Raw genomic sequence first — 72,089 nt, forward strand, 5'->3', positions numbered from 1 at the left:
GCTCAGCGAGTGGCTCGGCGGAGAAGCGCTCCTTGCCTCCGGACCGCGCCGCCTCCTTCGGCAGCTTCAGCACCGGGACAGACGGACAGCACCGCTCCAGAGCCGCGCCGGGCCGGGGACGCTGCCTGGCAGTCAAGGACTTTCCAGCTTCTCGTACCCTGCCAGGTGCACAAGAAGCTGTGAGAGCACAGCCACAACAGCTGACCCACACTGGCCAAAGGGATATTCCTTAGCATATGATTGCATGCTCCATATATAACTGGGGAAGCTAGTTGGGAGGTGGGATTGCTGCTTGGAAACAGACTGGACATGGGGTTTGGGGGTTTTATTCCCTTCACTGGGAAGGAAAAATTCACTTGTAATGAAGGAAAAATATGTCTTTCAATTTACAGCTGAATTTCCTGAAAAAGCAAAAGATCCTGGCAACACCCTGTTTTGAGCAGCCATCTTCTGCAGGAGTGCTTGACAATTCTTGCCTTAAAGTAGATAGTGTTGTAACATTTGTGTGCTAAGAGTCTGATTTCAACAGGAGTCTTTCCATTCAGTTTAAGGAACTTTGGGTTATGTCCTAATAATGCAACATTAGGAGGCTTCTGCTCCATTTTCCCTAGGATGTGCATTTTATATTTACAAAGTTAGTACCATTACATGGACAAATGAATTAGTACTTTAGTAGAACAAAGAGAAATGCCAGTATACTACTGAGGTTGAGTATTCCTGGAAAACACAGTTTTCGTTATATTTGTTTAAATTAAAGAGAGAGATGTCTTTAATTTCTAAGGATTTGTTTAGACTAAAAGTTCTGGTAGGTTTGATATGGTACAGAAAAAAGACAGCTCATTTAGAAGTGCATCATTTATTTTATCAACTAAACCATCCTCTGCTGTGCTGCTGCTTTTCTTTTTAACTACACCTATATTAATTTGCTATGAATCCTCCTTTTCTGTGCATGCAGTACAAAGGGGCAGAAGGAACACTCTACACGCACCCCAGCTATTCCTCCCTAGCAAGTGAGAGTTTGGCTGTCTGTATCCTCACCTCAGGTGCTGCTGAAGGAGAAGAGGCTATCTGGCACAGTGCAATACTGTCTCCCTTTATTTCTCTGAGCCTATAGTCTGAGAGAGCAAAGCTATCTTTATAATACTTTCAAGCCATTCCCTTCTGACTAAAACTTGTCTGGGAGCAGGAATGTTGTATCAAGACCATCAGTCCAGGGAAGTTACCTTTTGTTTAGACAACACTAAGTGAGATTTCGTGTTACGTTTATCAGTGCAATAAATTGTATCTAAGGTAGCCATCACTTAGTTTCCAAGATCTAGTACTGCTTTTATCCTCCTCTAAAGTGATCCACAAGATAGAATTTAACAATAAAAGAGGAGCTATGGAGGCTTTGTAGGAGAAAGTCTATAAAAACCCTCCCATATAGCAAATAGAAAATCAATAAAGGAAGAAATATTTTCAAACTTTGAGGAGTAATTGCAGGCCACAGAGAAGAAGAAATAAACAGAAGAAGAAGTAGAGTTCCTCTAAAGAAGAAAAGTATGTTTAGTTAAGACTTACTATTATATTTCCCTGAAAATTGTGCCAGAACTTCTAGAGGCTTAGCTCAACAACCTACATAGACCAAATTCTGCCACAACTTCAAAGGAATCATACAGCTGTTGGGACAAATGCAAACAATGGAAGATTGTGCATTACATTTTTATTTTAAAATGTGATCTTTGACAGCCTATTTGCAAGTTCCTTGGTCACCAATAAGGCTAGCCCGATTCATGGCAGATAATCCCTTTCCATGTGTTGATAGCACTCTGTAAGAGGACTTAGGACTCCTTGAAGCAGACTGTTTGCCTCTTTTCTAATGAGACAATTCTCATGCCGTTCCAATGAGGCACAGCAAAACCTCTGTAGCTGCCAGGCAGGAAGCTACACACCCATGATTCAAGCAAATGAGCTTTTTGTTTACAGGTGGCAGCTGTGCACATAATCCCCATGTGTGTCCTGTGTTCAGTCACCTCCTGTTCCCAGTGAGCTACTCCAGCTCCTACTGCAGGCTTTTTGCTCACCGAGGTACACGTGTGGACTTTCTTCTTTTATAAACAGCCCAACAGTGGAAAGAACACAGCTTTCCTGATTGCACAGCCATCTCTGTGGTCTGTAGAGCTGTCAAACCCAGAAGGCAGTTTAAACTGGAGATTAAGACCAAGAAAACTGAAATTTGAAACCATTTACTAACATTTGAATGGATTTCCAGTTAGTTTGTATTAGTAAAAATGTCACTGTTCTCCATTTTTAAAGTTTCTGCTGCTGAAATTCACACAATACGTGAATCCATCAGACAACCTGTGCTTCAAGCACAGCTGAGAACATTTCACTGTAACCCAAGCATTCAAGCAGGGATGGATGTGTGATGTGTGCCACTGAGCTTGGGCTGAGCTTAAATATGAGGAGAGGGGGTGGTTGAGGTTCTTTGGTCCTACAAAGGAACCCTGCTTATTCATTGCTATGTAAAGGTAAAGCTCTTTGAGGTTCTTTCATGTTGTTCACAGATACAGTTGCTCTCCTTGAGTAATTACCCTGATTTTGACAGTTGCAGTATCTGATTCAGACAAACCATATGGTCCTGTGACATAGCAATAGCTGACTTTGTAACTGGTCTGAGACAACCAGTGCCTCAGAAACATGAAGTGCCTCACAAGGTACTAGGATGATGCTCATGGACAGGATGTTTAATTTGCACTGATACTAGGGCGAGTACAAAAGAATGGATATTTAATTCTTCTTAACTCTAGACCTGGTTGTAGAAGCAAACTTCTACACTCCTAGAAAATTTTCTGTCTCGGGGGTTAATGTGTATGTATGAAGGCTGGGGACTAGAACATAAGAAAAGTAAATAGAAGATTTAACTGTCAAGAGGGAAAGGTGGAAAAAGGTGAAAATAACAGTAAATGAAAGTACTGTGCCTACATTCACGTCTTTAAGGCCAGCTCTGGACTTGGCTTTGAGTTGTAACTTCCTTCCACTCCAAATTCCTCTAGAGTTTTATACTCCCCACTAAGCTTTCTAATGAGGGTTGGGGCAAATCATCAAGCCTTGGGCTCTGTTCTGCAGTTTGAAAAGCCTGGGAGATGCTCTTTAGCACTTCTCAGTTAATATCAGGACTGTTCCTTCAGGAGCAGACCAAGAAGAGTAACTCTGATCAGCTTGGCTTAATATACACAGGCAGGGCTGAGGTGGTCAAAAAGACAGAGGAAAGAATGAAGCTGAGTTGTTGAAAATCCTACAGATGTAGCACAGCTGAAGCCAGGCCAAATGATAGTGGGCATGTATCATGTGTAATGCACAGGATGAAAGAGTTTGAGTTTCTCCTTCTGACACCCTCTTGTAACTACTGGCTCTTATACTAGAAAACTTACTCATAAAATACACAGCAAAGCAGAAGCAGAGAGATGTGAATGCTACAACAAGACAATCTCTTGTACTAATATGATGAGTTGTCTAGGGACAAAGCAGGAAATGGTGATATAACCCTGTGCCACCCTATATGGCAACTTGACTGCAAACAGCTTCTGTTATCGACTCATAAAGGCTGGGGAGGGAACTCATCATTTAAATACTCACAGACAGCTTTGTGTTCCTTTAGGAGAGGAAGGTGGAAGAATGAGACCTTCCTTGAGGTGAGACAAAAGAGGAGGGAAATCCATGGACACATCAGGTGCAAGGTAGAACAAATATTAATATAAACTAAGTGGGGACAAAAATCACATTAACCTGTTGTGATGCTGCAATGTGAAGAGTGGCTTTAGGGGAGTATTTTTTTTGTCGTTGTATATTCAAGGCACCATCCCTGAGATTTTTATCACAATGACTGCTTGGTCTGTCAAGATAGCATCCCTTAAACAGTTTGAGTTAAAAAAACCAAACAAACAAACTTCTCTTTTTTCTGCCTAAAATGAAATTTTGCTATTTTTCATTTAGAAAAAAAAAAAAATACAGGGTTAGCAGCCAAGTTTTAAGCACTTTTGAGAATTAATATACTTCTTCAAAAATATATGCAGAAAACAATATTTTAAAATATTTTAAAATATGTTCTTACAAAGATACTAGTAGATGTTTGGACCTGTTCTATTGAACCTATTTTGTTAGCAAGCAGCTGGAGGCAGTATTTGTTCTAGTAATTGCATTTCAGTGTCACTTCAAACTTTGTAAACGCTGCAGTCCTCCTGTCGTGCCACTAGGTGTCAGTGTTGGAGCTTTTTCTGTTGGCTTTGCAGTAAGTAACGTGTATGAAAGTTTCTACTCTGTGTCCTGTTGAACTCCCTCCCGGTCACCCAAACAATTCCCAACTGAACCGTGATGACTGTCCAGTGTGGAAATGGGAAATCACAAAGTGACTGCCCACTTAGTGACACAACACCCATCTGCAGAGCAGAATGCCCCAGCTGCAGGGGAAACTCTGGCTCTTACACCTCTTTTGCTGGCTGTACATATGTCCACTGGGGAGCAGGGGACCCTGGTACAGTTTTGTGTGAGTAACACAGAGTTGGAGTTTGAAGGGAAATGTCACTGGGAGACCTCAGAGGATTTAAGAAACTAATTACAGGAGACTGGTGTAGAGAAGTGAGCCTAATCTGCTGCAATGGGAAAGATGGGCAATGTCATGTGTTTATCAGGGAGAGAAAAGGTAGGGAATGAAGGTCTGGGGACAAGAAGTGGTGCAGCAGCAGCTCAAGAGCAAGCCCACCAGGCAGCAAATGCTCATCCTTGCTCTGAGCTCACTTTGCACAGGCACGTTCTGTCTTTGAGAGGAAAGGTAGTGGCAGTTAATGGGACAGGATGAAGTTTGTCTCCCCGTTGTGTTTCAATTTTCTCATCCCTTTTGCTCCACTGCAGGCATTTCTGGAGGAGTTTTTAGTTTCCTGCCATCTCCTCACCATCTCTATCCACTGAGTTTTCCTCTATTTTTTCCTAATTGTTTTATGTCCTTTTGTTATTTTCTTAACTAAGCATTTTGCTGGGGATCTTCAAATTGATTACTGCTTTCTGTTTGGTGGCTCTTGTTTTTGTGTAGGAAATAACTACTAAACAAATAGTTACTCCTGTCTCCGGTATCTGTATCCACTGGCTGATAAACATCCACCAACAATACCTAGAAACATTTTAAATTCCTGTGCACAACTTTAGAAGCTTGGCTGCAACAGATATAGGTATAGGTAAAAGGACTATTGATCTCAACATTTGCAACTTGGTAGATTTTAGAGGTAAACTGGAGACATTGGGGGGCATTTTGCCTCTTTAATTTAACACAGCACCCATCTGCGTGACATTCCAACCCCCCCAGCACCCCAAAACTCCACCAACTGCTCTGAAATCCTGACACTGAAATTTCACCCAGAACTTTGGGGGCCCATCGGATCCCCACCACCCCAAATCCCCCTTGGGGATCCCCCCAGAACCCCTTGCTCCCCCTATCCCAGCGCCCCTCAGCCCGTTCTAAAGTCCCCCCACACACTGCACCCCCCTGCGTGCACGCCCCCCCCCCAAGCCGGCCCAGCAGATACCACAGGCTCTGGGGCTCCGAGACCAGCCCTGGGGGATGGGAGGGACACCCAGAGTTAGGCGCTGGAGGTGGGGGGGCGGGAGCGAGGTACTAGAGGGGCACCAGGTGGGCAGCGGGGGTTTTATTCTGGGAACAACCCCTCCACCCCGCAAAAGCCACCTGCGTGCGGGAAGCGGCTGGAGCGGCAGGGACACAGCCCCGCTCTCGGCACTGAGTTTGTTGGCGGTTACAGGGTCGTCACCAACCAGGGGGACGTGGGGACCCCCCCGGTCACCCCCCGCGACATGTATGTTTCCCCGGAGGGGTCCCGGCTCACTGGGCGGCAGTGGGGGACCCTGCCCCGCACACACGTGTCCCCCCGCATGCCTCCCCCCGCCATCGCGCGTCCCCCGCACCAGAAGTGGCGTCACCGCGCTGCGCGGAGCGCGGTCGGAAGCGGGGCGGGGGCAGCGCCCGGGGAGCGCTGAGGCGGCGGGGAACGGGCTGCAGCGTGTCCGGAAGGGAGCATCCGCCGCCATGTCGGGTGGTGCGGGGAGAGGAAGAGCCCGCGGTGGGTCCGGAGGGAGGGTGGGGAGGCCCGGCGGAGGTTCCTCTCTGCCTCCCCAACTCTATCTTTTGAAAACAAACCCCAAAAAAGTTGAAAGTCTATTTCAGAACAGTCACTTTACTCTCTGTGTACAATAAAAAAACCCTCTGCCATACAAAAAGAGAAAAAAAAGACCTGTGTAAGTTTATTATAACTTAGGAACATTAGTAAAAGGAAAGTATTTTACAATGGCTTAAAATCTATGGTAATCTCTCCTGTCTTCGTGTCGAAATGTATAGCATATGTGACAGCACTAGGATGGTCTGACAGGGTCTCTGATTCAATAACAGAACTGAAGAAATAGACAGCTTGCTTGCAGTGGGGATTCCATTCGCAGTTTCCCTACAGGAGAGAGTGAAAGTCAAAGCAGTCAAAAGTTTATAATGCTATTTCTAGACAGCAGTAATATAGGAAGGGCACAAGAGTTCTTGTTCAATATACAGTGATCAGATAGTTATCAGTGCCATTGCTCTCCGTTCCATTGTAGGATACATAACATGAAACACCACATGCTACACAGCACAGTGAAGTCACAGAGGAGAAAAATTAATTTGGTCAAAGAATTTTTAGTTAGAGTTCCAAAAACACATACTTACTCACCCCCAGTAGTTTTGCTTTTGTTAAACTGAGAACCAGGATTTGTATGAATAAATATGCTTTAAGCTAGCATCATATTTAAGTTCTGAATGTGGCTCCAAACTCTGGGACCAATTCAGACTCTCCAGTTGTAAGGTGTATCTCCTGCTCCCCCCAAAAATATGGACAGTTGTACTAGTTCTGTCTAAATAGTCCAACAGTGTAGCAAAGAGCACTACGTGAACCAAGCATGGCCAACAGACCCATTATTCAGCACTGTAATCCTATAGACAGAATAAATTAGTCTGAAGAAATACCTTTTCATTTGCAATTTGCATCAGGCCTGTACTAATGCAGATATCAGCTGTAAGATGATATTCCATCCATAGAACTGCTCCATGGCTCCTTCCTTTCCTGGGGAGAGATGGAGGATCAAAACATTAAATTTGTTCAACACTGACAGCTTAAAAGCTGTACCTACTCCTCACAGTTTAGGCAACAGCTGTAAAAGGATGCATAACTTGTTTCCTTCAGAAAAAGCTGAACAGATGAATGATTTGGTAAAAAGGTAGAAACTTTTAAAGTATTTGCAGAAATAAAATTTAAAAAAAACTCAAAAAGGAAGAGGAGACTATGTCATAACTACATCTGCTCAGAAACACAGTCGTTTAACAGGCACTCAATAACATGGCATAAATTATACAGCATACTAGGAGAGAACTCCCTTCAGAGATCCCAGCTTCTATTGTTCCTGAATTTTGTGGAAATATTTACCACCCATTCCATCCCACTTGAAGTGTCTGCTCCAGAAGGAGCACAGGTCACGCTGGCGTGTTGCCTGCAAATGCAGCAACGGGTGCAAAAGCCCAGAGGAATTTGGTTTCAGAGAGAGACACAGAATTACAGCAGTGTTTGAGTTACATAAACTCCAGATTGTTAAAAATAACTTTCCCCAGCTTTTTAATTCTTAACAGCATCTCAGGTTTGAACAGATTTAAGTAAAATCTGTAGTTAGTTTTCACAATAATCTATCTCAGAAGGTGTGACAAATACTACACCTAAACCAAAGAAGAGTCTAGACCTTAAAGCTGTTAAGAGCCATTTGTAAAGCTAAATAGTAGCTTTTTCTGCAAGAACTCAGCAACAGGGAACAAACATAAAGAGTAAAAATATCCAGACAATTAAGCTATTAATTAATCTGTTTAAGTTTTAAGCCATGGTAACACCTAATAAAATGTTATTTTTTCAACAAGGGCATAGCATCTAAGAAATCACCCTTACTGTCACAGCCCATGGTGAACAGCCACAGGAAATTAACATCAAGCTAACTTCCACAACTGTCTGTTACATTTGAAAGAACCATTAACTGTCTCTCTATTTTATATATATACACACACACATACACACACACAAAGAGCTTGAGTATGAGGTGAAGAAATGGATAAAACTGACCGTAAAAGATTCACAGACCCCTCTGCGCTGAGGCCGTGTTGTGGTACAGTCTTTCTGAAGTCAAATGTCAAAACTTTCTGGGGGTCAGAGAGTGATTTGCAAGGATATTCCCACAGAGGGTGAGGTTCTGCTTCCTTGGATTCCCTAAAATTCAGAGAATTCTGAAGAAAGAAAGAAATAGAACTATCTGAAAACAATCCAAAGGCCGACAGTCCTTGTTTTCAAGTTAATTTTGTGTTCTGGACTCAGAATATTTAAGCAAAAAAGCTGTGAGAGGACAGGTCTACACTTCTTAGGCACAAGAGAAAGTATGTACTACACACATGAACTAACAGCTATGACCAGTCAAAGAGAAATGGGCACTTTTAAACGATAATGTGTTTAACTCTTCTTCTCCTTTGAGATGAATTCTACTCCAAAATTGCCTTTACTCTTCTACACTGACCTCAGAGGCAGTCTAAATGGCTAACTCAAATAAGGATATTAACAGTACAGCTCAGGAAAATTATATAGATAAGTCTCACCCTTCACATTTATTTATTTCTCAGCAGTCAAAAAGCCTTTCTCTCTTTAAAGGACATCTTCAAGGGCAAGAAGAACAGCAGGACTTGTCTATGAACAACTCCCAGAAAATTTCATTCTGAGCTTGAAATAAAGTAAGAACAGTATTTTTCTTTTTGAATGAGCAGAATTATTTTCAAAATGGTGTAAAGCACTGAAGAGCCTGACAGCTGAGGGGAAACATACTACCCCAAAACCCATGCCACAGAAGCTGCTGTTTTCCCAGTGAGCTAAACAGACACCGTATTTGTGAAACCCTTTTAAAAAATGCTGTTCTGCCTAACATACAAGTTTTCCAGTGTCACTGAACACTTTCTTAAGCAAAGCTGTTTTTTCTATTTTGCTGAGACTTGTGCCAAAACAATTTTCAGTCTTCTTACATTAATCATATCATCCATGGTCCCGACATCAAAACCTTCACAGGTGCCGCAAGGACTCCGGATTCTCCATAAGTCCTGAAAAAGAAAAGAGGATTTTGCTTGGCTTTATTAAAGGAAGTAGGAAATTTTAAAATAATCTTAGCACTAGATTAGACATTTGCTAACAAGTCAGCCAAAGACTCTTTACTATGTATATATTCCCAAACCACTAATACTGCTGCAAGAATCAGAAAAGAAGTGTGGAAAATGTCCTGCAAGGCGATTAATTCTTGAGCTGCTGCTTTCAACTGCTCTAAAGAATCTGCCACGTCTCCTAGGACCTCTCTGCATAGTGTACTGTAGGGTAGGTATGGATTAGCCAAGATTAAAGCCTTACAGGCCCCCATTTCCACTACCCAGCACAGGTAAGTGCTCCCAGTTGCAACAAACATCTCGCAGCCTACTGGACTACCATACTTTTGCCTTTTCTTAGGCTGCATTAATGGTCTCTTAATAGAACAAGAACATTAATGAGTTGTGGTCAAATACATTTCATTAACTGTTCGTTGTCACACTCAACCTCGAATGTTCCTGCTTTACAAGGTGGCAGCAGCACTACTATAAATTTAAGTAAATTCTGTTATAACTTATGCCTGAAATTAGAGCATGAATTAGTGACTAAAGAATCTCTGAATGGCATACCTGATAAAACTATCAAATCAGATTGGTAGCATCCTGCCCCCTAAATGCAATTATAGACTAAACAAGTTCATAACCGAAGTAATTTAATCAAATTCTTTCTCCTGGATCCAGTCAACACAAGTTGAATGTTCTACCAAAACAGCCATGTGGAATCACCTCTGAACACAGCCCTGTACATGGAATTGTACAACTGAGGTTCAGGCAAGGTTGTTGTTACTCTACATTCTGCTACTCTATTGCTGAACAATCTTAAGCCATCACTCTGCATGCTTCATTTTCCTCATCTAGAGCACATGCTTACTTCCTTACAAAATGGTCTGAGTTCTAGTGAAGTAAATGCCCTAGATAAGAAAGCATGGAACTAAAATTATCTGCTTATTTCAATGTCATTACTGTTGATTAGTCTTAAACATCTGCTTCCTATTACAAGACTCAGATTTACATTATTTACTGAGTATGCATTTCAATTCCCATTTAAATTTCTGCAGGAAACTGAAAGGTATGTCAAAATATGCAGTCCCAGAGGGAAAACAAGCGTATGTAATCTCACATGCACAAATCAAAGGTGGAAGTAAGAAAACAAGGTTAAAGAGAATCTGAATAAGGAAACTGTTATGGGAGAGAAGGCTCAGACATGAAACTACACAGCTGGTGAACCAGACAGAGGGAAGAAACGAGAGCAAAGTGCCAGCAGTTTTAACAGATAAACTGAAGGTTATGTTTATGTGATGCTACATTGGATTATAGGCATGGATTTTATTTATAGATCTGTATATTTAGTTATGTGATTCCAGACTAAAGAGTTCCCCTACTGCTAATGGAGCAAAAAATTACAGAAGTACTGATTTAATTTCCATTGTCATTGTAGGTAAACTCTTCAGTCTTCACCAACCAAGTCATCATAACTTTGTACAATTTTTGAAAGATGATTTTCCAAAGTCTTTTTTTTTAATATGACCCTTATTATGCTCAAATTTAGAACTGTGCCTACAGTCTTACATTCATACAGCATCATTTTAAAGCCTGTTATTTTGCAGAGTATCTCATTTTATGAATAACCACAATTGTCACACGCTTCAACAATGTATCTCTAATATAAAGAAATATTTTAAAACATTCAGCCTTTTCATTTAAAATGTCAGAAAATTAACTCAAATAATTTTACAAGAAATGGCTGAAATGAGAACAGAATATTTGACTTCTTGAAAATTAATTTTTCCCAAGTGGTAAGTGCAAAAATACATCAAAGCAGACAGTATTAAGATGAGATAAACTTGTCAAAGAATTGAGTACTCTTCCAGGGTTTTAAGTGAACTCATGGAACTATCAAACAAACAGTTCTAAACAATCTCACCTGAAACTCCACAATCATCATGTGCAAAGAAGCAGACTGAGGTAGGACAGTGACATCGCTGCTCAGGTGACTGGTGACAGCTGTCCTCGCGTACCAGAAATACAGGTTATGCCACGGCAACAAACTTGTCGTGAAAAATGGCTCTCCCAGGAGAACAGAAATCTTGGGAGAGAACAGAGATAAAAGCATTACAGTGAGGAACTGCACTCAGTAATGCAGCCTGCTTACATCTTCAGGAGCTGCCTACCAAGTGAAGGCATGTAGATTAAACACTTCTACTGCTCCACAAGGATTTCATGACAGCATAAACTGCACAACAGACATCTTCTTGGGTTTATAACTAGCAAATTCTAAAATTAATTTTCCACTTAAGAGAAATTATTGCAGTTTTAGGTTGGAATGCTCCATAGCAAGAGCCACAGATTTTTTTAATTTTTTATTTAGGGACATTAATATTTCCAAGTAGACTGCAATCTGCTGAGCAGCTTGAGAAAGAAGAGCTACAGCCTAGTAGCACTTATGCAGTTAAACCAGATTAAGTGCCATTACAACCGGTGTAGATTACACAAGAAGTAAAAGTTGTACTGCTTCAAAACCAAAGAGAAAACCCTCCCAAATTCTTTAGATTAAGATTCAGCTTCAGTGGGATGAGGCCCATGTACTCAGTACATTTCATATGAACTAGGCTACAATGTGATTCACTGTGGTTACAGTAGCAGAGTATGAAAGCAAGAGTCGTCTTCACCTTCTGCTCCCTGCCATCCACTGAAATTCAGTACTGAACAACTGTAACACACCTTTTTATCTTCCAGATGAGAAGATGTCAGCAATTCAGGACGTACTTCTATTATTTTAATTTTATCTTCAAGATGATTTGCTTTAAAAAACTGGGGGAATAAAAGTTTTATTAAAAAAAAGTAGCATACTGTCTTTTATCAAAAGCTACAAACCCATATCAAAATAGTATTTTTATGCAGAGCAGGCATTCCTAACTTGTCTCAGCTGGAAGACAGATAGCTAGATACCACTTTCTAGGTAAGACTGGTGCAAGTTATGTGATGTTCTTCCATCCTCACAAACTAGTAACTTGGCTCTTACCACCAACACAATGAGGGAGCAGAGCAGTGGCTCAAGCAAACAAGGCTAAAGGCATCTACAAGGAGAGATCAAGCACTGGCAACCATAATTCCCTCTGCTCAGCTCAGCTTTCTTAGCTTGTGGCTAAAGCTATGAGGCTGCAGGTATCTCCAGTGGAATGTATTCCTCCAACTATCTGCATAAAGCTCTGGACAATTACCAGGAAAATATAAGAACACAGCCCTCTCACAGCCTTGCCAAACCATATGATCAATTACATTCATTAAATTGAGTTTAATCTCCAAGGAATTGATGCCAAGACAATCAAAGGCATCAACTCTGACCCTAGAAATGCAGAGTTCATTTACTGCTTTAACAGGAAACTGAATACTCACTTTTTCCATGACCGAACAGGACACAGCAGAATTTTCTAATGTAAACACCTAAAGAAAACAAACAACAGGTAATCAACTAGCTTCATAGTTTTTAAGTATAAAAACCCACGTCAGTGAATGGTGAAGGAACTACTCTGATACTCTAGTGAGCACAGTTCATAAGAACCATGCATCTATTCCACAGCCCACTGGCCTGTACCATTTTCACAATAAAAACACCCCCAATAACTACAGGCTGAATAAAACTCTTTTCACAGCCACGTAATAAAATACCCCACAGAAGGTAAATATTTATCTTCCACTCCTCAGATGCACATAGCATATTAACATTTGCTCTAGGCATGTATTTACTCCTGAATGAACACAAGCATTAGTGCCACTGGGCAGAATCAAATCTCCAGTAGTGCTGACTGCATGCAAGCACTGTTGAACATGATCTGGCTGTATCAGTTCCAAAGAGCTCAGCTGTGCAATGCAACCCACCAGCCTTCTGAAGTAAGAAAAAGCCCAATTCCTAACCAAAACAAACAAAAACAGCCAATATTTAAGAATATGCTGTTAAAGGGTTAGGAAAATACTATGGAAATGCCTGTGTCTGCCCTGGTCATCTGTGACTACCCACTATGAAAGACCAAAATATAAGGGCCACTGATCACTGCTTTAACCCAGAACTTTATTAGTCTCTATGAATTGCCCAGCATCTTCCTCAGGATTATATTACATTATGCATTCCAGATATTCAGTCCAGTAGATTTTAGTTTGAAAAGCCTGATGAGACAACACACTGAGTAAGGTTTACATGTAAGTGAGACAGCCAGGCAGCTCTCAGATCTCATTTACACACAGGCTCAGTATTCTTAATGCTTCCTATCTTGTTATTACAGACCCTTCATTTCAGACTAGATAATAAATTCACTATGGAATTTCAAACACACAAAAAAGTGAAAAAGACATTTTGGTCAGTAGAAAGTGTATTTCCAAAAGCACCAAGATCAGTGGTGGGGGAATCAGTGAGGGATGACAAACATAACTTTCATTGAGGTCTACGTGTTGGTAAACATCACTACTGGTAATTACCATCTCCCCAGACTTCAGCCTGATCAGAGAGGAATTTAACCTCCACTTCAAGACAATCACAGAATTGACTGATTAACCTAAACACAGTTAAGGTTGAAAAAGACCTCTGTAATATCACCAAGTCCAACCATCAACCCAACACTACTATGCCCACTAAATCATGGGAGAATCTTTCTCATTTGTCACTGAAGACACATTGGAAATAATTAAATAACGGGGTGGAAATGCTCAACTACATGAGAGAACTTAAGATACCGAGGTAAAACCCAACAATCAGAAAACCAGGATGAAGTACTGTACCTGCTTTGCTCCAAGATAGTGAGCCAGCATGGGCAGCAGACTGCCATCACTAATACAGAGGCAAACACTATCTGTTTTCAGAACCTACAGAAAATAAATAGCCATTATTATTCCTATTCCAGATAGAAATGTTTTCAAATTCTAAACATTTTGGTGGCACTTTTTCCCACTTTCTAACTTCCATATCAAGTACGGACTGGGAGGTGATTAATGTAACCACCTCAAGCAGAACAGAATAGTGTTAAGAACTGTTTGTGTAACCCCTTTGATTTAGGTCAGAAAAAGTTTGCACAAACACGTCCTGCATGTCTTTATTCAACTCCCAGTATTCCCTCTAACAATTACACAGAGCTGCTACTAATTCCTGTGTAAAACCCGCTGCTTAACACTTACAAACAAGTAATACTAAAGTTTTCATTACAAAATGTAACTTATATCTGCTGATGTAAATAAAGTACATATTGCAAGAGAGAAAAGTATTTAATAAATAAGTACTTCAAATAAAGGAATCCAAGCATCCATCACAGAAAGCAAAACACCTGCGTGCCAAATGCACTCACTTTTATCAAAGACTTGACGTATTGGCGCGTTCGGTTTTGATCATTTAATTCCCCAAAGCGTGGTCTGTTCCAAAGAAGATGAGCCTGACATCTACAAACAGGACTCTCCACCCGAACATCTGCTTTATTCTCCTCCTGGCTGGAAAGAAATTTTAATGAGGTATTAACTATGGCACCAGTAACATGTTTTCACACACAGGTACATTTATGCATTTTAGCTAGTACGTACATTAACACATATGGGATCCACGGTTACTTGTACCAATTTACAAGTTTTCCAGGGACATTTCTGTAGCTTTCCATTTCCTTTTTGAAAAAACAAGACCAAGAACCCCCCCCCAAACTTTCCCACTGACAGAAATGCTTAGGTATTTTAGGCTTTGATCTTTCACCAGAAAGCTACTCATTTGGATTCCTAAGTAAAAAAGTCACATAAAATTCACGTATCAACTTCTACAGCTGGCACTGACTTTTAAAAGTGTAGGCTGCTGTTATCATCACAACCAACATGATTAAGCTCCTTTTTATTTGAGAAAAAGGTGTTACTCTCAAAAAGATAGTGCTAAGAAAACAGAAGATAAAGAGAGGCGGAATGATGATTATTTCACTCCTCTACCTATACACCAGCTCAGCTGAGCTGTACCTTTGGATTTCCAAGAACCAACCATGAATGTGTTTTGTTTCTCTGTCACAGAATGCCACCACATGTAAGACAGGAGCCTGCAGTCCAATGTTCAGCTGTGGTTTTATGCATCACTTGTCCATTGCTCATGAAGTAGCTTCTAATAATCTGCTAGTCTTTAGGTTCTTCTCTTACTCTTCCACAAAACAGCTGCCCTAAGAGCAGCAAATACTCATGCTGGAAGTAAATCACCACCCTTTCACACACACATACAATCCTCTCTTACCTGGCTTTCTGCAGCTTGTACCACACCGAGTACTCATCGCGACAGGCAGTCAGGCAAACCTTCTCACCCTGGAAAACTGGCTCCTCGTTTGGAAGAAAATATACACACTGCATCCAGTGATCTCTCCACTGAAAAGAGTAGATAAAACCTTAAGAATTGACTGATAAGTAGTAAATTGAAAGTAAAAAAAGTATCAGGAAATCAATTAGTAGGAATGGGCACAACTTTGAAGTATTAAGGTACAATTAGTTGGATGAATCTTGTTCATGTCAGCAAGGCTGAGTAAGGACTGATGGTGAATAAAGGTACTTAATACAGGTTTCTTACAACAGAATGAGCCTGAGACCACTGGCTTGCTGAACATAAAACAAATCCAAAGCATGCTTTGCACTTACTAAGGATGTTTCACCTTTATAGTTTGCTTACATTAGAAACCTGTATTGAATCGCTGACAGTGACCACCAGTGGGAGCCTCATGCATGAAACGAGGTCACTGTCCCTCTGATACGACAGCACAATTATTTTGTGTTTTAAAAAGCTATTTTCTGCATTATTAATATTCAAAACTGATCAGTCATTCTAAGGTGACCAAATGCCCTAAAGCTTGACAGTTTCGAATGTTCTTCTCAAACATGGTACGTGCAAGCAATAATTTTGTAGCTTCCTTTTGATTTAGTTCCTTCTGCTAGTAAATGCATTCACACAGCAATCTCCTGTTCCTCTAAATGTCCAGTATCAACCCAGCATTTGCCCACACCAGCCTTTTTTTAATGGCAGTATAAGCATATTACCATAAACGTAACACTTATTTGGAAATGTGATAGAACTATACATAAACAAACCACAGACTAATACTTTGATCACAGATGAGAACTAGTTAAGAAAAAATATGGGGAAATATCTATTGAAATAAAGTATGCCTGGCAGACAGCTCCTGTTTTTAGGCTTTACATTAAAGAAAACCTAAAGCGGGTGCATACTACAAGTTAACACTTCTATAAATTGCATTTTCCACTACATAAAACATTAGCAAAGTTCCTACACAGTTTAAGGGATGGCTGCTTCAAACACCTGGTATGTCATTCACTCAAAACAATTACTGGCAGTGGTCTGATGACAGCATCTGAAAGCTCAGTGTGTTACCTGGAACGCAGAGGTGGATTTTACCCAGTATGGAGCCATGGTGCAATTTATCATCCCCGAGGGGTCCATGTCAATATCCCACCAGGACAGGACAATTTGTGCCTTGCCAGATTTTACAGGCTCCAGCTGCACTCTGTAGCTGGTAGAAGCACTCTTCACTGGCTTACTGAAATCCACACTGCAGAGAAGCATCAAAATTGCAAGAAGAGTTCAGCATTCTTCTGAAATTCTCCCTAGCTCTCCTAAACTGAATACAGAGCTTAAATAAAAGGCATAAAAGGAAATATTTTTTAACAGAATACTGCCTACCTTACCTGAACATAGCCACCACATCACTAAGGGCAGTGAAGTCACTTGAAGGCATCTGGTTCAGCTGGATATCACAAACAGAAGGAAGACCTGGACAGTTCTCTATTTCTGAAGGGGAGACAATAATTCTTTCACCATCCTCTGCTTCGACACGAACAGGAAACAGTTTGTTCCAGGACCACATTCTTTTGGATTCGACTAATTGGACATACACTGTTGCCCTGTGAGGCACTGTCTCACATCCTTCCTGAGTGTGCAAAACAAAGGGTAAATGCATTCAACAAATCTGAGTATTAACATGCATGACAACTAGACCAATTGAAATGGGAAACAATTTGAGGAAAAGTTGCACCAGAAGCTTTGAGATCTTAAAGAGACTTCTGTAACATCAGAGCACTTTCTCTTTGTCTGTTTATCTGTAAGATAGCATATACATCTACCACACCAAACAGGATAGGTTTGGCAAGTCTACATTACTTTATTAATCATGCAACATAATCAGTTTAGTAGCCTCAGTTAAACTTGCATTTCCATTCTCATTCTGAAATGAGAGATGTAAAAATAAGCTATCAACATTAAAAGAGAGTTTGTGATTGCAATGAGTAAACGAGAAAAATAATGGCTCAAGTATTTATGCAATGACAACTTAGTATCCCTCTGTGAACTAAGGGGTCACTGTCCAACAACAATGCTCTTACAAAAAGGACTAATTACAATTTAGAATTATATATGGGAGCAGTAAAAACTTAGGAAGCACTCTTGTCTTTATATGTAAAAAACGAAACTTAGAAACCTAAATCAAGTTTTGCATCCACAGTAAAGGAAAAACATTAGAAAGGGTAAAATTATACCTATAAATTATTATACTTATAAATTATATGTCAATGAACTTATTAACCTGATTACAGTGGGTATTAATCTGATTACAATGTTTGAATTATTTCCACAGTCAAAAAGTTAGGCAAAAAACCCAAACAGAAAAAGAATCAGTGCCTGGGAAGTGAAGCCCATCAAATTTAGGAGGAGAATTTAATTTTTTTAAATATCATAGGACATATTTGCCATTGGAACAAAACTAAGCAAGCTCCAAATCAGAACTGGGATGCCTTTCTGAAAGCAATTTGTTAACCAGCAAGTTATAGGTTTTAACACAAAGCAACTACACGTAATTTCAGAGTCTGTGATTTACAACATGCACTCCAATAGCTTTATTCTGGGAATTAATCTAGTAAGTTATTCACTGGACACTAAATAAGCACAGTTAATGGTGTATTTACAAAGGATACAGAAGCCTAAAACAAGTACAATCTCTATCTTACTTCAAAAAGAGACAAGTTTTTCTAGGAATAAACCTTGACACACTGTCATCTTCTATTTTCCTACCTGCACAAGATACTTGTGTGCATGCTCATAGGTTGGTAAAGCTCCTTCTCCTATCAGCTCTGTGTCAAACAATTCTGTTACGAGGATGTTTGCACGACACTGCATATCTCCATCTAAAAGACACAGTTTAATACTAAGACTTTATATCAGTCTTTCAAGAAAATGCTATTGTTAAAACACAAGTTATCATAAAAAAACCTTATTCCTGTTAAAGAACTTGTTAAAGACTGCAATTTTTTCCCAGGCTTACTATGAAATACAAATGACTGTGGAAATACTAATACAACACACTTCCTTTGGAAGTAAATTTCCAATGTTACTTTCCACAGAGTAAAGGATTTGTTTGTTTAAAAAAACCCCAACAAACAAACACTCAGAAAACAAGAAAAAGACATATTCCTTCATGGCTTTGAGGTACTTGCCCATTTGTTTAACCCCAGCCTATTTGTCTCACCTGGGCCAACTGTGACTTCAGTGGAGTGCTTGTTGATTACTTTGATCATATCACGAAACCCGTTTTTCTCCACTATCTTCACAGCGGCATCAGCCATGGGCTTGAAAACCTGTTGTGATAAAGTAGGTCTGAGAACCCATCTCCAAGAGCTGAAATTTATGAATATCAGCAACAAAGTTTGAGAATACATTATTAAAGTTTTCCATGTTACACTTCAATTTTGATGGGACAGAACACTATAAAACTTCGCTTCTGTAAATGTACAGATTAACAGTACTAAGTCATCCTAAGAATAATGTATTACATCTTTTCAACCAATTTCTTGTATGATCCAAGTCTTTTTCATGCACATAAGAGCATCGAACTTACACTCCAGAAACCCCAATGCAAAACAGCAAATGCACCCCCAGCACTATTCTTCCAGACAGAACAACTGCTGTAAGGCTCTAAAAAGAGTTTATGACCAAGCATGCAAAAGCATGTGCAGCCAGTAACAAACACCTACCTCAACTGCATAGCAGAAATCTGCACCTGCTGACACTGCCATCATAGACAGGAGTCCTGTGCCAGTCCCTATATCTAGGACAATTGCTTTTTCACCTCTTTCTTTTACTCTTCTCACTGCAGCCCGAATACCTTGGTAATACTTTGTGTTCTGTGGAGAAGAGGGAAAAAAAAAAAAGGTGTCAGTGACCTTTTATCTACTTACACTTTTACCTCTTGTGCAGAAGCCTTGCATTCTCAGACTGTGAATTTCTGATTAGAAAAAAGCCTACAGACATTCTTTATGCTCTAGGTCATACCAAAGCCATTTTCAGCAAAAGCAAGTGGTTTTGGAGGGACCAGTCCATTTAAAGTGCATTAATTTTTATCACACTCTTCACCCATCATTGAACAGCTTTACAGTGAATACGTAGCTTACAAATGTGATACATTTTCTAGATATAAAATAATAGTTAAGATCACAACTTACTGTCTCTACTTGGTTTATTAAATGCCTGATCCCGCTGGCACGGTTCAATTCAGTACAGAATCAAGAACCACAGTATAGGCACTACAGAAGTCTTTAAAAAGCTTACTGACTAAATGGCTAGAGCAGAAAGAACATTTAAACCATTCATTCCAGACTTTGACATGCCTGTAGATATAGTATCTCAATTTTCTTCTTGATTCTGAGCAGTATATAAGAGCTGAAAAGACCACAAAACAATAAAGATAGACTTTACTTACATTCCTGCAAGAACTAAGAATCACAGATTCACATTTACAGCCTTTCAAATTTAATCTAATGACCTGTCAAAAAATGTCAAAGATCAGCAAAATCAGCTATTGAATGTAAGTATCGTGGTCTGCTGTCAACAACAGAACACTAGCCACATGTAAGAGGGCACCTGTTGATCTAAGAGCAGGTCTGGCACCTTGAAGGGTACAAGTATGAACATTTCATCTTCCAGGGAAACCAGCTGGAAAGGGAATGAGTACTTTCTCACTATTCAAAAGGGTTTTTCTTTTATACTTACTCTGTCCTTGTCATGAAGCATGTCTGCATACCGTGATCTACAATGAAATGATTCCAGTCAAAATACAATGCACCACAAAGCTGCTAAATCTTAATGTAACATCCTCTTTTTCCTCTAAGCTGACTGGTCCCCATGGCCAGTAAACACATACATAAATGACATGTCCTTTGAGGGTCAAAACTGTACCCCAGATCTAAGGAACAATGTCATTTCGGTGATCTACTAATCACCATATAAACTAACTCATTAATTGCTGGCATCTATCTCCTCCTCAGAAACAGACTGAATACACAGACCTACAGACAAATGGCTGTGAAATAACAGCTGGAACAAATGGAGGTTCATACAGAACAGAACGCAGCAATGAAACAGCTTAATAATGTTACCAAGTTTTAATTTGGTTTGGTCCCCTTTTCTTCATGGGTCACACTACTTTAAAAACCCCTCCAAAATCTAATCTTGCCAACTTCTCTGACTCTTACAATTAAGGTCTTATAAATTTACTACAAGAACAGACAATTACTTGTTGCACTGGTAATTTAAAAGAAATTTTTTTCACCACATTTTGCTACGACAGTGTTAAGACAGGCACTTCAGAAAATGTTTAAAAAATGTAGAAGGAAAATACTTCACAAAATTTTACTTCGACAGTTCTGCCCTGGAACATTGGGCACTGTAACATTTAGACTGTCCTACAGCCTGTTCATCTCATGCCCTTGGAATCTCTACAGAGATAAACCCAAAAACTATCATAAACCCAAATTTAGTGTGCTCTCTTTTTTTAATAGTTTTAGTGGAAGAAGCAGGTGGTTATTTTCCAGCACACCTTGCAATTTCTTGATGGTAGTCATAGTTCTCATCCTCTTCAAACCACTCCATTGCCCCAGTGGTTGGATTAGCTCTTCCACAAAAGGTCTTCATGATCAGCCTCAACTCGTGTTACTTCTGTATTATGTGTGGTTTCGCTACTTTGGCTTCAGTATAACACCTTAAAAAAAACCAAACACAAAACCTCAGGTTAAAACAACAGACATCACTTCAGCTATAAATATACACACAAACTCCCCCTCATACACCCGCCTCGACCAGAAGCACTGGTCACCGCCCTGTGCCTTCTCTGTAGGAATGCTTTAACCTCCAACCTGCCCCACAGCCCCAGTCAAGGACCCGGGCCCGCCCCACAGCCCCAGTCAAGGACCCAGGCCTGCCCCACAGCCCCAGTCAGGCACCCGGGCCTGCCCCACAGCCCCAGTCAGGAGATAAAAATCACCGATAAACGTCTCAAGGAAGAACAGCTGCCCCAAGGCGATGCCCCGCCGGGCCGGGGAGGCCAACCGCCCTGTCTAGGGGTTCCCCGCAGCCTGTCTGAGGAGGGGCCCGCACGCTCTGGGCAGCGGCAGCGCCAGCCCCCGCCAGGACCCCAGGCCGCGGTGGGGAGGCCGAGGCCGGGGCAAAGCACTTGCTCGGCTCCTCAGGAAGGAGCTGCGACGGGAAACGGCGACAGCTTCCGTCGCTATTCCCCGAGACCAGCGCAGCGGCCGCAAATAGCCGCAACCACCGCTCACGCCCCCGCACCGGCGCGGCGGACACTGATACCTACCCCTCGCGCACCGCCTCACCGTGCGCCGGCCGCCACCTTCCCGGCATGCACCGCGGCCTGCGGGTAACGACGAGCCGCCGGCCGCTCCCGCCCCTTCCCGCTGTGCTGTGCGGCGCAATGGAGCGGGCGGCGGTGCTGCGCGTGAAGCGTAAGCGCGGCGGGCCGGAGCCGGCCGAGGCGCTGCTCCTCGCCTGCAAACGGCTGCGCACGGAGGGCGGCGGCGCCCAGCCGGTGGAGAGGAGCCTCTTCAAGCTGATGGCCACCGTGTCCTCCAAGGTACCGCGGCTCCGCCGCCGCTCCCGGCGCCGGTGTAGGCCGTGGGCGGTTTGACGCAGCCGGGACGTTTCGCTGTAGACCTGACGGGGCTTTTGGAAGCGGTGGGACCCAGCGTACCGCTCCCGGTTGGTCTTTCGGGGCGTTTGGGCTCCTACTGGTATCCTGGAGAGCGGCGTCCCGGTGCGAGGTGCTGTCCCGGGGCCCTTCGCCTCGCTGCTGCCCGCCCGCGCAGGGGCGTCACACCTGCGCGCGGAGCGGCTGCTAACCGAAGGTGAAGGGGCGCAGCGCAGCGCTCGCGGTGTAAAGCTGCGCTCAGCACCCACTGCAGCGCAGCTCCAAGCGGCTTCTGGGCTGACGGAGCGGTCAGGAAGTGAGGCAGGAATCCTGCTGTTTGAGGTGCTGAAGCTCGGCCCTAGGAGGTTAGCCACCTTCATCCGCTGTACAGCCTTTTGTATGAATAAAGCCAGGCTTTCTGGGGAACTGGCCTGCATAGGAGGCTGTAAAGGTGTCCTGGTTTCGGTCAGGATGGAGTTAACTTCTTTTGTAGCAGCGGATGGAATGCTGTGTTTGGGTGTTACAATGAAAGCAGTGCTGATAACACCCTGATGGGTTTAGTTGCTGTCAGACAGTCAAGGACTTTCTCAGCTCTTCATATTTCTCTATTCATGAGAAAGGAGGGGCGAAGCCAGGACAGGTGACCCAAACTGGCCAAAGAGAGTATTCCCTGCCAATTACGTCCTGTGATGGGGGCCTGATGGGAGGAGGAGCAGGAGGCTCCAGGACGTGCGGCTTTTGGGGGACGGTTGGGTTCTGGGATGCCTCTGGGTGGCACGGCCTGAGCTGTGGGTTCGGTGAGAAACTGCATTGGGTAGCAACAGCTTCATAGATTTTTTGCTCTGAAGTCCTGTTATTGTTGTATTTTATCTTTCTGCTATTCTAGTAAACTATCTTTATCCCAACCCACGGGTTTTTGTTTTCTTGGTTTTGGGTTGTTATTTGCCCCTTCCTTGTCCCTTCCCTCCTTCCCCCCTCTGCCCCCTGACTTCTCCCCCTCCTCTTTTCCTTTAAAGAGCAGGCAACTGCATGGATCTCAGCTCTCAGCTGGGGTAAAACCACAACAAAAGGATACCATGCCTTAAATTTAGGACCATCGCAGCCTTCCTAAGGCATGGGTTGTTTTTTCTCTTTTTTTTTTTGTTGAGGGTTATTCTGTGCCACAAAGTTTATTGGTTAAAAATCAAATTGAAACAGCCTTACAATTTACAAGAACCCTATGCATTCTTTTTTCCTCTCATCAAGAGGATATTATGAGAGCTGTGTTGCTTAAAACAGTAATAGAAGTTACTTGAATGTTGGTACTGTGGTTCTCACAAAGGAAGTGCCAGTAATAGTAGTTACTGTTAACTTCTAGGAAGGAGTATGACTTACTATGTCGATGGTGCCTTTATATTTCTTCGTCTTTATGTTCCTTTACCCAGAATGAATCAGTTCAGAAATGTGTTCAAGAAGCGATCACTCGAGACAGAGCAGCTCAAAGCCTGCAACCCTCTTTGGGAAGCACTCAGCGGATCATTCAGGAACTCCGTTCTTCCAAGCAAGTGAAAAGGAAGGAAAACCGTTACCGTGTGATCGCCAGCCATCGACCCAACTGGTCCGAAACAGTTGCATCTCTCAGCGATGGAGAGGCAGTGACTGACGGTGACAAATCAGACTCTGAAGCAACAGAAGACACTTCACAGAAGGAGAGCGGTGCTGTTGACAAGAGTTGGGACTGCTGGGGGAAATTCCAGTTGTTTGATATTGAACAAGAAGAGGTGGCAGTGGAAGACCCCAGCGTTACTGCTGCAAACTCACAGGTCAGCAAACGAACTTAGTGTACTCACAGTACTGTTTACATCACTGTTGACTGGTACATGTAGGCAAACTGGCTGCTGTAGCAGTTCTAGTTGCATTGTAAGTATTCCACTATTGAATAGGAGTTTTAACTAGATATTTGCAAGTTGGAATATTGTGCAGGGAGTAACTTGCAGAAGTTACTTAAGTGCACTAATGTCAGGACAAACAGCCATGTGGAGTTGGCTGCTACAGGAAGGGCTTGCACTCATCCCCCATTTTTTCTGTACCCTGTTATGATGCATAAATTCTCATGTTCATCTGTCAGGTGGATCTCTGAAGGTTTTGATTAACTTCTTTTCTGCCTAGAAGAGTGTCACTTGTAGGCAGAGTTCACCAAAGGAAAATACACTTTTGAGCCTCTGCTCAGAATTCCAATATGTGGTTTTATCGTGTCTTTTATTTTTAGCAGAACTGGAGATGTCTGACAGGCTGCTTAAGCCCCTACATCCTATTTTCATTTGCATTATGAGATAAATTTATGTTTCAGTTGGAAGAGTGTCTGCCAAATATCTAGAAGGGTTTTAAGCATGAAGAAGCTCTGCCACCTTCTGCCTAGGATTGCCCTGCATAGAGTGTTATGAAGATTTTGTGTCTGAGACTCGTAACCATAGTGAAAAGGCTGCGTATGCTTTCTTTAGTAGTTCCTTCACTGTATGTAATTACACGTGGATGGTTTACTTAGGAACCCATCACAGCTCTGAGTGAAAAAGGGCTTAAAGATACTCAGGTAAGGAAGAGCCCAACCAGTCATCACCCTTCAGTGTTCCTTACGGGTTATTTCAAGGCTTTGCCATCAAACTTCAGTATGAACTCTCGCCTTCTATTAAGCAACAAGTTCAAGCAGGCATGTGAGGTCTGCTAGTTAACTGTTACCTATCACTGCTGATTAGGAGAGTGGAACTGAAATGGAGGTAGCATCAGAATTTTGCTCTTAATTCTTTTAGAGCTGGTACTAAGTATCAAGAGCAAAAAGGCAGCTTCCTTTTCCGTTCTGTAAGCAGAAGTGAAAGACTGGTCTGCAGTCTTTCCCTTGAATTACTTCAGTAGTTCAAGAGACACCACTGTGAATTGGAGAAGATAGTCTGGAAAGCCCTTGCAGGGAAAAATTGGCAGCAAAATCCTGCCCGTGTCGACCTTCAAGTACAGCTTGGTAAAGCAAACACATTACAAATAATTCATTAGGAAGGAGGAAGCACAAAGAAATGTCTTCTGTGTTAGTGTTGAAGTGAGGAATAAAGACAACAAAAAGCCTATCTGTAGGGCTCGTCAGCCTTTACCTGTCACATTCCCATTGTTTCACCTGCACACTTTGTGTTCTGTTGTCAGTGCTGCTGTACTGTACACGCATCTTTCCTGCAGGGTTGCAAGAGTAATGCTCCCAAAACACAGGCTGTCTTACAACTTATCTTTTCAACCCACATATCATCAGAAACATGGAAAGTTTTACAGCATTAGTCATATCTCCTTCAATAATTTCTAATGAACTTGTCCCAGAGGTTTTCTCCTGTCTGAAATAAGGTGTGGCTGCACAGCACTATAGTGACTGGAAGATTCTTTGCTATCTTTGTGTTCTCAGTTACTAAGGTTCCAATTATCATCATTCTAGTGGGAAGTGTTATGGTTCAAGATTTCACTATGTCATCTTCACTAGCTGTTGGCTACTGTCTGCAAAGGAAACTGTTGGATGTAATTAAAAATTTGCATGTGGTGGAAATAAATGTTTTTAAAATCTCTTCTCAGCGGAAGAGCGATCCAGATGTCATTCTCTGCAATGCGGTAGACATGATCCGTGAGCGTCTGAATGTTTCTGAAGATGCTAAAAAAGTAGAACACCATGAGAAAGAAGATGAGTATGTTTATGACATCTATTATATGGAAACATCAGCCCCTGGTTGGATCCAAAATATCCTTTCTGTACAGCCCTATAGAGAAGAATATGAACTGGTAAGGGGCAGGGGGGGAACAGATCTTTCTGAAATAGAAAGGTTACAAATAAACATGTTTCAAATCCTGTCATTAAAAATTGCCATGCCAAGAAAGACCCTTTGAGGTACTACACATATGCTGAGTGACTTCTGTGTTAGGCTTTTTGTAGCTGTGGTCCAGTGTTCCTCAGGGTTACTATTGATTCAGGTGGATTATGTGATAGAGACAGCTGAAGGAATCGTGCTCATATACTCAGGATTTGTCCGGCTTCCAATTGCTAAATAAATTTGGCACATAATTGTAAACTTAAAGCAGCTCATGTCTCATTTGTGAGTAGGAGGCAGCAATTGCAATGTAAATACGGTTGGGTAAAAAATCAAGCAAGGCAGACTCACACACAACTTTTTCAACATTTAAGGACTTGACTTTAATCTTGATAGGAGACATTGTCTTGTAATGGAATTGTCCTTCAGAGACTGTGGAGTCAGGAAATTAAATTTAAGCTTCAGTCTTTTGTTGCATAGATACTGTGATCAATATACTTGCGTATCAGGAACCTGAACTGTTCATTTTCTTGATCTATTACACTACTGCTGAAGTGATTACCTTAGATGTTAACCTTGGCACTTAAATGCTGAAGTGGAGCATGTAAACACATGACTTCATGGATTTTTCACCTAGAGCAGATCGTTGTGTTATGGTGAATATACCGAACACCAATTTTTCTGGATTGTGAAACTGTTGAGTAACTTATGCCTGCAGCATATAAGTATCCTGTGGCTTTTTACAGTTGTACAGTATTGTATAGGTGGGTGAAAAGCTGCTTACTGCAGGGTGTCTGTGTTCATAGTGAATGTTATGTTTTGTTTTGATGTGCAGGTAGATGATGATCAAGTCTCAGAGGAATCATATGAAGATGACGATGATGAAAATGATGAGAACAACTGGCGTAATGATTATCCTGATGATGATGAATTCTTACCTGAGGAAGATGGTGATGGAGAAAAAGGTATGCCTGTCACAAACATAGTTTGCTTTCATGCTGTGTTCATAGAAATCCCATCCATTTTTTCATGCTGTCTTTCTGAGCTCTGCCACCACAATGTTCTGCTCTTATGATGCGTTACGTGTGCTTCAGGAAGGATCATCTCTCTTGGAACTACAAGGGATCTTTGTGTTTTTTCTAAGCCAAAATTAAGAACTTCATTTCAAACTGCTGTGCTTGCAAGGGGTTACTTGTTTTCAAAAGGAATAGACAACTTGGTCCCACATGCTTGTAAAACGGTGCCTCTGCTTTCTTAACCTCCTGTCCCAGTGCACTCAAAGCACCATTCAAACCTCACCTAATACAGAAGTTGTTTAGACTTTATATTTGTTAATGAGTGTTACTCAAGAAGCTTTAAATAGTCCTGAGTAACAGAATTGTTTAACTAAAAAAAAATAATCTGAAAGTGTTGATGTTCTTTCTTTAGACTCTGAAGAGAGCCTCAGTGATGAGGACCAAGGTTACAGGAGAAGAACATGGAACAAATACCGAGAGGAGGTTCTACAGGAATTTGGATACGATGAGATCCAGGATTTGGATTCTGACTAACAGCCTGGTTTTGAAGATGAAATGCATATTGAAGTGTAACTGCACATCCAGAGAGTTGCTGATGGCTATTCATAAGAATGTTGAACTAGAAAAGCAAACCACCACCACCAAAATCTGGAAGACCATTTTTACAGAAAGTTTGGCTCATTGAGACAGTAGGAAACCAGTCAACACAAATGAGATTTAAGCTAATTTTTTTGGTAAATGCTAAAAACCTTTGCTATCTGGCAGCCAGCTTCAGGTGGTGGATAGTAAACAGCTCAGTGTGAAAATGGCCACTTGACAATAAAAACTTTTGTTCCAAGCAAGAGCGACTGTATTCTTTAAAATAGATTTTTCTGCCTATTCTGAGGTGTTGAGGTTCTGAAGGAATTATTTATTTTTAAAAGCTGCCTGCCCAAGCACTTGTACCTGAACCAGCAGTATCTCTACAGTACACACAGAGGTGCTGTTGGCAGCAGCCCTTCGTGTCATGACTAATCTATCAGATGTCACAAGAAGATCGGCATGTGCTGTGATGGTGAGTGTGCGTCCTGGAGAAAGACACTCTGTCCTAGTGCTTTCTACTGTATGTGCTCTGAAGGTTTGAGTTACCTTCTTCATGTGTGTTTGAGCACATGAGAGGTTTTGACTTGTCCATTTGATTGCTAGATCTTTTGCTGGTAATTTCACCGGGGGAGTAAAACAACGTATGTGCATTTAAATTGTAAATAAAGAATTTTTGTCTAAGTTTCCTTCAGTCATTCAACTATGCAGCTGAAGCAGTATCAGCATTTTAACTTGCACTCATCTTTAAAACAGTTTTGCCTGCTTGGACAGAAAGTATTTCAGTGTTTTCTGACTGGAATCTGTGACAAACAGGTAACGTGGATGTTAGATTTAGGTCAGTCATGAGCTGTAGGTTGCAGCAGTGACTTTAGGTCAATTAGTTCTGGCTGGTGGTGTCAAGGTGGGGGGCAGCAAAATATTTTTTTTTCATGGTTTCATAGAAACAATGTGGCTGTTAACCTATGCCCCAACTTTAGCCTGTCAAAGTTATGCTGCCCACTGGATTCATTCTAATTGTATGCAGCCTTGAAGAGCTGTGTCACAACAGCTAAACACTATTTTCTTCTGCTACAGAATGAAAAAATAATAAAAATATGGATTGTTCTGGAAGTTTCTGGATGGTCATTTTCTAGTCAAGAGCACTGGAAGAAATTTTCTGACTGCTGAAGTAACACTAACGTGTTCACTGAAACAGTTCAGAAACAAATGCTGAGAAGCTTCAAACTGAACATTTTAATTTTGGAAGTTTCATAAAGCCTGTCAGAAGTGGACCAAGTACTAACAGGTTAAAAGGAAAGAATCATCAAATGTTAATCAAATCTTCACTGCCCAGGTGTTTTGTTGATTAAATCCCTGTCACAGTCAGCTACCACATTGTCACATAGCATGCAGAATAGAATACTTGTCTTTAAGGGAGAAAGGTTGGTTCAGTCTTTAAATAATGTAGCACAACTACTCATTTTACTGCTAATAATGACAAATTAGGTAGGTGGTTCTGACCAGTAGTCTTCTGGGATAAGAACTGCACAGCAAATCACTTCATGCAAACATCCATCAGAATTAAGCTGGAAATGACTCTTGGTCTTTCAGTCTAACTTAACGCGTTCCTTCACTGCACCGTTTTGCAGAAATCTAATTTGATCCATTAGCTCTTACCATTTTATTACCAATTCTGAAGAAGGAACAGTATTGACACATAGCTTGTGTGTGTCTGAAAAGAGCAGGTAATCATTATGCAGTGAAACTATGCCACAGTTCATTCAGGAGGGTGTTGCAAGGGCACGAGCTATGTGGGGAATCCAACCGCAAGCAAGTTCCTTTTCAGTGCCTCTGAAAAATCAATGGAAACAGTTCTCCCATTTTTTCCCACTTCCATCTCTTCCCTTTTGTTGTTATGATTGCTTTATCCTCCCTCCTGTTTCTTGTAATGGCTTTGAAAATTTAGTTGGATTTGTCTTCTGACTTCTTTTCATCATTTGTGTCCATCTCTGTTAAAACACAGTAACAGAGCAGCTGCATGTTTCTTGTGACCGCACCTGCATAGGAAATCGGGAGATAAATCAACAGAACGGCCATTGATCTCAACTCTAATTACACAACATGCATCTGACTAATGAAAGTTCATTGTCAAGAATCCTGCCTCACTTCTCGTAAGGAAAACAAATTATAAATACAAGAAATGCCTTCCACTCAATTTTTAAACAGACAATGTTTAAAGCTCTTCTGTGATATCCCAAACTAAGCAAAGGGATATTTCATGCCAGATGATGTCATGCTCAGCAATAAAAACTGGGCTAGAGGAAGAAGGACATCCATGTGGGAGAATGTCTTTCAAAGTAGCTGTTGCTTGGAGAATAGCAGCACAATGGTCTGCTTGTGGGAGGTGGTAAGCGATTGCATTTGCATCACTTGGGTTTCACTCCCTCCCCTCACTTTCTTTCACTTACTGAATTGTCTTTATCTCCACCAGCAAGTTTTCTTGCCTTGGTTTTTCCTATCCTCTCCCCGCCCTGCTTGGGGGTGCTGGTGAGCAAGCAGCTCTGTGGGTTCTTAGCTGCTGACTGGAGTCAACTAACCACAACTGAGATTCACCTGTTTAATTTCCATCTTTCCTAGAAACAGCTCCATCTACAAAGAAACTTACATAGAATCTTGTTGATGAACTGAGGTCTCCTTGAAGCAGGCAAATAGACTCCCAAGAAAAAGACTGGAATCCCAGATAAAGCAATGGCAATCCCAATCAAGGAATTTATGGTGTCGCTGTAGAGTGGTACTACCACCAGAAATACTGTGCATATACAGAATATTATTGGGAAAGCCACGCTCAGCTGCAGACAGAAAAAACAAAACAATGTTACTGGAAATATTTGTTGTCTACAGTTATAATCATTTTGGTGAGAATTACAGAGTTTTCCCCCTCAACCTTACTTTATGGAATTACCTACTCTTCCTCTTGTACATCTGGCTATGTGGAATCATAAGCAAACTGCAGAACTATTCTTAACTAGATCTGCTGCTGAAAAATGCATAAGTAATCAAGCATGGTAACTACTGTGTCAAAAGAAACTGTGTAACAGTGTGCAATGTTTTTAGGCAAATCCACTAGAACTCAGGAAATGAGAATTACTTTTTTGTGTAGAGTATCAACTTAAAATACTAGAAGGGAAAAGAGGTTCAGATATTGAACTGAAACACCACCAGAGATAAATGTGATCCACATTGACAGAATTAACTTAAACATTCCTAATCAGAGATTTCTAACGTCTAGGCTAACTGTGTTAGCCTACTGAGACACTCTCCAGTTGTCAGAGAGAAGGGATACTGATTGAACTAACATACAGTGAAACAGTACACTAATACGACAATAATTTCTTCTTATCTTAGCAGACAGGCAGCTTCCAAGGTGCATTATAAAATGGAAACCATCTTTTATGTCCTGCTGAATTTGTAACCTTTAGATGTGTATGGCCCAGACAGTACTTTTACGTGGAAGAGAGGGATTTAAAATAATTCTGTAACTGGCAAGTATTACCTTAAGAGGCCTGGGTCGATTTGGTTCCTTCCAACGTAGATATAATTGCCCAGCAATAGACAGACCAACAAAAAACCAGTAGCTGAAACTGAAGTAATTAATAAGCTTGAAGACATCTTCCACAGCCAGGTAAATAAGGGTCATAACACACTGTCAAAAAAGAACAGGATTGAGATGAACAACACAAGTTTGCAACTTACTGCTTATGCTGCTTTTGGCATGAAAGTAACACTTTTTACTCCATGATTTTATTATACCTTGTCAAATTCACTCTCTCAGAAATCACCTCAATGGTAGTAAATCTGAAGTTACCTGTTGTGCTTTAGTTCTAAAGTCTTCCTTTAAAAAATTCATAGTTGTATCTCAAAAGAAAAGCAGTAAGAACTTACGTTGAAGAGCAGTGCTGGCACAGGTGTGAACCTCCCAATGTGGATCATAGACAACAGATCAGGAAGGTGACCTTCTCGAGACCCTACAAAAAATAGCCTGAAAAACACACCAGAAAACAGAAGTTGAGGCCACAGGTGAGAGAATGTATTACAGAAAAATCAAACAATAACAGTCCAAGTAGGTGTTTACACTACTGAATTTCCATCCTTTAAGCCTAAACATGGATTCAACCCTTCTGGTAAAGATGTACTGTACAATCCCCATTAAAAGATAAGCTCTTAATAACATGCTGTTAACATGCTGATTGCAGTTTTTTATCAGCTGCAAATTGTTCTGTATTGACTGATTCACCAGGTCACAGTTCAGAGGCACTGCACATACATTCAATGGACAGGAAGGATGTTAAAATGCCTGAAAGAAATCTATTGACAATTTTCACCAGTCACACGCATAGTGAGCGCTCACTGGAAAGCTGCTGTATTTTATACTAAGCTTTTTGACTGCAGATTATTAGCAGTAGCAACTTCTAAAACTTTCTATTTCGAAAAAAGCTTAAAGGTACTGATTTTTAAAGTAAGTTTTATGTAAATATATTTGAAAACAAGAACTTGCTAGAGTTATTGTATGAGTTAAAATGGAAGATAACAGTCCAAATAAACAGAAGGCCTGAGAACTTAGGCATGCAGACAACCTTTGTTTATGTTTAACTGTACTCTGCATACAGCTGGGAATGTTGGGGAAGTAAGGCAGTATTAAGGGTGTATGTATACACACAGCAAGGTTTATTCAGGTCTCTTATTTTACTGTGGCTGTTTATCAGATTTGGTTACGAAAGTGTTTTTGCCACTCTTGGAACAGGTGAGCTTAACAGTATTGTATATAAATACCCATGAACAGTTGCCAAACACAAAGAGATATACAATACCTTGATGATGCTAGAATTGAAGCATTAAGTCCACCAAAACAAGAAAAGGCTACAGCAATGGGAATTGTCCAGCTGAAGATACCAAACACCCTGTCAGCAAATGTCTAATGAAAGGGGAGAGAAAAAGGAAACATGAAAAAGATCTCCAAGAAAGCATATGTAAAAAAATGACATGAAAATAAGTTTGCATGGAAAAACAGTAATATAAGAAGGTCAATCCATAATGCAGCACAAAGCAGCACAGAACTTTTTAAATTTTTATATATTCTAAATAAGAAAAACCTTCTTCAGCCAAGCACCTGAACTCACATTTTTCTACTCACAAAGGAGAACAAAATGTTTTTAGAATTTTCTCACCAAACTTGATATATTTTATCTAACTAAAGTTCACAACTCAAGGGTTAACAGTGACTACAGGGAATACATGACAAAAATATTACTACATATCCAAAAAACAAAGTGCCATATTGCAGATGACAGCCACCATCACACCTACTGTTTAGTAGATACTATTCTAGCAATCTATTTTTCCTTCTTTTTCATTTCCTAAGCCACCTTCTTTTCCTTTAGCTCCACCAGCAGGCCTTCTGGGCTCTATGTTCACAACATGGGAAATGACAGAACAAGTATCCTACTAGCAGTCATTTGTCAATGTTGCTAGACAATATGGCAAGATGTGTCTGGTGACATTCCATGCTAGAGCTGTGGAACCAAGAAGCCAGCAGCATCACAGTTTAACACAGCAAGTGGTAAGTCATTGACTGCCAGTGATCTGGGACCTATTCTGAAAGTTGGTCATTATTTGCAAGATACTGTCCTGGCCAATTCTGCTCAGCCACCCAGATGGAGGAAACAAAAGGAGCAGGACTTAGAATATCAGACAAAATGTTTGAAAAATCAAGAAATTTAATACATGAAGACTGACAGCCATGTTTGGAGTTAAGCAGAAACTACTCAGGCTGTGTTCAGAAGACATGTGTGGAAGCTTTCTTACTCCAATTCTACCTACTAATAGCTAAATTACTGTTACTGAGGCAAACTAACAGTCATGGTAGCAAAAGGATCACGTCTCCTTTAGTCAGCAAGAAAGCACTATTTACAGAGAGGTACATAAATTCTGTGTGATACTCAAATCAGCCCTTAGGATATGGGGGATATTAGAACATTTCACATCTTAGCAGGCAGCAGGTATCTAAACCTTCTTATGAACCTTTCTCTTAATCAATTTCTTCGCTCTCTCTTGCTTTAGCTATTTCAAGATCATCAGACATAGAAAGTATATATAGTGGTTCAACTTTCTCCTGTCTTTTCGATTACAAAAATTTTCTTAACTTTTTAATATTTTAGTATTTTGAAACACCTTCCCCTTGACCTCCCCTTTAAACTACTGGTCTTCATCATAACATCTATGAGCTAGGAAGTTCAGTCACAGTGGATTAACATTCAGAACTGGCCTTTGTTTGCAGTACACAATGCTATCTGGATTTAACCATGGTCAAATTTTTATTTAATTACTCCCGGCACAAGAGAATCAAAAGCAGTTAATTATGACCTCTTTTACAAATGGTTTTGTAGGTCAAAAAAAGCCTGAATGACTTCATATTTGTGTGTGTGTGTGTGTGGGTGTGTGTGAAATGAACGACTGGTTTTCATGAGACAAAATCCTTGCTGTAACATCCATCTTCAAACCATAAAATGGCAGAAAAAAGTCACTGACATAAACCAAAGCTTGTCCTGTTAGAGTTTCCTGTTCTTTGTCTGGGTTAACAGATGAAGTTTCAGCATATGATCCAGGTTAAGGTTCAGAATCCAACTCTGCTTAGCTGCACACCGTCATTTACAGTAAAAAGCAAAATTTATTCCATGCTTCTGCATAATTTAACTGACCCTCATCAGAAGCAGATAGGATTTCCTGCTGCTAAGGAACCTTGCCAAATGGTTGAAAGTCAATGCATCAACTGTTAGTCACTGGGATTCTTACTAACACAACTCTTCCTGAGCTCCTTTGGTCTGTATGTGTTAATGCTGCTTCCTGCAAAGTGGAGCTTCAACAAAGGGCTGGAAAAATGCACACACAGATTCCCATAGAAATTATACAAATTAACAGGAGAGAAGTATAAAAGAACTAATCCAAACATGAATCCTATTTAATGCTAAAAATCACAACATCAATTTAGCAAAAGGCCATCCCGTAAGAGATGTGCTCTGTATACCATGCACTACCCAATTTCAGTCAAATGAAGCTAAACAAGAAATTAACAATTTATGATACTGTATACACAAGATTTCTGCTGCTCAAAATAAATAATTCCTAGAACACACAGTGGTTCTCTCAGATCCTTACTGGATCTAAACGCAACTCTGAGAAACCTGGTCTCCCAAAGCAGAATGTAATTCATAATGATCCAGCAAATTAACTAAGACAACTTCTCCAGAATAAGTAAGAATGAGGGCCAGATGAAAAATCTAATAGACTAACTGTTCTATTATTTGAAAGGATGATTTAAACCTGGACTACTGATCTCTGAAGTGAAACAGCAAGTGAAATTCTGAGACACCAAACTTAAAACTGCTAGAGAATATTATTTTTTTTTAATATATAAAGCTAGGATACAGGACTCACTCAGCAAGTTGTTAGAGAATTAAGATGTTTAGTAAAGTTGCCTAAAGGGTAAGCATTTAGGTAAGTAATATTAACAGCTAAAGTTAAAGAAGTGAGAGAAAACAGACGAAAGTAATCCAAAGCACCAGGATGATTATTAGCTAGCATGTCCTTTGGAGAAACTTCTTCCTCCAAAAGGCAGTTGTTCTTAACAAGCATTTCCCATTTCCTTTTGAATCATCTAGTAATGGGCCAGTGTGGAATGCCGGATGTGGGACTACCTCAAAGGCTATTTCCATCCTATGATGTATATCCAATCTTTCTAAGATACACTGAAGTTTCACACATCCTGGAAAAAAGCGATCACTCCTATGAGCAGGAAATCCTACAAAGAGTTAGGACAAAGCTCTGGCATCACTGCCACAATTTATATACAGATCAGGACGTTAAAGATTTGATGCATTGTGGATGCAAGCTATATTCTGTATAAAAACTGCTGATCCAGCTCAAAGTCTAAATAATTAATTTCCCTAGATCTGTACAAGTCAGATTCTTCAAAAGAGAGAATAACCTAGTGACAGGCTTTACCAAACATTGTTATTTCAAATGGACTTTCTAAGGCTGCATTTGGGATGCCTGAGAGAGTAAAGGGCAGAACATTAATTCAAGAGCTTAACTTTTCCTTCAATGATGTAAGGAAAATGAGTATTTTAATTGAGAAAGATCTCAAAGGTTTGGCTTGATTTGCCAAGTAGGTCTGCCCGCAAAATGATCCTTTAGCAAAACAAAAGTTGAAAGGTGCCAGCTGAAAGTTTGGCAAAACTTTCTAGTGGTATTTAACAGCTTAACATGACAAGTTTAGACCCATCTGCCTTTATACAGGTGTTTTCTGACAGGGTTTCACCCTAATTTCTAACAGAAAAATCAGCCAAGCTCATGTATCAGTACTTGGGACAATAAACACACTTTTATACTTCAGGGTACACATTTCCTTCAACACCCCCATCTTAACAGATGCCAAGAAATGTCTTCTCCAAAGCTGAGCTATACTCTCTTGTAAGCAATGATAAAAGCAAAGATCTCTACAGCAATTCCTGCAGAAAGCATTACTGAAGCATAAGTGGAACTGGCCACAACAAGCATTCAATGGTGTGCATATCAGAGGGTTATTTTGTGTAAGGAACAAGGGCAGAGAAAAGGACAAAAAGCAATCAAGTTATCAAGCACATACAGCACGTGCACTGTGCCAAGAGGAAAAGGGGGGAAGGGAGAAGAGTTAGTGGCTGCTTTCTGCTAAAACTGCAGTTGAACAATCATGGATCCTCCACAAATGAACTAGACCTGGGCTCTGAACTGAGTAACTGACCAATTTCACTTCAACTACCACTACTTCTGGGAGTAGTGAAATGCATTTATAAAAACAAATGAGCTGGAAACAGAGGAAGAATGGAGCATTTGGAAGGGTATGCAGAGGATGACAGAGGAGCCTACCTGGAGGCAGCTATAGCAGAAGCATTTAGTCCACCATAACAGGAGAAAGCCACCACTATGGGGATGGATTTCTTCTCAGGATTCTTCTGAGAAAGTCTAAAGAGCAAGAAGGATTAAGAGATTAAATTGTCATCTCTGCTATAGTCTGACAAGTCCTGTAGTTCAGACTTGAACTGTAACTGCTTCTAACAGCTAGGAAACAGTAAGAGAATTCAGTGGCTGATACAGCACTTGCAATTATAGATAAAGTCCTCTTATACCCTCCCATCCATTTGCCACTTAAGATATACACATACACGCACACACTGGAGAAAGACATGCACCTGGAATTGTTCCCAAGTCCTGATTATTTTTTGTCCCAAACCATCAACAGGGAATAATAATGAAGGAAGAAGAAGCTTCCAGTCATGCACTTCTTTACATTACTCCCAGAAGAACGGTCAAAAACTAAATTACAGCTTTGTTTCAAGACATGAATGGCTGATTTAACCGCATTTTATTTTTATCTTGGGTTGGTTTGATCTCATGGTCATCAGCTGGTCATTTGTGAATGGTCTGCAAGAACACTTTTTTTCCCCTTTTCAGGGTCCAAGCAACACTTCTACACAAACAGGTTCAAACAAAAGCAGTGGGAATTGCTCCACATAAAGAGCTGCCACAACAAAATACACTGGATATTGCCTCACACCCAGTAATTCTGGCACACAGACAATTAGAAAGACCCACATGTAGGTTAGAGATCACAAGATGAGAGCTGTTTCTTCATACTGAGCTGCACACAAAATATGCACTTAGAGGCACATAATGTCAGACTACACTGAGAACATATGGAGCTATGAACACGTGCTAGGCTGGCAAAGCACTGAACAGTGTTGGTAAGATGGATAAATGCGAAGAGAACGTAGTCTAACATGAATAAGAAACTTACACAAAACTATACCCAAAGCTTATGAGGTGTTTATATTAGGAATGCTAAAAAGCTGTCTATAGATCCTCTTTATGTAGCTCATTTCAAGATCCTATCACATGTGAGCTTTTTCAGGTTCTGGTCTGTAAGATTCTCACTCCAAAAGTCCTACATAACAGTAAGAAGATTAATACATATGAGCAATCTGACTAGTATCTTGGAAGTGCAATTAAGTCTGCTTTGACATGTCTCTTGAGGCAGAGTATAAATACATTCCCACACAAGAGGAAGATCTGGCAGTCTGTTTTCTCATTTTTTAGCTTCTTGGGCCTTTAAGGATGTACTTCCTAAAGGAAGCAAAGAAAATATGACTTATGGTAATTGGGAAGCTGAGTGGGTGAGGTTTCTTGTAATTCTTCTAATTTCAGGTGTCTTATAATTCACGCTTCAACCACCATTCCACTGATTGATTCTACTCAGGCAGACATAATTCTTTCCTTGTATCACTGGCAACACCTTTTCTTGGAGAAAAAGGTACCAGTGCAATGCAAGATCCAGCATGGAATTCTCTCTTCATCTTTAGGTCACTCAATACACTCCTACGGTAAGAGAAACCAGCACTACTCTACTATGTTAACATATCACACATTTACTGCATGTAACCTGTCTCTTCTGCATGGCCCACATTAAGATTACAGATGCCAGCTTCACCAGTGGAACAGTTTTGTTTCAGTCTTCATAGAGGTGCTGAAGATACTTCATCTGAATCTTCTCAGGTGTTTATCCTGTTCTTAGCATTTTTAATAGCTAGCTGCAGCATCAGGGTTCAGTGTTTTCCAAAGTCTATTACCTTTCTTATATTGAAAAATTCTGTAGCACTCTCTGAAATTTTGGCTCAACTTTTCAGCTTGGCCTCAGAGAACTACTTAATTGGCAAGTGGAGTGCTGCATTGGTAGCAAATTATGGCTAGCTCCAAGAATGAAAGGCAGATGACTTATTAAACTGCTCTGTTCTAAAAGCAACTGCCTGTCCCTAATGAAGAGTTCTTCCATTGTAAGGTACCAAAAGTGCATTTCATCCAAAGGAACCTGACTGGGAAGTGCCAGTGCAAGCAGAGAACATGCACGTGACATTGGCAGCTGAAGACAAGCAGATCTTGCTCTTCAGAAAAGAAGCCAGTGACTGTCCAAATAAAGGAAGAGAAATAATACCCAAAAGGTCTAAAAGTAACTTAAGAACATCTGCTTGAATTCAGTTAGAAGAAACAGACTCATCATTTGCTAAACTATACACCAAAGAATAACAAAACAGCCAGAACACACAGCCTCATGCATTCCTGCTTCCTGGAGGGAGATGACATGTCAAAGTGAAGCAAGTCTGCTCTAGAATAAGAATACACCAGGCTAAATAGGACTGATCAAGGCTGGATTCACAAGATGGTATTCAAAGATGTAACTGAAGCTGGCAGCTTTAACCCCAATCTACTGACAAAGCTCCAAGAAAGATGCAGGAAAACCATTTGCTTCCACCAGGAATCGTCTTTAGCTTTTACTTGGAAAAGAAGCTGTTAAATATCACCTACTGCCTGGGCTCAATCAAAAACCACACAGACGTGACCACACACAGGAAGCGAGTAACAACCTACGTGCTGACACCAGTATGTTTCCTTGCAAGAAGATGAAGCAGCCCCTAAAGTGCTTGTGGAGCCAGCTGCCTGCTTCACAAACAGAAGATAGAAAGATGCAAAAGAAAAAAAAAAAAAAACAGTTGATTGGTGACAGGAAAAGATGAGATAAAATTTTTGCTTTTATTTATTCAGGTGTGTTTGTGCTACAGAGTAACTGCTTGATGTACATAAAACTTAACAGTAAGGGTTGTGATGGTCTGGACAAGGAGTGAAACAGAAGTCAACTGTGAAACTCGACAGGAATCTTTGAAAAAGGAAGTGATTTTTACATGATCAGCAACTCTGAAGACCATTTGCAGAACTTCTAAGCTAGCTGTTGCTGTTATACTTAAAAGTCACTTAAACAAAAAAGAGCTGAAGAACTGAGTTTCTTAGCCCTGACACTGGACATATACCACAATGATGCTAATACTGAAGTAAAAGGACATTTTATCATTTTGTTCCTTATCACCCCTGGTAAGACTCCTTTCACCTCCCAGGGACCAAGAAAAATAGTAAGCAAAGTGATGTGCAAAGCTACATTATTACTAGTATTCATTTCACATACAACTTTTACACTCTTTATTTGGAAACTAGAAATAGCTCCTGCCCACACACCCCACCCCCGGTTTCCAGCTCAAAGCTTCTCAACCAAAATGAATAGAAAAAACCCACTACATGCCTTCCTAAAATAGCAACAAGGGAAGAGTAAATTTAACTACTGCTTTATTACACGAAAGGCTCTAAAATGCAGCAATATTACTATTGTGTTGCTTTAAAAAAAATCATTGTAATTTTCACTCTACAACTATGTAGAAGGCAATATGGAAACTACTGCAATCTGTATCCTGTATCACATGCAGAACATGTGAGCAGACCAAAGTGACTCATTTTCATCAGCTTAGTGTTTGGATTGGCTTAATTCTCATGTCCTTTCTTCATTTATCCACTAACCACAATGCCTTAAGTCTTCTTAAAGATTCCACTGTGGATAAAATTCTCTTCCACCCCACCCGCCCTGAGAAATTTCACCCCAAACATTTTTACATTTCTGTATTATAGGAGAGTTCTACAGACCATTACAGTCAGCAGTGCTCTTTCCTCCCCTCTATTCACTAGAAAACTACAAGTGCACTTTTGCACTTGTAGTGTGCAAGTGCACCTTTGAAACTCTACCTTTTGTTGTCATTTACTGCTTTTTCATTCAAACTGTTCAGTATCAGAGCTAAAGGGAGCTTCCTTTCTACAACAGACTACATTGGAAGATGCACTTCAAGGGCATTCCTACTGCCCTCCCCTACTGCAATCCAACCACACACGAGCATTCAGTCCACAGGACCTCAGTGTCAACAGTTCTGTCCTACAGACACCCTTTCAGAGGTCCACACTACTTACTAATTTATTACTAGATCAAGCTTAAAGTTGGTTTCATAAAACTGGGCAATTAAATTCATAGCAGCAATGAAAAGGAATCTTTAATGAGTCATGTGTTAAGTATTAAACTTCAACTACACTTTCACCTTGTCAATCTAAAAGGGATATAAATATTGGCAATCAGAATACCATTGTTTGCCAGCTGATAAGACGTCTCAGCAAGAATTCCTTTAGATAGAACATTAAACTTTTAAGTGTGAGCATTTGGCAATCCTGAGATCTAGTGAAAAAGCACAGCTCTAGACCTCCAAGATGATTCATTCAGCTAATTCATTAAAACTAGCACAAGAAGTAAACCCCCGATAAATTTGGAAATCACAAACATGTTCTTTGACTCTCATTCTGGTTCCCCAGTATCTCTCTATGCAATTAGATTGACTAAGGATTTATAACATTCTGAAGCTTTCCTGTCCAGATGTATTTTTTTCATGTCCAGGTGTATTCTGTACTAGAGAGGAAGACCCGATCTGTCCAGTTCTGAGCATCACAATTTCATGTTAAAATCACACAGCATGTGTATATACATGAAAGTATACACACATGAAAATATATATTCACTTTTGGTCAAGAACAATATCAAGAAACAAGTAAGTGAGTGTATGTAATACCATGAGAATTTAGGCCTGGGTTTCACATGTGCCGCAAGGCTCAGGCATCTCTCACCCCCGGTTTATCTGGCCACCCACTGCTGCTGCAGTTGCTTTGTACAGCAACACAGATCAGACAGGCTGACAGTGAATCATTCCCCAGTCTCCCAGGCTGGATCAGGTTCCCTGATTCCATTCACGGAATACCCATATAAACCTCCATGAGGACAAAGGCCAGGAGCAGCAGTGTAGGCTCAGAACAAGACAGGCTGGATTGCTGCAGGGCTTCATTGCTGTCAAAGGAGCAAATTTTCTGAGAATTTTCTTTGTTAGAAAAAAACAATAGTGCATTGCTTCAGAGAAGTCAGGACAGAGAGAGTGAACTGTGTATTGGCTTTTAATTTTGTCTGGATTAATTAACTATAGATAAGAATTAAAATTCTGTTGAGTCACTGGAAGGTATGTTATACAGGGTACTGTAGCCTACAACAGAAATAAACATTTCTGGAGATTGTATTACCCCTGAGCATATGCTGATTCGAAATTAAGTATTTTCTGTCTCACTTGGTTCCATCCAGAAGTGTTTTACTAAGTTTTTCATTATATATTTTATGACAACTCTGTTGTCCCTGCTATAAAGAGGCAAAAAATTAAATTTTATTTACTCTCAATACATTTTGGAATAAACATCTGCATAATCACAAGTTACACCCCAGATTTACCAGATACTGTTTTGAAAGTTTACCTTAAACATAAATATTTCTCAAGTTTGAAAGAAAGTCAAGTAAGTGGTTTTGTGAAACCATCTGCTTAAATACCTGAAATGAGTTTGCTGATTTGCTAAACCACTTTTTAATAACAGCAATCCTCTGTGGGAACAGAGAGAATTCTTCCTTCATTTTGATGTATTTAAAACTGTGTATTCATTGTCTAACTACTTAAAGTTTAGAAGCCAACTGGGCATCTAAATCTGGAGGAAAGCTACTTTTCTTCCAATCGAAATGACGAAAAAGATTAAATTTTCCAAGCCTCACATCTAAAGGAAATGGTAACCAGAACTATCCAATTAATTTACTAGCTACAGGGCAAAACTCCCTTTCACTCTTGCTTAATGCTTACCTTTAAGTATAAAACATGTTTTGACCAGCTTTTACTTTTAAGAAGCTTATGTATTCTAATTGGATCCAAACTTCTACCCATATACAAAAATAATTCAAAATATTAAGTGATTGGAATTAATACAATGCTGGGAAGACAGTGTTTTAATTACTGAAAAGGAGATCAAGCTAAATTTTGTCAGGGCTGAGCTGCAACACATCCATTAACAGATATGCACTGCACCAATTATTAGCTGAACAGAATGTAGCTCAGTGCAGCACCATTCTGCACAAGGCTCCAGCTTTCTAAATACCACAGCATGAAGGAACAGAGAAGATTTATGTACTAATGAGTCCAATTTACAGTCAGCTCAAAGGACACAAGTCTAATTCACATCATCACAGAATACATTACAAGATGCATATGTGCCTGTTTTAATAAATCCAATAATATATTATGTGATTTCATTAACTACTTTTCTATTTAAGATTAAATTAATCATGATGAGCTGTTCTGTCCTCCTCTATACAGTGAAGTGCTATAACAACACAGCAAAATACCACACAGTCAACTTACCACTGCCACAGCATCACTGGATAGAACAGCATCAACATCCAGCACTGTATAGTAAGCTATATTGGTCATAATATAGATAACAGTCACAATTGGCATGGACACTGCAATAGCCAGTGGCAAGTTCCTGTAAAACAACAAAAAAAGAAAACCCAAACCAACAGAATAAACATTTATTTGCATCCTTTACCTTAGAGATAAAGAAGTATGAAGACAGGATAAATATGAAGACAGGATAAATATTTCAGAAGTCTTTGAAGACTTTGGTTTAATTTAAAACTAGGAATTTAAAATAGAATACTAAAATTGAAAAAAAAAATATTTTTTTGCAGTAACTTAAAGCCCAAATCATGTGTAAAAAGGGATTCTACAGAACTACTCTTCTAGTACCCTAACACAGGGATTCCCAGACCAGTAATGACAGCCTTCAAATTTACAAACTAAATTACTGCCTACTTGCCACATTAGTTACAGCTAGAACCCACAGGGGCAGAGCTTTGAGCCCCTGTACTCATTCTCTCTGGAGAATGTTGCTGTTCTTCTAGCACCTGCTTCTAGAACTGATGCAGGCAGAGCCACTAAACCAAACCCCTGATCTCCTCATCTGCACTCATCACTGCAGATAACAAACTAATCAGGCTGCAGAAGGTAGAGATAAAGGGGGCAGATCCGAACTTCCTACACAGCTGTAAATCTCAGGATATGGTTTGTTTGCATGGCTAGAAAATAATACAAAAACAGTCTAGAGTAACATAAAGACACTGCAAATCTCCCAATGTAAAGTGGTATAAACTTGCAGCCCTGAGCCTGTAGCTCCACAGGGAGAAACTAGAGAGCAGAAGGAGAAACAAACTTTCAATTTTAGGCACTGGCTTTTCTCACCCATCTTCTTTCCCCAAAGCTTGCAACTATACTCAGATGTCTCCAAAGGGAAAGCAGAACTGAGAGCGTTACTCTTGCATGTCCCCAGTTTTAAATCAAACATGACATGGTGACACAGATGAGAATTTACCACGAACATGTTTTCCAGCAGTAGAAATCCACACACATAAAAACCCAAACAACCAAAAATACCCCCAAAACAACACCCAAACAACAAAAAACCCAACAAAGCAGAAAAATGAAATGCACTTCGTAAGTTTCCACAAAAATTTCCCCAAGCCCAGAACTCCATCTGGGTCAGCCTGATGCCATGGCAGCAGAAAAACAAACACACACCACACCCCCTCCATATAAATCAGTAAATTAGTAACTGGGAGTTCTGACTGCTTCCAGGTTGTATGCTCACAGTAAGAGATCTGTGAACCTCACTGCACAAAAGAGAATTAAAAAACACTTAGAAATTAATTCAGAAATCTTACATAAGGATACAAAAAGCTGAAATGCACATTTTAAGGACTTGGCATCATCCAAGATTAAAGCCAAGGGGTTATTTCAAATTTAAATTGAAGACTGAGACTTTTGACTAGACAAAGATGAGGATACTATGCATCAAGTGAATGTGAAAAATATGGAAGCCTTGGAGTAATTTTATAGGAGTCTGGAACATTTTATTATTCCCCAAAATTGTCAATGTAGAAAACTGAAATTTGAAATTCACTTTATCAACTACAATTGCTGCCAAGAACAAATCTTGTGTTAGGCACTGATGCCCATTAACAGCAAATGAATCTAAAGAAATTTTCATCAGCTAAATGTCCAGTGAGAAAAATTCTTTTTCAAAATAATACACCTAATAGAAGAGCTATCCAACTGAAAACAGAGAACAATACATTAACTTAAAGATTAAAAGGCATTGCAACAGCACTCAAAAGGGGAGCTCTTTCAGTGGAAAAATATAATTTGAAGGACCAAATAACTCTTGGGACCAATCGGTTGGGAGAACTGGGAATAAAAAAAATAATCTGCCTTCTTTATCTTTCAGTTGTAGCAATCTAAACTGTTGCCTATCATAGGAAGTAAAAATGATCAAATGGGATACTGTTTTTAACATCAAAGGCATCTGCTTACAGACTCACAATTGAACAAGATTAGTTTAGTCAGTCACACTTTTAGAGCATAAATTTATGGAAAAGAAAACATTGTTAAATATGAGATCAGAATTATGGCACACATAAGTATAGCACAGACAATACTTATGCATCTGTGTCACTGCAGTATTATAATAGTAGCAACATCTTGAACTGAACCTTACCAAGCGCTGAATCCAGCATCCTACAATCATCTAGACATTTATTCTTACCTTTTTTTCTTTTAATTTTTAATGTAGTTTAGAACTAGTAAATCTTTGCTGCTGGTTGTCCACAGTCTTACCATCTAAATATGAGCATTTCTGTAAAGGCTCAGAGCTCTTTAGTGAAGACAGCCACAAACCAAGCAACTTGGGAACTATCCAGGTTTAGAAAGCTCCAATCATTTACCTTTCTGGGTTTTTGATCTCTTCTGTTACAAAATTGAGTGTATCCCAACCAGAGTAAGAGAATAAGGCAGAATAGAGTGCAAGGGAAATGTCTCCAATATCAAAGGACGATCCCTCAAAAGAGTTCTCAAAGTGCGCTGAGTGCCCTGTAGATGGAAGACACAATGAAGTACAGAAAATAATAAGATACAGCAAATCATTTTTGAGGTTTTTTTTTCAATCTGGCATATATATACAAAAACCCCTCAGAAACCCTAATTCCTTCAAAGCTGCCTATTAAGCCCTTTTTTTCCAATTTTATCCTGTGCTTCAGCAATGAGAATAAGCATGGCATTTAATCTACTAAAAATAATGGTCTGGGGATGATACTGGTCTATAATTGAACACCTAGTTTGTCCACAGTGGCAGAAAAAAGATTAGGAATGTAAAGTTCTGACTAAGCTACAAACAAGAGGCTACTGGTATCTTTTGTACCATATTTATAAAATAATCCGCTCTATCCTTCTATATCCTTTTAAATTTTCAATCATTTAGCCTATGCAGAGAACAAAGATTAGGGGTTTTTTGATGGCTATGGCAAAAAAAACCCCACAACACAAATACCTAAATGGGTGTTTAAATTCTAGCTCTCATAATAGAAACCTGAGAACAATTAACAGAACATATTATTGTTACTTGAGGTAATATTTTCCCAAGGTAAGAGAAAAAGTGTACAGGTTTTTGCACTGGTATTTGTGAGAACTTGTGCTGTCTTTTGACTTTAAGCAAGCTCGTCAATGGCAGCTTTTTGTACTCAGACTATTTTACACACAGATACACACACCCCCAAATACAGAAAGGGGAGTAACTATAAAACTCCAAAAGATGGCCAGTACTATGCAAATGTACTATGTACATGTAGACTTCTGCATCAGAACTGGCCAGGCAAATATTTGAGGCCTCTCAAATATCTTCACATCTTCCTCTTTTTTTCCCCTTAATCAGATATTGCTATTCCCTTCACACAGCCATAGGCAGAGTAACTGCTGAGTTAGTAACACAAAGACAAGGGAGCTTGTGAACAAGCTTAGTACAAAACAAGGGATGGGCAGGTGTGCTATGGATTACATGCTGGAGCATGGTGCTCACATATGTATATATTCCCGTACAGTAATTACCTTGCTCATGGACTTTCAACAATAACCAGTTAGAACAAAGGACACAAATTGCCACACTGGCAGGTTTGAAAGTAGGATTATTTTGTTAACCTAACACACCAATAAATTCTTGCCAAAGGAGAACAAAACTAAGTTCAGAATTCCTCTGACAACACAATGCCCAGTACACAAATTAAAAAAAAAAAAATTAAAAATCAAAAACACCAGCAACTTTCTAATTCTCAACAGCTATAAAAACTCAGAATCTGAGCAAAAAAAAACCAACCCAAAAAAAGAGCTGCTGCTTCACAAATCTACTCAAATGTTCTTACAAATTCTTACTTCAGTTTCAGAAATTCATAAAATTTATTTTGAAAAAAAATAAAAAATCAGTTGAGCTCATTGTAAAGTAATATGTTCCCCATAGAAATTTACCGCTTTCTCCACCCCAAGTGTATTTTGCTAGCTCTGTATTTTGCTGTTTTCATTTCCTTTATTATTCCATATTGCAGACCGTAAATTGCACAACATTGCTGAGCAATCAGTTACCTTCTTTTACCCAGTTCAAAGTCAACTGAGATAGGACAGCTTCTCATGGTATAATATCGTGATGATGCCTGACATTGGTGCTATTGGTGTTTTCAAAGTGGCTATAATATGCTTGTCCTGAGGAATTTGATAACACATACAGAGGAATTTTATAGTCTTTAAACCACTAAGCAGTTTCACTGATAAATACAAACCTTTGCTTTAATAATAAAAGCTTACCCTGGCATATTTTAACAAGTCCAGTTATGATGATGACAATAAGAGCAGTGACTTTAGCGTAAGTAAATATATCCTGCACCCGTGTTCCCCATTTAACATAGGCACAATTTATAAATGTTAGAAGACCTAGGGCAAAAAAGAAAAAAGAAAAATTAAAAGAATATTTGAACAGTACTGAGTATAACACATTATAATCTAAATATGCACTTACCTGTAATACTAATTCTTTAGGTTAAACTAAACAAAATACACTGGTACTGAAAACACACTGGTTTAAATAAAACAGTAGGAAACATGTTCTAAAGAGTCATAATACAGTTTCTTAAGATGGAATAAAAGACCTTCTCATTCACTGATTATATGCCCATTTTTCTAACATTTCCCCTCATCTGCTTCACTCTGGAACTATCCTTAAGATATTACACGAAATTATCAGAACTATATTGATAAATTGAATAAATGAAAGATTATCTAAAAACTCCTTAAGAGAAACATACTAACACAGCATTTGAAAATGTTTTTCCCCTTCCTTGTTAGTCTGAGGATGAGTTTTCAATACTGGATGTGGTCACAGGCAATTCAATGTTCTTTTTCAGTTGTATTAAATGGTATTATTAAGTCAGGTTAGAGCAGATCTGACCAAATCACATATGCTTTAAAAAAGTTAGGGGTTGAAAGGGACCTCCGGAGATCATCTATCTAGTTTACAGCTAACGCAATCTGGATTTTTAGGAACTGATGAGTATATTCTTCCCTGTATCCCAGAATAAACCAGCACCAAAGCTATTTCACAGCATCGTTATGGAACCTGAAGTGAAACTTTCAGATTTCACAGTTTAGTAACAGTGGCTGAATAAACTTACTCACATGATCAGCTTCCCCAATAAACCCTTTTCAAGCTATTGTTGAAATACATTGTTCTCATGGCTCTCAACATTTTGCTTTTGCATTTATTACTTCTTCCTCAAGTGGAGAGCCAGACAACTTCTGCATGAACTTAAATGCCAAATATTGAATAGGATTCAGTATCTTCAGTATTCTTTATTGAACAAAATAGTAATTCAGTGCTTATTTTTCTTACCCAGATTATCATTATATTACTAATTCCAACCCAGGAGTTTAAATATTTTCCCCAAAATCTCTTTCCTCTAGCTAGCAAATAAAAGGTTATATTCTACTGTACTTATATCTCCAAACAATTTTCTTGTACTATGCATTTTAAATATACACATAAATAAAACCTGAGCTTGACTGGTTAAGGAGTTAAGGTCGTAGCAAATCAAAATTAAATGAAAAAGTGTGATAAATTATTTCCTTTCCCATAATTCAAGATAAAATATTTTATTAAGATAAAAATCTACTTAACGCTATTACCAAATAGAAAAGTAATAAATTAAAAAAAGATAACAAAGGAAAGGTAATGATCTCAAAAGCCTGGCACTAGTATACTTGACAGTCTGGCCAAGTGAACCAGATTCCACTGAGCTTGGCAAGATGAGAGGAGAAAAACAGTTGTATCAAATTTCAAGCCAGAGCTGCTGAGTTCTCAAAGAGCCCTCAGGAAAAAAACAACTCTGCTTGGTCTCTGCTCTTCAGTCCTAATGATCAGTGCTATCTATGGAGTATTTGCTCACAGGGTTTATTTCAGTCATTTTTTTAAGCAACTTTCATCAGGGATAATTATTATTAACTCCTTATTTTAGTGAGTTACGGCTTGGTGTCTACTTCAGATGAAATGCTACTCCTCTCTGTTAGTAATAATAATAAAAAAAGAGAACCAAGAATCAGAGTAAGCCATAACCCCTCCCTCTTCCTTTGGCTAAAATTATTCTTTCATGTTTTCTTCAACTTAATTATAATTTAACTGTTTAAAGCTCTAAGAATCGTTGTTTAGTTCTGTAGCACCAGATGCCACCCTATTGCCAAAATGATTGACACAGTTGGGCAACACTTAAGACTGATCCTACACCAGATTTAGTAGTTTTATGGAAAAACACGAATAAAAAGAAACCCCACAACAAACCCACCTGTTCTCACAACCTCTACCTGACCAATACTCAGACTTCTCAGCAACTTCATTAATAAAGCATTAATCACACCCAGAGCTAAGAACACATCAAATCAGCACTGCCAAGCCAAAGAAAAGCGCTGGCTGTAACAGGTAAAGTAAGTTGTAGAGCACGGATGAGACTCTCAGCCCTGACACCTATAGCTGGGGAGAACAAGCACTTGAATTATAAAATGTACCATTAAAGTAAGCTGTTCCACCTACACAAAGTGACTTTGCCATCATGTTTCTCCACTAAAGATGGTAAATTCCCTTTCTTAGCAGCAACTGTGCAGGTCACCGCACTGAATTTCTACTACATAGTAACTTTAATTTAATCACTTTGTCTTAATTTCTTGCTTTTTGATGAACTGTTTTCATATAAGCCTAGTCCCCTCAGATGTGAGATACTTTAAATGGAAGAGCAGATTGCCCCACACAACTGAATCTGTGCCAGGATACCTTGGGGCATACCTGTTTAAGGAGTGTGAACATGACATTACAGGTCCTTTGCTGAGACGGAGGGAGGCTGACAAGTATTGTGGAACAAGTTTGTGATTATTCTTGCCACTACCTGGATCTATCAGTGCTTCCCCAACAGTAACAAATTTAACTTAGAAACATGGAAAGGGAAGCGGTAATGCTCACTGCTAGTTATAGAGGTCAAGTATTTGAAGCATTCATTACTGCTCTCTTGGTCTTTCCCCTATTCTAGCCCTATACAGATAATTGTATTCAGGAACATTAGAGCAATTTCAACAGACTCCCTGTTGCCTTAAAAAGGAATCAGCATGAAACAGTACATCTCCTCCCTGTAGTATATTGTTTACACTAAAAAAAGCCCAAGATCTCCATTAGCTGTGTGATAAAAGCATCACATCGATACGGATGGCAGACTCCACAGCATGTTGGCAACTCATCAATACATGACAAAGGACTGCCATACAAACCTTCTGAAATATGTTTTTCAGTGTTTACTGGAAACGTAAAATATGTATATAAACATTTAATAGGAAACACCTAAGATGAAATATGATACACATAGTACAATCACAGTTTCATTCTCTTGATACAGCAGAACAGTCCTGATTCAAAGCACATGGGCAGTCGATTCTCTATATCGACTAACAGAGCTGGCTGATTACAAACATTTCAATGTTTTATATGCACACAAAGTTTCCACTTTTCAAAACAACTTTACAATGGGTCCTGTTGTACTGATGTTAATCACAAGCATAAAGAATAATCTTGAATGACTGATCTTTTGAACCCCTACCAGAGTAATTACTTAAGCATGTCTACATTGAGAAGCTATTGCAGAATAAAGTACACCAGAATTTACAGCATAATAGCTATTCTGCAAACACTCTTAGACCACACCAAGACTATCCTGAGGTTCAATTTAATGTAACTCTCAGAAGGAGAAAAAACCCAAAACTTTTCCCCTATTTTTGCCATGGAAGTAAACTTGAGAGAGCTAAATACCTTGTTCTGCTTCCAATGACAAAATGGTAATTCACTATCTGAATACCTGCAAGTTATTCATACGCTAGATATTGTTCTTTTCCCCACTGCAACACAAACCACTGCAGATTCAGTATGTAGCAACTCTGGATTTGTTTTAATACAACTCGACCTTGGATAAAAAATGACCATAGCAAATGTCAAGAAATACTTACATTCACAAGCAGCTGCTATGAGACGACAAGCCAAATATGGAGGATCACAAGAAGGAAAGAAAGGCTGAACTATGTAGTTAGCAAAGGTGATGGCAATAATTGCCTGACTAGTTGGCTCAACAATTAAGAGTGAGGTCCACAAACGAATAAAGGCAATGAAGCTCCCAAAAGATTCCAAGATATATGCGTAGCTGGCTCCTGATTTTGTAATAGTGGTTCCAAGTTCAGCATAGCAGAGAGCTCCAAAGACTGAAAAAATCCCTCCAATTGCCCAAATTATTAGAGACAATCCATAAGATTTGCTGTAGATGAGAACTCCTTTGGGAGAGACAAAGATACCTGAACCAATCATATTGCCTACTATAAGGCTTATCCCATTTATCAAAGATATTTCTTTCTTCAGTTGCATTGTGTTTTGGTTTCCATTCTGCATTTCACTGCTGTCACTTGGATCTGTCCTGTCTGATTTACTGACGGGGCTGTATTCAGCCAGCGAACTATGCGACTTCATACAATCTGTCCTTTCTCCCATTGTGAAAAGACTGTGAATTCTCCACGACTCCAAATCACAATCTAAAACAAAACACAGACAGCTGAAATCATTAAAACATTTTTTTTTATCCCAGGACTTTCTTGTTAAAACTTACTTCCACCTTTTTACCCTATAATTTACAAAAGTAAACTGAGAAATTCCCTTTTTTTGCTTCATAGGTGTGGTTTTGGGTTTTTTACACAAAGGTAAATTCATGCACCATTAAGCAGAAGAAAGAACACACAGAGACCAGGCCAAAAGACAAGTTCCAGTGTAACTTAAGCTGAAAAAGGAACTTCTACCTGTAGGGAAAGAAACCCCAACCAACTAAAACCATAGTAAGAACAGGATTAAGGGATTTCCATGTTGAAAAGGAAGAAAAATCAGATGGGAGCAAAGTGATGTGATATTGAAAAGCAAACACTAAGACCAAGCTGGAAATTCTAAGCATAAACACATATTTATTGTAGTACTAAAATAAAAAATAATTAAATTATTGTACTTGCATATGTAAACTATGAATGAACAGGGTTGCAGGTGTTATTAATGCAGTGTGGGCTCTTCCTAAGGGCAATACGAAGAGATACTTACTCCACCCTCCCTGAAACTGTTCCCAGTTCCCACTGCCTCATTTCTTGGAGTTAGCAAGGAGTGAAGGATGAGAAAAAAAAACCACAGTAGTTTCCAGCCAAATTCATCCAATAAGCAACTGTATTTAACAAAATAACCTTTTTCCTCTGTTTCAGAATTGATTATTTGGAAAAGAGCCACCACCTTCTCAATTTCCAGGAAATTCTTCCATGCCTTCCAAAAGCAAGTTACTGTTTAGTCAGTTGCCTTTTGATGTGTTTTCCCCTCAATATTTCAAAGAAACACTTTTAAAAGATAGTTAATTAGATGGTTAAATGCATACTTTATCATTTATACATTAGTCAACATCTTAGCCAGTGCCATACATACATCACAAGCTATCAAATTTTTTTATTAGACTAAAAATTTTCCAACCTTCCAGCAACTAAGCTCTGCTATTTCAGAACCTAAAAATTTGAGTGTTATGATGAAGCATCTCCAACAAAATGAAACAAATTAGGAGAGAAGAATCCACACAGCTTCTTCTATGCTTATACAGATGAGTATATGCAGAACTGCAAAGGCAAACAAAAGCAAATTCATCACACCAGTTGTTACCAGTTGTCCTTGTTATTTACTCTTCTTAAGTCTATCTTGTGCCAAACTCATTTGCAACCACCTACTGACTGATATTTTTATTGGTGTATTAGAGCTAAGTCTTCAAACAGACATGTGGCCTAAGATTATTTCGTTTGCTATACAACAGAAAGTTCAGTTATTACTGTGTAAATGAATATAAATTATTATAATAATCAATTGCAAATATGGGGAATCATCAGAAAGCATAACTGTGTAAAACAGCAGGACAAGTAATCAAAGCAGATGTCTTTATGACTCATTTGAGTGTAAGAAGTGGGTTTAAATGACCATTCTGTTGAACATTCAACTCCAAATTTGATCTTTTCATTTCAGTTTTGACTCAGGCAGCACAGTAGTTGCAAATGTATTTCAGAAGGGAAGTCACTTTGAATAGTGGAAAAAGAATACTACAGCTATTATTATCACATCTAAATGCCAGTTTGAAAATACGCCTCATTCATTCCTCAGCCCTTCCAGCTAAATGATGAGTAATATGGTAAGAATTGACTCAGAGATGTAAAACATCATTTCAGTGATAACTACACAACTTTTTCCTTTCTTATTCCACACATCCTAATCATTACTATTTCTTCCTGGAACACCTTTCAAAGAACAAGTTGTTCAGAAGTACAAACAATACTTGGAATATTCAGGCATTTTGATGATTTAATTCAAATCAACTGAATAATTCAAATCTAATAAAATCTGATGTGTTCACACACAGGCACTAAGAGTCACCGTGATTTACCTCATGGTCTGAAGTTCAGAAGTACATTTAATTACCTGTAACTACAGACCCTGCCACCGTTCAAATGCCTCCACCTCAATCAGCAGCACGTGACTGCACTTCTATACAATTTTTTACTGATGACCTTGACTGTTTGTTGCCCTACTCTGCTCTGCTCAGGAACAACCACCACAGTATCTCTCACCCTAGCTTGTTTTGTCCCCCAATACTGCTTTTGTTATTCCAAACGTCAGGTATCTGCTGACAACTGGGATTTGCATGGAGGCGTGTGTGACAGCTCACTCAAGATTTCGCATTTCATTGTTTTCTCTAAGCTTGTTTCGTTTGTATCCTTAAAGCTTTCAGGGCAGGAATTGCTTATTTGCCTGAACTACGTGTCTTACTACACCATCTCTATGACAGAAACAAAACTGTTCCTAGGAGGGGTTTCCTACAAGCACTTTCACTTAATCTTAACTGGCACTAAACTCAGAAGCTTTAACCAAATGAAAAAACAAAACAAAATAATCTAAACTAAACAAGAACTACAAAGGAAGAGGGACATTAGCAATATAGAGAATACAAATATTCAAATCCATGATTCTGTCACAATACCATTACTTCTGTGGAAAGAGAAGACAGACTTGGAAGAGCAAAACTAGAAAGCAATAGTATGCATTTTCTAACATAGAACAATCCTGTAATACTGCAACTAAAAATACTGTCAGAATGATCTCTAATGCTGCCAAAGCCTTGCCACAGGACTGCAGTGGCTAACGCAGGCTTGTGCCTTCACACAAGCTAACACATGGATTTCCTCATTGCTTACCCTTGTGCAATACAGTCTTAAATTCTTTTTTTCTGCTGATCGCTGCAGCTGTGAGGAACCTTTCTGCTGATACATGTAAGATTTTTTTACTGAAATGACACTGTCATTGATATAGAAAGCTTTGATACAAAACTGGGACATGATGACCTGAAGCTAGGATCACTACGTTCTCTCACCAAAAAAATATATTCTGATAAGACCTATGACGCTTTGACTGTCTACCAAGGGAGCTAACAAAGGTTAATGTGGAGTTAGCAAAGTACTAACACCAGCGGCCCTCCTTTAAGAGGGAAAGAGGAAACATCTGCCAAGATCCCCTCTCCCCCACTGCACAGGACAGCAGCTGACCTATCATTTTTTCATGCTGGACTAATGATGGATGTGAAACTCCAAAGCACTAAAATCTTACTATGTTTTGCTCTAGTCTTATTAAATACCTGCTCATTATCAGAGATTTCCAGTGTTCTTGCCTCAGCCCTCTGCACTTGTCTTGACTGCATAAGACAGCTCTTGCTGTAGCATAGCTTTACATACATACTTGTGACTATTCACATATACCAGCTGTAAAACTCCTATTTCTGAACACAATGATTGGCCCTTCAGGTAAGAGTGAAGATTTCCCTACACAAGCCAACAGCATGAAAGTCTTCAGAGAGTTAAGCACCAGCAGATCAAAGGTTGTAAGTCCCAGAAAAGCCTATTCTTTGCAGTGTATACATTTAGGCACCTCATAGTCCGAACATTCACGTGGTAAAGGCTTCGAGTTTTTCTAGGATGTGTTCTTCTCATTTCTGGTGAGAGGAATCACTTCCCTGCTATATATACAATAAGCAAACAGCAAGCCCTTGCAACAGAAGCAATTCCCAATGAAAAGATTTAATCTTTAACATAATCAACCAAATCTTTTATGCCCACATACACAAACACACCATCTTTAGTGTTATAAAATACAACAGAAACCTTTGTTCAAACAGAATTGGTTATAACATCCATTTGTTTTTAAAAAGGACAAGGTGTGTTTATCATATAAAAAAGTATGGAAGTTAAGTTACTATGCCAATTACTGACTTGATAGTGTATCAGTGATGGTAGTTGAGTCCTGACTATACCTACCTGTACAGCAGGTAGACAGAGCTGCACAAGAGATGTTCTGCAAATACACACACTATCCACATGTTCTGACAAATCCCAAGTAAGACTACAAACATTAAGTAAGGGAAAGACCTGTAATCAGCTCACAAACAGATAGTCAGTCACAATGTCTCAGAAACTCTTCAGAATTTCAAGTACCAATCCTAGACAAATCCACCTCAGTAATATTCATCTAAATTGTAAAACAAGTCACTTTAAAGTTAGGGCACTGAGCTTGCTACAAGTAGAAAATCCTGTGCCACTATAACCTTCACACTTCTGATTTATTTTTATATTTCCAAGGGAAAAAAATAGAAGCAAGCTCCTAACAAGGGAGTCTCTGATGGTCTTGAGAAGAAAGTGAGGCTGGGAGTGCATGAAACAGCTGCAATGAGAGGAACATCTGGTGAAATTTATACAATAACCCCCGGGTAAAGACAGGAGGGGCAACAGTTTGTTAGAATAATTTATCTTTCTTTTTAAAGTTGATGCACAGAAGTGGAAATCTCTCAAAAAGGGGGAAAGTCACGCCAGAAGGCACAAACTTAGGTACAAATCTATACCCGTGTGTACTCTTCAGCCCTAATTTACAGTCGCAGTTATAATTACACACACCCGCCACCGAAAACCTTACTGTTGCAACCCGACCCTAAGCAGCAACCCTCATACCTGCTGCCAAACCAAATAAAACACGTGGCTCCAGAAAGCCACCCGCGAGTCGGGATGTTCACGACATGACAGGCTTGTCGCCGGCGGGAACAGCGTGAGGAGACCTGGTCCTCAAGGATCCCGCCATCGCGCGACAGGCGGGAGGATTTGAGGTCATTTCGCCTATCGGTGGCCGCTCCTCCCTGCCCAAGCCGCAGCTATCCTGATTTCCTTAAAAAATAAGCGAGGTTCTGGCATATTTCCCACCGCCCAGACATCCCCGGGTCGGAAGCGGTTGTCTCACGCTCCAGCCCTGAGGCGGGCTCTTCAGCTCTGAGGCGCTTCCCCTCTGTTTCAGGGCTGAGGCACCCGCAGGTGCTGCCGCGGAGGCAGCCTTCAAAAAGGGAAGCAGAAAGAAAGAAAAGAAAGAAAAATAGCCAGCATTTGCCGCGCTGCCGCCCCGCACACCTGCAGCCGGCTCAGGGCGCCGAGGCCGCCCACCCCAAATGCTGCAGGGGAGGCAACAGCGCGGAGAGACGCCGGAAACCGCGCATGGCTCAGTCCGCGTCGCCAGCAGCCCCTGCGCCGAGCCGGGCTGCCCGGCACCACGGCAGCCCTCCCAAGGTCGGAAGGAGAGCTCTCTCCCCGTGGCGGTGCGGTCCCCAGGGATCCCGCGGATCTTCCCCGCCGGCTGCGTCGGCGCCGCCGCCCACGTTACCTCGGCTCTTTCTGGCCGCACCGCTCCGTTCCTGAGATGCTCCCTCGTTGCCACACGACTAGTGATGGCGGCCGCGCCGCCCCGCCCCACAAAGCCTGCCACCGTTGCGTCCCTCCCCGTCAGGAAACTGCCTCCCGAGTCATCTGCCTAAGAGAGAGGCCGCAGGGCCCGGCCTCCCACCCGGCCCTGCCCGCGTTTACCTCAGCCACGCCGCGCCCCGAGGAGAAGGAGGACGGCGAGCTCTCGCCCCCGCGCGGAATGGGCGATCGGCTCCCCCTCTCTTGCCGTGCGGGAAGCCATCCTTCCCCTTTTCCTCAGGCACAAGATGGAGAAGAAGGTTTAGCGCTGACGGTACGGAGACGGCGCCTTTCTCCACCCTGAGCTCACTGGAGGAGCCGCGGGCCCGCGGCCTGCCCCCGGGGCTGCCGCAGGTGGAGGCGGGCCCAGCCCTGTCCCCGAGGGGAAGGTAAGGGCCTCGGGGACACGGAGCTCCCGGGAGATCCTGGGGCACTGAGTTAAATGCATATGAGTTTGCTCAAAAATGAGGGACCTGAGGAGGTCAGAGCCCTTAAGTCCGGTGGTATTTTGTGGTATAACTGCAAGATGGTAAGTTCCAGCCATAGTGGGATATAGAAATATAAAGGAACCCCCAAAAGACTACCATTGGCTGGTTCCTGCCCTCAGGAGGGGCACAACCAGACTTTGGTTCCAATAAAATACATCCAAAGGATCTCCTAAAATCCTGGTTTGAGTGTCCCCTGCAGTGTTAGAAAATAACAGTGAGCAATTTGCCATTCAGCAGACTTAGCTGAGGCAGCTTAAGCAAGGCATTCTTGTTTGTCTGCCTCTACCAGGTTAATAGTTTTAGCGTGTCTAAGCCAGCAAGCCCCAGCTTACAGCCCCTTTGTTGTTCTGTGCTAAGCAAAGGGGCCAGTGTCTGGAAAGACAAGGGGCTCGGGAGGCATAATAGTCTTTGTCTTGCTCAAAACAGTCTTAATTATCCCCCCCTCCAGCCCATGATTATTATTACAGTTTGAACCAGATGAATCAGAGGTGAATTTTCCCAATAGGTTATACCATAGTAAAAACCTTAAGGGCAAATAAAAATTATAAGGCTGTAAAAGCACAGGGAAAGGCAAACTGCATGGTAATACACTTAAACATGCCAGTAAATGCCATGCCAGAGTCCAGTTATATTGCCACAAGGCTTACATTTCAAATTTCCATACTACTTCCTCTCTCAAAGTTTGCTTGTTGTATCAAGGAGGGGGTTTCTTTTCCTTCTTTGTCAAAGACAATCAATATAGGAAGCAACTGCTGAGGTCCACTGTATCTCCAGATATCCCTTACATTGTGTCTAAACAACAATGAAGGAAAAAAGTATTGTTACTGTTGGATTTTTCAGTGCACACATGAGAGCGCTACTTCAGACTTAAAATTTCCTTGCTATAAAACACCATAGCAAAACAAAGTCTCATTTTCAGGTCATAATATGAAGGATTATCTCAAATCTTTAATTATCTTTGTTTCAACTTTTCGTTTGGCTTTCATTAGGTTTAGGTCTTGTGCAAGTACATGTAGAGGTAACAATACTAAATCTATTACCTTCTGAAACTGTTGGAAAGCAGCAAACAAAACCAGTCTGACACCTTCTGAGAGTTTAACAGCCCTGACCCATGATTTATTTGGTTTTAAGCCACTTACACAGAACTGATAGAAGATAAAAAAATGTATAAGACATCCCTGGAATATAACTCAAATTCTTAAAATACGGAATTTATTGCTGTTATAGAGATAATATGAACCAGAAAGCAGTTTAGTCATTGTTTCAAATACCGAGTGCTCTATTTTCTGTAATACTAACACAGTATCTTTCAGGTAGACAGATACTTGCAACAGTTGTCTCACACATTAATCAAAAAACGGATTGAGTGTGAATGTAAAAGATGCAGCTGATTTCAGTTGTTGCTAGACTGCCTTTTAAGCTCTCTTGTAAATTGAATCCACCAGAGGCAGCATTGGAGTCTCAGAATATGAGCTAATTTCAAATTGCCTTATTATAAATTGCTTTTAGGAAGAAGAAATAGGTAAGAGCTGAAAAGACATAGGAAATATTATTAGGCATATGCTAGAAGTACAGAGGATGATATTTTATTTGAGAACCTTGCAAAAGATTGATTGGAAAAAATGCCCATTTGGGATTTCAATATAGAAGTTCACCCTCTTGAGTTGTGAAAACTTACAATCCTGTAAAGATTGGTTTGAGAGACCCAAGTTAGGGCATCATCATAAGGCTAGATGATGTTTGTAAAGTATTGCAAGTGACCAGAAGCAACTTTCACAATAATCATCCAAATAATTAGATTTTTCCATGTTGGTGAGGTTCATAACTTTATAAATTATTTCATTATTTCTTCAGTTTTGCTATGGAAGCCAAATACAAGTCTGGACTCCTCACTTAACTTCTTCCCATCTTACTACAGAATGCAAACTACATGCCTCATCCCTGGTCCTCTGTAAATCGTCACCGATAAGTGTTTTCACAGGAATGTGCATTCTCTAAGTGCTAGCAGGGAAAACCTTAAAAAAACCCACCACTTTTGTTCCCACTGTGATTTTATCTGATACTAATTTAATCAAGTTAAGATCACATCTCTTTTAACTAGTAAGAACAATGTCAAACTGGGTTTTGATAAGCCTGGGAGTTCTACCCTATCTGCTTTTTTTGGTCTGACTAGTATTTCCACTTTAATGGAAATGTAATTCAACTCAAAAATCTTGAAGAAAGAACAGATGAAATACACCTAAACAATCCAAAATTAAATTTGCATCAGACTAAAGGAAACAATTCACAGGGCATTCATTAAATGGTTTTAGAATATGACAAGAGCCAAGGTAAAAATTGCTGTTAAATCTAAGTGAATCTGGAGCCTAATCATCAGCTTTGTGCTTGTTAGTGAGTTCATTCAGTTGTGCAGGGTGAGTTTAAGCACACCCTTACTGTGTAAGCCCCCCAGGAATGTGTTGCTCATGCACTTAATTCATGGAAGAATGAACATGTAATGAGCTCTTTAAAAGTCTGCATGGAAGATATGTTGTGTATATATAAGTAGTACTCACTGCAACAAGGGACTCAGCTGTTGTCATGGAGGTGTTGCTTCCACACATGTGTTTGAGGGTTTATCTTGGTTCTTTTTGAAATTTTACCATACAGAGTAAGGCCACTTTCATGTTTCTTTTGAAATACACATTCTGTGGACACAGGAGTTGCTTGTACAGATCATAAAATTATTTGGGACAGCAAGTCTGTGGCTTTAGCCTGATCCCAGCGAATGACAATTTTTATAAGTACTTAAAAAGTAGTTTTCCACTTTCTTCATCTCAAACACAGTATCTGTAGTCTTTCAGGAGAGCAACAGAAACAATTCAGTAATGAGTGTTTTGTTTTCTTTGGTTGAAGCTGAATGATTTCGTTCACAAAAACACATTAGCTGACTCTTTGTCCCTTCTTTTTACCTTTGTCTTCCCATCATACAAACTTCCACTGTAGGTGGATTAGGCAGAGTAAGTATTACATGCAAATGAGGGTGACTACAAGCACCAAAATGCAAGGCAATTAAAAAAAAAAAGTCTAAATTTAGGCTTCTAAATTTATCTTCCCCTGCTCCAAGTTGCATGTCTCCTCCTGCTCCTCCTACTGGCTCTGGCACTTGCCTGGCCCCCTCTGTGAAGAAGCTCTGCTCACTAAGCTGGCAGAAACCAATACTTACGTGAAGCTTAGTTTTTACTGTCATAATCACAACAATACAAATGTGGAGTAAGCTAGGAGCAGGGAGAAAAGGAGGAAGAGGAGGTAGTAGAAAATGTCCCTTTAAAAACCAGAAACTGGGGGATGGCTCTGTCTTGTCCAACTGCACTCTTAATTAAATCCTCTGAAGATTAACAGGCCTTCATTTTTAGAAAACTTAGTTTATTTATGCTGCAGTGTTTTGAAAAACAGACTGTAAAAGAAACTTTAACATCCAATCTGTTTATCTTATTTCTCTTATCTGGTTCTATTGCCTCTGAGGTACCCTTTCGGTTTCACTGCCTCATCCACTCTCATCCAAGTTTATTATTTCCTTTTACATATCTTTGTGGCACATGATTACAAGCTATTTTGGTTCAGTGCTGTCCATGCTCCAAAGCAGAAGTGGTACTAGGTATCTTCTAAGGTGTGGGCCAGTTTTCAAATGTTATCAATACAACTTTGCTCGGAGAGCAAAGAAACAGCAGCAAAAACATCCCAATCTTCAGATAAGTTTCAAAGGAGTCCAGTACTTTTTCAGCATTATTTTCATTAATGCCTCAAACTTTATTTTTTTCTTTTTTTCCTACTATAATTCCTGTTGCAGGTGGAATGTGCAATACATCGTTTCTTTTCCCAGTCAGTTTTGGGAGTTTATTTGGAAAAGAAAATCCTTTGTAGTTTATTTTAAAGGAAAGGTCCAACTTCATTTTTTAGTCAACTAAGTCATTCAGGTCCAACACCCGACCCTTTGATGATACAAATTACCTTATCTCTGTTGGATTGCCTTCATAAGGTTCTGGCTATTAATGAGACTGAGTGAATCACTGCCTTCATTTTCTTGGAAAACAACATAGAATTGTCATTTCCCCAAGATGTAAAAAGCTGCAGGGGTTTTCAAAGATAATGATCTGTGTCCATGTCTGTTTTGAAGGCTAATAAAAATGATTATGTATATAATCATAAAATAAATATATAAAAATAAATCTAATAATAAAACAAATGGAGGAGGATTTCTATCAGTTAAAATATGGCTTCCTAAGAATAAATTGTTATTGTTTCAGGTCACAGATTAGTATGTGGGTATGCACAGATGATGAAGTCCTTAGCAGTAGCATTTCTAATGCAGTTTCACAATATTTAGATAAATTTATTTTGGAAGAGACAGTTTGAAGACATCTGTTGTTTGGAGGGGTTTTGTATTACGCAACTCAACTTTCTAATACGGCTGCTCAGACTTGTTTCAAAACAGTAAAGTTTGTTTCTGCTTACAGATTTTGCTGTATTATGTGCAGTCCTTTTTTGATACAATTTTTTCACTTGTACCTCTCTCTCTTATTAAAAGGAGGAGCATGCAAACTTACAAGATTCTAATAATACTCAGCAGTAGTTTGCCTGTTTGCAAGCAGCTAGTTACTAGAGGCTGAAGCCAATGTCATCATTTTGTTTGTGTTATCATGCTGAGCTCAAACTTTGCATTTTAAATTCAACCAGATGTTGCTCAGCAGAGCTGCTTTGAATTCAGCATGCTACAACTCCATCAGTTCTAACTCACTGAGGCAGTTTTCATTTCAGCACACTCAGTTTACTTTTCTCCTAATTACTGAATTTTCCTGAAATGTTTGTGCAACACACAGAAATCTGTACCTTTTATAAGAGGGTTCCCTCCCATTTTCTTTGGAGGACTTACAGTACTTGGTGTACAAGTACAGTGTTGGGAACAGTTGTTGAGTGAACTGATAAGGACAGTCTTTATTCCCAAAACTTTCAGACTTCTGCAGGGCTTTGTATTTGCTCCAGATTTAGGCTGTCTTTAAAAATAAAGTTTTCCAAAACATGACCCCAAAGACCTTCCTGTATAGATTCCCACACGACGTATGCAGATCAAACCCGCCTATGTACATTGACCTGAATTAATACGCTTTGCCAATAAAGGGAACAGACTAATCTGTACCACTTCAAACTTGTGGAAATAGTGACAATCAAAGAAGCTCTGACTCTGAAGTTTATATAGCATAGGCATTCCTTGTTAAATTAACAAACCTTGTTGTTCCACAAAAATGAGATCAGAATCCCCTTAGCGTTTTTGCTGAATACTTGCCAAGACAGCATGTTCCATGAGCAGAATTTGCAGCATGTCTCAATACTTAAAAGTTCAACTTAAAAATGGAGATGGAAGTTACTCTAATGCTAAGAGGCTCCTGAAGATTTGGGAAATTGTCTTTTTTTTTTTTAAAGAAGGGAGGAATTATTTCCTTTGCAGTACACAGGATAGCCTTATTAATGGATTTAGTCTTTTGTCTGCCAGCATGGTTGCTCCAATTTCTAATCCTTTCTTTGCTAATATTAGGTATTCAGCCCTAAGATTAAAATTAAGGTTGGCTTTGCTAACTTTACAGACATGATTTCTCAGCAGTCTATTTTTGCTCTTTTGCTCCTTTGTTCCACACTTGGCTCTTGATTACTTGGTTCATAGTGTCCCGCAGAGCAAATCTTAGTGGAGTAATTAAGAGCTACCAAGAGTTCCCCAAGTTACGCAAGATCCCCACAACTGTGAAAAGCCTTTTCAACCTCCCAGTCACACACTGTGAAGTGCCATAAATCAAACTTCAGAAGACACTCAAAGCTGGGCTGCATGTACTTATAGGTATGTTTTGGTTCCCAAGGAAAGTAGTTACTTCCAGTAAATTTTACCACTGGGTTTTTTATTACTGTTTTTAGTAGCTTGAATCACATGAGCTAAGAGTGTTTTGAATACCAGCAACATTGATTTAATGAGACATGATCACTTATGCAATGCTGGTGACAGTGTTGTCTTTACTTTCACATGAATTTGGAAGAGTAAGTGAAGGAGAACAAGCGCTTGGGCTTCTGTGTGAGAGCTCAGGGAGTACGATAAAGGAAACTAAACCTCATGGTGATGGGTGTCACATTACTGCTCACGGGGGTCAGGGAGATATTTTTGCCTCAGTGTCATTAGTATAGGAAAACTTGGAAGACCTCAGCTTATTTTGAAACTATAGGAGATGGCCAGGTCAGTTAAAATGGGTCATCAGTGTCATCTCATGCGACAGACTTTATGGGTGGAGCCCCGTAAGCGTTGTCACCTCACACTTAAGTCTGTTGATCATGTAGGTTGCTTAGTGTCACACTACATCAGCAACTCTGTATTTGTCCTTATTGCAAAGGAGTAAGTTTATTACTGAAGTGTTTTATTCTCTGCAAAAATTGTTATTTTTGGATTATTCTGTGCTGGAATAACATACAGGATAGTTGTCCATAACTTTTTGTCATTAAATCAAAAACCAAAGACAGATTAACATCATGTGGTTATACTGAAACAGTGAGAAGACAGCTACTGTGTGTGCTCTTGGAGTTAAATCCAGTGTATGCCATACAGTACAATTACAGCTGTGAAATCCTGATTAATACATTTTATTCAGTTCTTTAAAAAGGCTTCCTTTGTCCAAGGAAAAAAGCCAAACTGTGATTAAATAGTCAGCTGTAAAACCAGACAAGAAAAATCCACTCTACACACTCAAGCGTACATCAAAGTAATGAATCTGTAATCAGCCCTTACCTCTGCAGTTGTCACTATGCACAGTTAATTGGTGTGGTTAATTGGCACTGTTGTAAGGAGGAGAGGCCTGGGCACAGTGTGTGCACCTTCTCTTGCTACTGAACGTGAACATAAGGAACGCTGGAGAGGAAACAAGAGCTTCCCTTGCTGAAAGTTGCCATCAGTTTATTAAAAAAAATAATATATGTCTCAGACCAGCTAAGAACAAGGTGGACTTGGCAGCATTAGGTTTATGGTTTGACTCAGTCTTAAAGGTCTTTTCCAACCTAAATGGTTCAATGAAGAAATCCAATTTCTATATTGATATGCTAGAAATTAAAGAGGAGAAAACAATCCTACCAGACACATTGAAATAAAATCAAATGCAGCAGCTGAGGAGTTCAAACCCTAGTATTTGTCTCATGCAGGGAATGAAATCAAAGACTCTCCAATTTTGGTTTTGAAAGACATGATAATATATAAAAATAAATATACCTAAGTGAGAGATACCTGTAAAAAAAAAAGAACCAACCCAAGAAAACCACATTTGCAGCTTTGAATACAGCATATATTGACTTCAGCAGAGTCCATGTTTCACCCAGAGATGCCTGACTGTGTTCAAACCAGCTCTGCAGGAATCGGAGTAGAAGGGAGGAGACAGGAGTACTGGCTTGTTTTGCAGAAAGCTTCCCTGAGCTGAAATACTTCTTTAGCTGTAAATCTTTGCCTCATACAGGGTTTAGTAAAGCTTGTCTGAGGTCTGAGACATTTAGTCTATCAGAAGAGCAATCGCATTTCTCTGTGAGGTCATACTGGTTCAGTACAAATAATCTATTTTTTCTCCTATAATTTTGTTTGCACTTTAACAGTGTGTGTGTTGTAAGCTTTTATTTATGTTCCTGGGGTTTATGCAAGAAGAGGGAGGAAAATATATTAACATGAAGGAAATGCCATTGTAAAAAATTGGCAAAGAATGAAAAAGATTACATGTTTTAGTGGAGAGCTCAGCAAACATTTAAGTTATTGACAAATCTTGCTTGATCAAGATTGCCTTTTAATAAAGATGGAAAAGATTTTCATTATATTTGAGAGAATGCCAACCATGATGTGCAGAGAAGAAAAAATGTGGGAGTGCCACCCTTCCTTTTTAGAATTCACACAAACACTGCTGAGAAAGAACAATCTCCAAGGCTCTTTCATTCAGATACTCTCTATTCCATCTTCCCAATACTGACCTGCTAACAAAAGCATGAGTTCACAGGTAGATTATAGTGAAATAAATAGTGATTCAGTTAGAGTACAGTTGTAAATATTCATGTTATGCATCTTTCAGCTAAAAGACATTTGTTTCTCCCTTAAAACACTTTAAACATTTGCAATAAAAAACTGAACAGGCTAAGGGGAAAAGGCTTAGCAAATCACTGTTTATATTAGTTTTCTCAACTGGAGTTCTCTTGTTCAGGTAAAAAAACTTCCATGAATATTTTAACTGCTCTGGGTGTGGGAAAGGAGACTGTCTTCATAATAGCCTTTAAATCTTCTATGACCACCTGCTTGAAAACCTCTCCAGAGTCATATAAGCCATAAGAATGGGCAACTAGTTGGTACCATGTTCTTCGTTTCCTCGCTGGATGTTCACTACCTCTGCCCCAGACTCTTATTACCTTCCCTTCACCATCTGTTTGCTAGACCAAACAATTTTATCAACTTGTCCTTACGTGTCAGGTTTCCTCACTGCTTATCAGCCTCCCTCTCTCTTCTGGGCTCTCATCAACTCCATGCTTAGGGCTAAATATTGTTTTCCAGCTAAAACATTGCAGTATGGAATGGAAAACAATGGTTACTTCAGCACCTAGCACGTACACACAAGTGAACATGGCAAGCACTCACCTCACAGTGTTTTCCTTCTGGTTTCCTGTTCTTTTGTGGCAAAATGCTATCACAGCACAAATGGCATAAAGACAGTTTTGTTGGGAACATGTTTTGCAGCTATTCTAAGGTCAAATGTCTCATGCATTTGTTTTCCTTTGGTTTTGGTTTTGGTTTTTTTTTTTATTTTCCAGATTTAGTCCTCAGTTACTTCTCTCAGCTTTTACTTTCTGGAGTAAAGCCAGGTTACTTCTGAAAGGGTAAAAATTCAGCTGTGCTTTCTGCTCATGTGGATATGGCTGTTGCTACATGGAAAGTTCAAGACCAACAGTTGGAAATAGGTGTTGAAATACTTAGGGACATTATCACATTTCAAGGGATGAACCAGTTTGAATTCTAGATCACTCACTGCCATTTCATTCAGGCAGGTTGAAGGAGTCACTGGTTTCTTCTCTTACTTCTGTGGAAGAAGTCAACCTTAAAACCCAGCAGAGGTGGAAGTTTGAGGCTATAGAGATCCTTAGTGCTTACTTAAAAAGGTGGGAAATAAAATACTGATCAGAAATTTCAGTCATATAATCACAAGAGCTGTAAATAGTTCATCTGAGCTTCTTGTCTACTTCTTTTCATATTGGGATTAACCAAAATGCAGTGCTAACACAGCAACCTTTATTGAATACTAAATTTAACTGCACAGTTGATGTACAGCTACGTGAAATTTAATGTAACACAAATAGCTCATTAAATATGTTCTTTGCAAACTTTCTCAGGTAGTTAAATTTATGGTGGACTTACCTTTAAAATCCAGAAGTTTTAACTCAGCTGACATAGCAACTGTTGGATCATCTGTGTGCTCAGTGAAGGGAATGTTGTATGAGGCAAGCAAGGGATTGCTTCCTTTAGTAAAGAACAGTCACAGCTGTGCTAAGGCATTTTAAGCTCCAGTATAGTATTTTGCAAAGGGAACAGGAAGAGGATGAAAGGGAAAATTTCCATCACAAGACAAAATTTCTTGATGCATAAAAACCCCATCAGTCTTAGAGACAACAAATTACTGGGTGAAACATAGTTAATATCTGTAGTTAATATCTGTATAGAATTCTAAGCAATAAATGGCAGTAAAGAAGCATAAATTCTCTGTGCCCACCTTGATGGAGGTTGGCTCTTTCCCTGGCCCATAAATAATACTCCTGGGACTGGCACATGCACTTAACCTTCCTTACAAATCTTCACATTAATAGTTCAATCAACAGCATCAAAGTGTTTACAAGGTTATGTAGAATTCAGACTTGAAACAAGAAAAACCTTAAGGTTTAGTATGGTTTGAGTAACACTTTAGGTTTTGTACATTTTAGATTATCTACCTGGTGTAAAATTCCTCTCTGTATTTTAGCAGTCCATTAATGCATTTTTAAAGCTTTTTTAGAGTAGTATGAGTAGGCACTTATCTTCCCTGTTGTTCTCTAGAACTCTGTTTTTAACAGGCACTGCTGAGAACTATTGATTGATATTTACAGGGTGCTTTGTTTTGCTTTTACTGGAAGGACTTAGACATTTTATTCCAGTACCTCAGATTAATTTTCCACGAGTTAACCTGAAACAAACTCTAGTGTAGATATTCTTGGATTGCAGGAAGTATCCCAGCTTAGATAAAGGGGTTATATAGATAGGGAGAAGGACAAGGGACAGTCACCTTTTTACAACTCAGCAAAAGATAGCTGCAACCAGCATCAAGGAAAATATATTACAATCAAGACAGAAAAAAAGCCTTTTACCTACTCCACTTACTGTTCCTTTAATAAATGTAAATAGAATCTATAGAATTTTAATAAATCTTCCAGGTTTTGATATCCTTTAATTCAAACTTTGTCTTTTCTGAGGAACTACGAGAGAATTTTACTAATCACTGTATGGCCAGACCTGAAGGGACTTAATATTATTCCCTTTACTGTTTTCTAGAGTTGGCCATGTTTCATTTATCTTTCCAGGATTCTAAACCTTCTTCAGATTCAAGCCTTTTTTCTCCCCATAGATACTAAAGAACAGTTTGATTCACCTATCTTTAATTCTGCTCAGTGTCATTATTCTATAGAGAACTGCAGAACAGGGTGCAAGAACAGTAGAAATCTTAGCTAATGAACTAGCTTGGGTACAAGTAGAATACCATAAGCATGAAGCAGTTTGATATTTCACATCAATGATCAACACATTAAAGTCTTTGTTATATAGCCAAAACATTATAGGCCTCATAAGAATATGTATTTTTGATGTGGCAGAAATAAATTATGCTTGTTTCAGGTCACCATATTCTAGTTTTGTATCAAAAGTTTTTCTATCAGCAGCAGTTTTGTTTCAGTAAGCTAACAGCATCACTTCAAAATACCATGCTTGATTCCCAACAGCTGCAATGGTCAAGGAACCCAACATTTAATGTATTACAAAAGGGAGAGTTACGAGGAAGTCTGGGCATGTGGCTACATCAGCTTAAGAATGTTTATAGCAAGGCTTTGTCAGTACAACAGCTAGCTAGGACAATGCTTTTAGCCAAAGTATCAATTTAAAAAAGAAGTCCCAAACATTTGTATTGATTTCAGTTGAGCAAGGTGGCAGAAGTCTGATTGTGGAGAGTTGGTTATTAAATAACATGTAAAGAATTCCATTCCAGGTCTTTTGGGCATGAAGTAACAGTTTTGTATTTGGTTACTGTGGTGGTTGAGCCCTGGCTGGAGGCCAGACACCCACCAAAGTCAGTCTATTACCCCCCTTCTTAGTTGGATAGGGGAGAAAATATATATTAAGAGACTTGGGAGACAAAATAAGGACAGGGAGAGATCACTGTCAGCAATGACATGGGCAAAACAGGCTCAACACAAAGTGAAGAAGAGAGAAACTACCTAATTTATTACACTACACTACAAAGAGCAGTGAAAACTGGAGTCAGAAGCACAACCAGATCTTAAAACAAACGTAACCAGATCTGAAAACACTTTCCCCCCACCACTCCCTTCTTAGCAGACTTTAGTCACGATTTCACTCCCTTCTTCCCCCCTGCTCACAGTACAGGCAGGGCAGGGACTGGGGAGGATGGGGTTCTCAGTAGCACCTTCTCCCCACCCCTCCATTCTAAGCAGACTTCCCTTTAGCCATGATCTTGCTCCCTTCTTCCCCCTGCTGACAGCACAGGGGGGCAGGGTCTGGGAAAAAATGGGGTTCTCTGTTACTTCTTCATGAGCTGTTTTGCTTTAGATTTTACACCACCTCTAACCTCCTCCCCATTCCCTTCTTAAGACACTTCACTCTAGTCATGATTTCACTCCCTTCTTCCCCCCGATCGCAGTATGGGGGGCAGGGACTGGGAGATGGGGGCTTCGCTCAGTCCCTTTGCAAGTTGGTTTTCTTCTCATCTGGGGGGTTGGGGGGGGGCATTTTTTCCACACCCTCCCCCTGCTGCACCCTGGGGTCTCACCCACAGGAGACAGTCCTCCACAAACTTCTCCAATGTGAGTCCTTTCCCACAGGGCTTTATCTCTTTATTACAGTGTCTCTCAGTCCCAGTCCTCCACAAGATTCCAACCCTTTCCCCAGCAAACCTGTTCTGACACAAATATTTGTCTCATCTCTGTGTCTGATTCTCCTCATGGCTGCAAGTGCTGGCAGGGGCTTGTTCCCATGTAGGGTCTCCGCGTCTTTATGTCTCCATCTGCTCCATCCATGTGGAGCCCCTCCACAGGCTGCAGGTGGGGTCTCAGCCTTTTCCATGGGTTTCTCCACAGGCTGCTGGGCCGTCTTTCTCTCCAGCACCTGGGCCACCTCCTCCCCAGCCCTGTTCCGGCCTTGGTGCGTTACATCTTCTCACTCCTTCTCCAGTGGCAGTGAGTTGTTTTCTCCTCTATGTGATTCTCAGAGGTGCTATGACTGTCTCTCAGGCCACGACTTCGACCTTGAATTGCTCATTGTTTATAGTTAGGGCTGGCAGAAAACTCTTAACTGCTGCTTAAAAAACTCATCTCAGAAGCACAGCCTCACAAAGCTGCAACAGTTACAAATTCTTTTAGGGTTATCTTTTAAAAATTGGGATAAGCATGGTAGTAATTAACTCTGAGGTCACATCCTGTTACAAATACTTCCCCTGGAAAGTGAAGTATGAGGAAAACAAAATTCTGTCTGGAAAAAAATAGCTAACTTGTGCTCCCACTGGTTTGATGCCAGTTCTGTAGTTCACAGTTAAGGCTGGGATTAGGTCTGGCATTAAGTGATATTCTCAAGGAGGCAACTGTTTCAAGGACAGAGCCAAAATAGTTTCTATGTCAATAACAATGGCAAAAATCAGCATGGCCTGCCAGCTGGCACATCTTTCACAGAAGTTCAAACCATTCAGCAGAACTGAACAGAATAATTTGTGAAAGCTGATAATTAAGTTTCAACAATATTGCCAGTTTCCCTCTTAGAAGTCTGTAAATATTTCCCCCAGGTGAATGATTATTTGTTTTGTTCTCATCATTTTATGCCTTCTGAACAGGCAAAACACCATGACAGCAGTTTTCCTTAAAAGCAAGACATCTTTTTTTAGCAGAGACTGATCTACTGCAGATTGGACAAAAGATAAAGAATGAAATGTTTTTTAGCTCTCAATAGGCAAAACTATTTCCAACATAGTTTAACAGACATTGCTTTTAATAACAACAATATATTACCTCAAGGCAGTCTTAAAGCTTAATGAATTTACATAAAAAAATACATTTGTGGTTCCAGAAACACTGTAGTATGTGATACAACACATTTCTTACATCTTAGATGTGCCTAGAAAGCACAACATCACTGTATTTAAAATTGCAGCCTGCCAAACTACTGAATTCACCAACCAGTTTGAAACTACAGAGAGAACAAAGGTGATGTGAGGAAACAGGGAAACACGGGTTTGCATTTGGAGTACTCATAGATTGTGTAACATTATGTTAATCCCGTGCCATGAAGCTTGAAAGAATCCCACCATCCCTTCAAAAAAGCAGCATCTTGTATAGCCTCATGCTAATAATAATTAACATAATCTTACTGCTTTCCTTACAGTTCAGCAGAACCATGGTTTCAAAATGATCAGCTTGGCACCTCTACTTCCTGGTTTACCTTGACGTTTGGACTGCAGACATACTTGGAGGACTGCATCAATGCAAGGTATTAACATTTCTGCATTTAGTAAATATTTTATGCCCCACCTCTCCAGAGTGCTGTGATCAGTGCCCCATTTTTGAGAGCTTGTGACCACAGGTGAGTGAAAATAAAATAATTTATACATGTAATTTAAAATTTCCAAGTCTTACTTCAAGACAATCCTTGACTCTCTCTTAAGCTTTGTAGTCTAACAGCTGGCTCAGATATGAGCTCAGTGAAAAGCATGAATTTTTTTGTCCTTATCCAGCATCCTGTTGTTCACTATCCTTATTTGGAAGGATTTAGAACCAGCCCTTCTTCCATAGCGTGACCTCCAAAGAGTCACGGTCTATTTTCCTCCCTTCTAAAAAATGAAGGAAATAAGGCATGTGACTTCAACAACAGTTGCTCTGGTGGACATTGCACTCCTCCCATCTCTGAGGTCCAAATTAGAATTTGTTACACCAGTCTTGGTAATTTCCACAGGCAGTGTGGTTGACATTCCTTTAATCCAGCCAGCTTTTTCTACTAGAGGACTAAAATCACGGGCTGTAGGAAGGATTGACGACAGTCAAAGTGTTATGAGGAATTAATATGAATCACTGCCATTCCAGAGTACCAGTGCTCCAATCCATGCAACAAACAGCAAAATAAATGTCACAACAACATCCTGTTTACTTTAGGACAGTCTGGGTAATGTCCACTTCGTCCCAGAGGACTATACTTGCTCACTGAAAGCACAGTCACTACAACCTGTGCTGCCCTCTCTCCAAGAGACAGGCAAGTGTCCAGCAGTGCCCGAGTACGGCCGGTCACTGTGGGGTGAGAAGTAATTGTTTCATAGTCCATTCGGGACAAGGTTTGCTGGGAGCGAAGGACGTCTAGGATGTGGTTGAGGCGTCCTTCTGTCATGCAGCTCAGTATAGTCTGTCTCTGGCAGGCTAGTACTTGACAGCAGGTTCCTTTGCAGCAAGGGTCTTGAGTGAAAAGGAAACAAAACAATATCAACTAAGTGCTTTTTTCTTCCAGGAGTTGTTAGCAAGTGATAGCATCAACACCAGAAA

General features: G+C 39.9%; 4 protein-coding genes across 4 annotated transcripts in view; 1 reads left to right on the forward strand and 3 right to left on the reverse strand.

The window, feature by feature from the left end:
• Positions 1-6,201: 6,201 nt before the first annotated feature.
• Positions 6,202-21,893, reverse strand: PRMT7 (protein arginine methyltransferase 7). Its single transcript, XM_084269874.1, has 18 exons — positions 21,874-21,893; positions 21,100-21,261; positions 20,274-20,310; positions 19,259-19,408; positions 18,754-18,862; positions 18,300-18,412; positions 16,922-17,163; positions 16,608-16,785; positions 15,465-15,592; positions 14,557-14,695; positions 13,997-14,080; positions 12,620-12,667; positions 11,945-12,034; positions 11,148-11,309; positions 9,113-9,187; positions 8,172-8,332; positions 7,037-7,133; positions 6,202-6,485 (listed from the first exon to the last, which is right to left on the reverse strand). Exons 2-18 carry the CDS (start codon positions 21,192-21,194, stop codon positions 6,327-6,329), a joined length of 2,067 nt encoding a protein of 688 aa, XP_084126000.1. The 5' UTR covers positions 21,195-21,261; positions 21,874-21,893; the 3' UTR covers positions 6,202-6,326.
• A 97-nt stretch (positions 21,894-21,990) lies between these two features.
• SLC7A6OS (solute carrier family 7 member 6 opposite strand) lies at positions 21,991-28,717 on the forward strand (the record flags this gene model as incomplete). Its single annotated transcript, XM_084270286.1, has 5 exons — positions 21,991-22,149; positions 23,628-24,005; positions 25,786-25,989; positions 26,851-26,980; positions 27,444-28,717. 5 exons carry the CDS (start codon positions 21,991-21,993, stop codon positions 27,563-27,565), a joined length of 993 nt encoding a protein of 330 aa, XP_084126412.1. The 3' UTR covers positions 27,566-28,717.
• A 108-nt stretch (positions 28,718-28,825) lies between these two features.
• SLC7A6 (solute carrier family 7 member 6) lies at positions 28,826-51,436 on the reverse strand. The gene is made up of 9 exons (XM_084270217.1): positions 50,869-51,436; positions 47,143-47,268; positions 45,240-45,384; positions 42,823-42,946; positions 32,461-32,564; positions 31,535-31,631; positions 31,146-31,295; positions 30,258-30,441; positions 28,826-29,649 (listed from the first exon to the last, which is right to left on the reverse strand). The coding sequence occupies exons 1-9, from the start codon at positions 51,398-51,400 to the stop codon at positions 29,555-29,557; spliced, it is 1,557 nt and encodes a 518-aa protein (XP_084126343.1). The 5' UTR covers positions 51,401-51,436; the 3' UTR covers positions 28,826-29,554.
• A 20,246-nt stretch (positions 51,437-71,682) lies between these two features.
• Positions 71,683-72,089, reverse strand: part of LOC311196343 (receptor-interacting serine/threonine-protein kinase 2-like) — a gene marked incomplete at its 3' end in the record, with an annotated part of 11,105 nt that continues 10,698 nt past the window's right edge. Inside the window, exon 11 of the mRNA XM_084269887.1 lies at positions 71,683-72,002. Coding sequence (XP_084126013.1) covers positions 71,683-72,002 — 320 coding nt within the window. The remainder of the gene's footprint in view (positions 72,003-72,089) is intronic.

Source organism: Gallinula chloropus (assembly GCF_964237585.1).
Source record: "Gallinula chloropus genome assembly, chromosome: 13".
In the NCBI taxonomy this organism is placed as follows: Eukaryota; Metazoa; Chordata; class Aves; order Gruiformes; family Rallidae; genus Gallinula; species Gallinula chloropus.

Excerpts from the sequence above, each read along its gene's own strand:
- PRMT7 (XM_084269874.1), bottom strand. The coding sequence starts at position 21,194 with ATGAAGACCTTTTGTGGAAGAGCTAATCCAACCACTGGGGCAATGGAG. Across the intron at positions 17,164-18,299 it reads CACACAAGTATCTTGTGCAG|GAAGGATGTGAGACAGTGCC; the intron begins GTAGGAAAATAG and ends TTGCACACTCAG. Across the intron at positions 11,310-11,944 it reads CTCATCTGGAAGATAAAAAG|ATTTCTGTTCTCCTGGGAGA; the intron begins GTGTGTTACAGT and ends TTCTCTCCCAAG.
- SLC7A6 (XM_084270217.1), bottom strand. The coding sequence starts at position 51,400 with ATGGGAGAAAGGACAGATTGTATGAAGTCGCATAGTTCGCTGGCTGAA. Across the intron at positions 45,385-47,142 it reads ACTTGTTAAAATATGCCAGG|GGCACTCAGCGCACTTTGAG; the intron begins GTAAGCTTTTAT and ends TTCCATCTACAG. Across the intron at positions 30,442-31,145 it reads ATCGACCCAGGCCTCTTAAG|CTGAGCGTGGCTTTCCCAAT; the intron begins GTAATACTTGCC and ends TTCTGTCTGCAG.